Source organism: Medicago sativa, chromosome 3 (assembly GCF_051527215.1).
Source record: "Medicago sativa cultivar Bolivia chromosome 3, Bolivia_mono, whole genome shotgun sequence".
Lineage (NCBI taxonomy): Eukaryota > Viridiplantae > Streptophyta > Magnoliopsida > Fabales > Fabaceae > Medicago > Medicago sativa.
Window position 1 is genome coordinate 69,114,384 of NC_140751.1, and position 72,089 is coordinate 69,186,472.

General features: G+C 35.3%; 4 protein-coding genes, 1 long non-coding RNA gene and 1 pseudogene across 7 annotated transcripts; 1 reads left to right on the forward strand and 5 right to left on the reverse strand.

Moving 5' to 3' along the window:
- Positions 1 to 8,474: 8,474 nt before the first annotated feature.
- LOC146939588 (histone H4) lies at positions 8,475 to 9,006 on the reverse strand. Its single transcript, XM_085753196.1, has one exon. It carries the CDS (start codon positions 8,923 to 8,925, stop codon positions 8,614 to 8,616), a length of 312 nt encoding a protein of 103 aa, XP_085609322.1. The 5' UTR covers positions 8,926 to 9,006; the 3' UTR covers positions 8,475 to 8,613.
- A 2,513-nt stretch (positions 9,007 to 11,519) lies between these two features.
- LOC146939589 (uncharacterized) lies at positions 11,520 to 13,976 on the reverse strand. The gene is made up of 4 exons (XM_085749785.1): positions 13,016 to 13,976; positions 12,582 to 12,922; positions 11,943 to 12,319; positions 11,520 to 11,880 (listed from the first exon to the last, which is right to left on the reverse strand). Exons 1-4 carry the CDS (start codon positions 13,974 to 13,976, stop codon positions 11,520 to 11,522), a joined length of 2,040 nt encoding a protein of 679 aa, XP_085605911.1.
- Positions 13,977 to 16,194: 2,218 nt separating this feature from the next.
- Positions 16,195 to 16,947, reverse strand: LOC146939590 (uncharacterized protein At4g02000-like). The gene has a single exon (XM_085749787.1). It carries the CDS (start codon positions 16,945 to 16,947, stop codon positions 16,195 to 16,197), a length of 753 nt encoding a protein of 250 aa, XP_085605913.1.
- A 5,501-nt stretch (positions 16,948 to 22,448) lies between these two features.
- LOC146939591 (THO complex subunit 3-like) lies at positions 22,449 to 29,427 on the reverse strand (annotated as a pseudogene). Its single transcript, XR_015031700.1, has 11 exons — positions 29,304 to 29,427; positions 29,054 to 29,149; positions 27,946 to 28,075; positions 27,675 to 27,766; positions 27,378 to 27,449; positions 24,118 to 24,172; positions 23,907 to 24,006; positions 23,669 to 23,755; positions 23,481 to 23,559; positions 22,853 to 22,985; positions 22,449 to 22,765 (listed from the first exon to the last, which is right to left on the reverse strand). The product of XR_015031700.1 is annotated as a THO complex subunit 3-like (transcript).
- Positions 29,428 to 36,478: 7,051 nt separating this feature from the next.
- LOC146939592 (F-box protein At4g22280-like) lies at positions 36,479 to 39,196 on the reverse strand. 2 transcript variants are annotated; one of them, XM_085753198.1, is made up of 4 exons: positions 39,057 to 39,196; positions 37,861 to 38,847; positions 37,583 to 37,749; positions 36,479 to 36,715 (listed from the first exon to the last, which is right to left on the reverse strand). In XM_085753198.1, the coding sequence occupies exons 2-4, from the start codon at positions 38,839 to 38,841 to the stop codon at positions 36,691 to 36,693; spliced, it is 1,173 nt and encodes a 390-aa protein (XP_085609324.1). In that variant the 5' UTR covers positions 38,842 to 38,847; positions 39,057 to 39,196; the 3' UTR covers positions 36,479 to 36,690. The 2 variants fall into 2 exon arrangements, with proteins under 2 accessions (XP_085609324.1, XP_085609325.1); XM_085753199.1 differs by having other exon boundaries at positions 36,479 to 36,795.
- Positions 39,197 to 41,084: 1,888 nt separating this feature from the next.
- On the forward strand, positions 41,085 to 41,338 carry LOC146939593 (uncharacterized). The gene is made up of 2 exons (XR_015031701.1): positions 41,085 to 41,192; positions 41,283 to 41,338. It is a non-coding gene; the product is annotated as an uncharacterized LOC146939593 (long non-coding RNA).
- The last annotated feature ends 30,751 nt before the right edge of the window (positions 41,339 to 72,089 follow it).

The following is a 72,089-nucleotide window of genomic DNA, read 5'->3' on the forward strand; positions in this document are numbered from 1 at the left end:
GAAAGATCACAGGCTGAACTTGATTGCCTGACAAGTTACAGCCAGGCACTGAATTTGTTAAACAGTTTTTGGCAAGACAAAAACAAGCAAGCTAGATTCCTTGAGGGGGATAGGAACACTGCTTTTTTTCATAGGTTTACAAAAATCAGAGATGCCCAAAGTTACATTAGCCTATTGAAAAATGGGGATGAAGTTCTCATCAGTAAAGAGGATATTGAAGCTCATGTGCTTCAGTACTTTACAGACATTTTCTCTGCTCCTTCTGTCCATATAGAAAATGAGTTACCAGACAAGTACATTCCCAATATTGTTACTACTGAAGACAATGCTATACTAACTGCCATACCTACAATTGAGGAGGTCAAACATGTTGTTTTTGACTTAAATGGAGATGCTGCACCTGGACCTGATGGGTGCTCTGGCCACTTTTACCAACACTTCTGGCATATTATTGGTATTGATGTTGTTAATTCTACACAACACTTCTTCCTTCACAACTACATTATGCCTAATTTGAATTCCAACTTGCTGATTCTCATCCCTAAAGTACCTAGTGCTGACAAATTGGATAATTTTAGGCCAATTGCACTGGCCAACTTCCAATTTAAACTCATTACCAAGATATTAGCTGATAGGCTGGGGATAATAGCTTCCAGAATCATTTCCATACATCAAAGGGGTTTTATACCTGGGAGACACATTCATGATTGTATTATGACTGCTTCAGAAGTTGTTAACTTGCTGCACAAGAAATCCTATGGGGGAAATTTAGCTCTGAAAATTGATGTCAGGAAAGCATTTGACACAGTTAATTGGAAGTTTTTGGTACATGTTCTTCATTGTTTTGGCTTTAATCAAGTTTTTTGTGACTGGATTATTACTATACTTCATTCAGCCAAAATTTCAATCAACATAAATGGTAAAGCTGTTGGTTTCTTAAATTGTACTAGAGGGTGACCCCCTCTCACCCCTTCTCTTCTGTATTGCTGAAGAAGTCCTTAGTAGAGGTCTTGATTCCATGGTTCAGGAAGGAAGATTAACATAGATGAATGCTACTAGAAATCTGTTCATACCTAGTCACTGTCTCTATGCAGATGACATACTTATATTTTGCAAAGGTACTTTGGCCAATGTCCAAAATATTATGCATCTCTTTGAGCTCTATGGTCAGTATTCAGGGCAACTGGTGAATGCTCACAAAAGCAAGTTCTACTCTGGGAACCTATCTTTATCCAGAATTCATACTATAGCAGGAATCACAGGTTTCAGTCATGGGTCCCTTCCCTTCTTTTATTTAGGTATTCCCCTTTTTAAAGGGAAACCTAAGGCTCTCCATTTGAGGCCCATTGTTGCTAGAATTCAACTGAAATTGAGTGCTTGGAAGGGCAGCCTCTTGACAATTATGGGGAGAGTTCAACTTATAAATGTTGTGATTGGTAGCATGCTCACTTATTCATTTCACATATACAAATGGCCAGCAAGTTTGCTTCATGAAGTAGCTAAAAGTATGAGAAACTTCTTATGGAGTGGAAATATTGATGATAGGAAGGTATGCACTGTTTCTTGGTCTAATGTTTGCAAACCCAAAGATGAGGGTGGTTTATCTGTTAAGGACCCCTGTCAAAGTTAATCAGTCATCTTTGTTACTTTTAACTTGGAAATTGATGAATTCTGATGAGCAATGGGCCCAAATTGGAAGAAAGAGGTATATCAGAAATGGCCAACCTAAAAATCACTATCTGACTTCTTCAGTCTGGCCTGGCATGAAACAACAGATACAAATGGTTTTAAACCACTCTACTTGGTCAGTGGGAAATGGAAAGAACATCCATTTCTGGACTGATAAATGGCTTGCTAACTCCATTGCAGATCTCTGGAATATTCCTTCAGCTATCACATCCTCCCTTTCTATGAAAGTTGCAGACTGTATAGTTGAGGGTACTTGGTGTATTCCTGCTTATGTAATGCAGAAAGACCCTGCTCTAGCCTCTCAGATACACAAGATAACTGTAACGCCCGTCTTAATTATTTAATTAATTCAATGAAGTTTAGAATATATTTATATATATTTATATGATTTATGATTTAAGTGTATTACATGATTGATATGTGTGTTTTTATGATTCATGAAGTTGAGTGGTTTATATGATTTATAAATAAATTATGTGGGATATATGATTTTGTGAAGTTGTTATGTTGGTGTGACTTATTTTATTATTGAATAAAATAAGATATGAGAAATAAAATAAAAATATTAAGAAGTGGGGCAGTGTTGTGAGATGAGTAAGTTAGTGGTGAGGAGAGTAATACAAGTGTTATAAATAGAGGGTTAGGTAGAGAGAATAAGTTTTAGAACGTACGTGAAACGCTTTTGGAGAAAAAAGGTAGAAAAGTCAAAACAAGAGGAGAACAAGGGGAGGGCTGCGATTCTGCAATTACCAGGTAAGGGTGAGACTAACTTTCAATATTATTAAGGGTATAATTCTGTAGAATGAATTTAGCATGATTAGGTTGAGTTTTGGTGAGAATTGGGAATTAGGTTTAAGACCGATTTTGATGATTGAACCATGAAAAGATGTTAGATTGATGCAAAATTAGTGTACAGACCTTAGATAATACCTAGGGTGATAATTAGATGCTATTTGGATGAAATAATCATGAAGATAGGTGAAAAGTTGTGATTTTTAGGTTTCTGGCCATACTGACATTCATCGCTCGCAACTGCGAGCAAGAACACTCGCAATTGCGAGCTAGGAACCATCGCTCGCCACTGCGAGCAACACAACTCGCAACTGCGAGTAACCTGTAAGCTCGCCATTGCGAGCAAAGTAGCTCGCCATTGCGAGCAAGGACTTTAGGAATCCCAGAATGCACGCTTTGCTCGCCGTTGCGAGCAAAGTTACTCGCCACTGCGAGTTAGGCTGTTAGTTGCCCAAAATTGCCCGATGCGATCCTTTCGCACGTGTAGTCATGAGTTGATCTTAGAAGTGAGAAAGAGGGTTGATTAGGATACTTTCAGAAGTTCCAGAAGACTGTTTAGGTGACTGAGATTAGTAGTGATGATGTATAAGTATTATTTATGATGCTTTATGATGATAAGTTGATATCATTCATTCTCTTTAATGTTGATATGTTATTTAAACATTGTTATATGCTGTAAATATTGTTGGTTGCTGCTGTTGATTGTTAATGTCTTGAAGTTGCATGAGTCGGTCTAAGTTGCAAGAATTTAAGAAGTTGTCCATGATTATGGAGTTGTATAAGATGTTCACGTTGTTGTCTAAGTTGTAGGAAGATTGAGTCCATTGCATACTCATTAAAGTTGGGGGCTTTAGGTCCCGCAGCCTTGTGCTCATTAAAGTTGGGGGTTTTAGGCCCGGCAGCCTTGTGCTCAAACTACGTTGGGGGCTTAAAGCCCAGCAGCTTTATGCTCACATGTTGAAGAGCCGAATTACGCTCATTTATGATGTTGAATGGTACCACATGCATTTGCATATCAAGAAGTTTCACGATGGTTTAAAGTTGTTAAGTTGATAAGAGTTGCATTATCAAGTTGAGTCGTGTTGTCGAGTCAAGTGTTTGGTTGATTATGATTTAATGATGATATTTAGTGATGATATTTGATGATGGTATTTGATTATGAAATGAAAATATTCTAAGTGATAAATGTTTGATATGTTAATAATGTTTTATGTTGTTAAATGCATTTGATGAATTATATGCTTAATTTTATTGACTGTGAAATCTCACCCCTTCTGTTGTAATGTTGCCCTTACGTTGGTAACGCGCAGGTGATAAAGACTAGCAGTTGTTCGTGAGTAGACTCCTCACATTGTGTCTAGGTGCTCTGATACGTAACGGGATGAAGATTGCTTTTACTTCTATTTCTTACGTGTGATTTTATGAACTTTTTATGAATAAGTATTGAACCAAACTTATGAGATTTTGATGAGGCCTGCGTGCCAAGACTTTTAGTATGTTGAACTATTTTCCGCTGCATGATTTTAGATTTTGATGTTGAATTTTGAGAGATAATTCTTATTATCCATTTTATGATTTTCAAGAAGTATGTGACATTCCGTTATGATTTAAAATACTCTGATTTTATGATGAAATTTTTATGTTGGGAAAAACGGGGTGTTACAATAACCATTCCTGTGGATGATATACCTGACAGGCTGTGTTGATCATCTGCCTATGATGGGGAACTGACTAACAAGATTGCTTATAGAGATATAAATGGTACTGGCCAAAGAGTGCTTTGGGCTAAACTCCTCTGGAATCCTTACATCCCTCCCTTAAGATCTTTTATCACTTGGAGGCTTATTCATAATAAACTTCCAACTGACGACAACCTTAGAAAAAGGGGTTGCTGCATTGTCTCAGTCTGTTGTTTTTGTCTGCAAAGTGCTGAATCATCTCATCACATCTTCTTTGCCTGTCCTGTTACACACATTCTTTGGGAATGGTTGAGTAAAGGTACAGACATCACTCTATTTGTCAAGCTGCCTGCACTTGATTCTGGGTATTGTGGTCACTGGAGGCAAAATGGTGCAACAATTACTAAACTCTGCTATCATCCATACAATTTGGACCATATGGATAGAAAGGAAGCAGAGATATTTTCATGACAGAAACCAGGCTATGTCCACTCTGTTCAATTCTATCCTTGTGGAAGTCAAACTCAGTCACAATCTAAATTTAGTGAAGGGAAATTATACAATGACAGATTATAAAGTGGCTAGGCTGTTTCACATCCCCTTCAAAATCAAAAGTGTCATTCCTACACAACCTATTTCCTGGAAGCCTCCTATCAATGGAGTTTTTAAAATCAATTGTGATGGCTCCTCAATAGGTTCTCAGCCCTGTGGTTCCATTGGAGTGGTATTTAGAGACTCTAATGCTATCTTCCTTGGAGCTTTATCCAGTAACATTGGTTATGCTACTCCGTTAGAAGCTGAGTTCTCTGCTAGCATGTTGGCTCTGGAAAAAGCTCAAACCATGCATCTGATGAATGTATGCCTGGAAACTGAGTCCATAAGGGTGGTTAATGCTTTTAAAAATGATGTTGGGGTTCCTTGGCAAATGAGAGCCAGATGGCACAATTGTATGAGGTTTTGTAGAAGCATTGCTTGCTCTTTTATTCACACTCTTAGAGAAGGAAATATGGTTGCAGATGCGCTGGCTAAACATGGACAGGGTCTATCTTTATATTCTACTCAATGGTGGCCTTCACCTCCTTCCTTTCTGGCTCCTTTGCTCATAAGGGATCAGCATGGTTTACCCTATTATAGATTAGACATGAATTAATGGCCTCCCCCCCCCCCCCCCCCCCCCCCCCCCCCCCCCCTCTCTGTTGGTCATGGGAGGGTTTTAGTTTGTTTAGCTGTTTGTTTTTGTATTTTGTTTTCTGGATTCTCTTGTATGTGGTTCAGGCAGCACCTGGCTATTATATGAATTTTTAGCTTTATCAAAAAAAAAAAAAATTTAGCAAGGATTGTAATGAAGTATAAGTTATACATGACAAAATCAACATGGTTCCAAGTTGCAACTCAAGGTTTTTCTTGACGATTGTGTCACTGTGACTACTAACTAGATATACTGCAAGAGCATAATACGTTGCAGTGCTAGATATTCTGTCATTGTCTCATTGAAGCAGCCCCTCTTCTGTGCTCTCGGTATCTACTCAATCTTGGGAGCACTGACTAATGTAATTTCAATCTTCAATCTTGATCCACTGGGATATCTTATGAAATAAATGCTTTCATTCATTTACGGAACTCAATTCGTAGTCTGTTAATGATTAAGTACTAAAATAACATGAAACTTGGCCATAGTTTTGTATTGAATTTTTTTACATTTTATCACAAGGCTGAGAATCTTGCTTCAAATGATAATCACACTGTTGGTAAAGGCCACAAGTAGTTCAAACTCACTTTCAAATCGATTTGCTTTGTTATGGTTCTCTTGTTTTCTCAGCCAGGGAATGAAGCATAGCTGGTCTGAGCTTTCGATTTAATGAAATCATGATACGAGTCATTTGATCTCTATTGTAGATTCGCTAGCTGGAATTGTTGATTTTGGTGAAACACGGAGAAGTATTATAACATTATGGGAATGAAGCATTATGACGCAGGAAAAGCTATGTGGTGCAGACATTGACGAAGAAAATCCTTCTTTAATATACACATATAATAAAGTAGTGCCTACAAGTTCTAAGACAACTTACTAATAAAGTAGTGCCTACAAGTTATAAGACAACTTACTTTAGATACGACGATTTTAGTTTTTTCTTATCTACTGCATATCATATCTTATTCTGCAACCATCTGCATAATCTAATATAGAGAGATAATAGAAAGAAGTGATCCACTTTCTCCAAAAAAACCCATAACATGAGCAAGATGGTCCAAAATCACTACATTTTGTACAATAATTAAGGATAGATATATACGGAACAGTTGACATCATGAATGCATTCATATTCCCTGACTAGTATCAAAAGTTTTTCAATTAACAAAACATTACAAGTGAGATGAATTCAGAAGCTGGAACTCAGTTTCTGTTTGGAACTCAATTTATGTGAAAACTATGTAACTTTACCATCAAAGTTACAAAGAGCTTGTCACCCACTCCATCGACAAACTGATAGTATGTATGCCCCATTTCCTAATAAGAAACAAAGGACCACAAATCAACCAGAAAACCTACTCCAAATCCAACTCCCGTGCCTAGGTGCAATGACTCTCTTACAGAGTCATCATCATTTCATCCAGATGGTGTTGCACTTTTAAAATGCTTTAGTATACATGGTACCCTACAGTAGTGTGAATAGTACTTCTTTGCATTATTGCTGAAATATTTGAAACTACATCTCAATGAACTCTATCAAATGCAGAGCAACCTAACAGAAAATTCATATAATATCAACTACTATCTACATAACCGAAAAAATCATTAGCTTTCTTCACAAAAGTAAAAAGAAACTATAAACAAGCTGAAAAATTTCCAGAACTCATTCAAGACGGAAACATAATAGACCAACATTAATCTCAATTGTGCACATGTAAATTTCTAATATCATCTATACCAGCCACTGTGCTAAACCTACAAACACGGCGACAATAAGATACGTAATAAGCAGACACGTAACCAGCTGCAACTTTCTCATTAACTTATGAACCACATATGACACAAAAAAAAAAAAAAAATATTATATTTAAAAGGATACTGTCATACGATTAAAACACGTAAAAGAAACAAAAAGGAATAGCATAAACTAGATTCATAGTTGACCAGAAAATATTACTTCATTCAATTGCAATCTTGTTAAAACTTACAAAGGATCAGAACCAAGTGAAAACCAAAGTAAGAATTATAAGGAACAATCGCATGCTCCAACTAAACAGTTAAAACATAACACACAAAAGAGTGCTTCTTCTTCAATCTTCAAATCCATAAAGGATTCTTCCCTGTCTCTTGAGAGCATAAACAACATCAGATGCAATTCTCATAAGATGTATGCAGACAACATATTTTAATGGTGTGCAGAACTTCAGTGTGTTTTATCTGCTGTCAAATGTAACCTCTTTTTAGCTATATATCTCCAAAAAGGCTACATGAAAATAATTAGAATGGACCCTCAATTAGAACTATTACCCTTTAAATCTTACTTAATTGTACACAACAATTTTGAATTTTGAATTTTTGATATGTTTGTTATCAATGCTGTGAAGAAGCTACATCAAGAACAAGTCAAACTGTTGGCCCTTTAATACATACTCCATTCTACGAAGATTCTGCAATTCAACAAATGCACCAGGGCAAATGACAGCACCCAGACTACTCAGAATGTTCATCGGCCCTCATGCCTACCTCATGCCGCGTTATCAATTACCAATCTCTAATCTCATCCTACGGCTAATAAGAACATGTTAATCAGTCTTTCTTTACCACTGTATGGTACACATTTCATTGTTTGCGTTGCGTTGAGTTAAGAGATAAGAATCATGAATGGTTTAAAGATTGAAGCAGAGTGCACGTTGGAATAGCTAGTAGTATTGGCAAAACCAATAAATTTGATGAATTGAACTTATGAAGCATCGAAAACAAACAATTTCTCAAAATCTAGTTTCTCATAGTTGTGTAACAGAATCCTAAAATTGCTTTAGTTCTCTTTACAAAATTGAAACTAATTTCAATAGTTATCAAATGCAGATCAACATAACAAAAAATTCATATAATATCAGGTACAATTTCTCTTTACAAAAATTACCATAATTCATTGCAAGGCAGAAACATAATGAATGAAATTAATTTCATATGTCGCAATTTACAGATGTAAATCCATTATGCACAAAACTTGAATCTCTAAAAAGAACATGAGGTCAAGTTTCTATAACCATCTATACTAAACAATAAGATGATGAAATTAAATCATGGGGCAACAATCAGAAATTTAATCAGTGAGCAAATTTAATTCAACAGAAAAGATTACTTCATTAGATTCAAATCTTGTTGAAACTTACAAAGGAACAATCTAAATAAGTATCTTAAAGAACAATTACACAGGTAAAGCATAATAGAACAAAGAGTACTTCTACTTCTTCATCTTCAACCTCCAAATCCATAGAGGGTTCTTCCTTGTCTCTTCAAAGCATAGACCACATCCATGGCTGTCACCGTCTTCCTCCTAGCATGCTCAGTGTATGTAACTGCATCACGAATGACGTTTTCCAAGAAGATCTTCAAGACACCTCTGGTTTCTTCATAGATCAATCCACTGATTCTCTTAACACCGCCTCTTCTCGCCAATCGACGAATTGCAGGCTTGGTGATACCCTGGATGTTATCGCGGAGAACTTTCCTATGCCTCTTTGCACCTCCCTTTCCAAGTCCCTTACCTCCCTTTCCACGACCTGACATTTTCAACAGAAAATTTGGGGATCTAGGGTTTTGAAATTGTAATTTGAATTTCAAGTGTGAAAAATGAGGAATGAGATTGGAGTATATATATATCGTATCACAGATTCAGAGCGGGAACCATAAGAGGCAAATGAGTTTTTCAACTTTTAGTTTGCGTCGTTGGATTTGTAGTAGTTATCGACGGTTTAAACACTCGATCCGTGCGTATTGCGCAAATGAATAATAGTGAACGTCGATAAGCAATATTTTGACGGTCCGATTTTGTTTTATTCACTTGTGCGGATAAGCGCTTCTGTTGTGCTACTTTTTGTGTTTTTAGTGGATTCTTTGGTCAAACGATATCCCTTTATTTGTTTACTGTTTTCTAAATCAACCAAGGAAAGTAGGTACCATTAATTAAAGAAAATTGTTGTTGACACATTTTGTTAGGCTGAGAAACACTAGTAAAAGACGAAAATGCCTCCTTAGTATTTAACTGTCAAATTATGAAGCCGGCTGCAGTTAACTACCAAGGAAAACTTCCTCAGACCCCTTTTTTTTACAAAAAAACATTAATTCTTTTTATTCTTTAAACTTAAATTTTCCTTAATTAAATTTAATTCTTTAATCCTTTTAAGGAATTAAACATAATTCTTTTTATGATTACATTCATGTGATTTTGTTGCCATAAATGAAGAAATATGAGAGATGAATAATATCTGCAATCGGTAGTTAATGGACCTAAAATGATAATTCAATAAAAAAATGCAACAACATAAAACGTTACAAATGATAGAATAATTATATTTGTAATTATTAGTAATTAATTATAATATTTAAGATATTTTTTTGTTGTTCACAAATTATAATATTTCAGATATTATTCATCTCTCATTCAAATAATTATATTTGTAATTATTCTATCAATAATACCTTTTTTTTGTACAAATAAAACCACTTTTCTATTCTTCAAAAAAAACATTTTTTTAATTAATAAACGTGATTGAATACGTAGTAATTCTAGGATCTCATATTTTTTTATTTATGGCAACAAAATCATATGAATGAAATCAACAACTTTATAAAAAGAAACGTGTATTTAATGGCAACAAAATTCACATTTCTTCATTTATGACAACAAAATCACATGAATGAAATCATAAAAAGAATTATGTTTAATTCCTTTAAAGGATTAAAGAACTAAATTTAATTAAGGAAAATTTAAGTTTAAAGAATAAAAGAAATTAATGGTTTTTGTAAAAATAAAAAAAAAAAAGTGGGTTTGAGGATTCCTCGGCAGTTAACTGCCGAAGTTTTCAATTTTCCTCGGTAGTTAACTGCCGAAGTTTTCCTCGGTAATTAACTGCAGACGGTTTCATAATTCGTCAGTTAACTACCGAGGGGGAATTTTCGTCTTTTACTAGTGTTTCTCAGCCTAACAAGATGTGTCAAGAGCAATTTTCTTAATTCAACAATATGAAGAATGAAAATTGTTCTTTGGACATATCTTTAATATTAAAAAAATAAAATATAATGATAGTGTTATTGATATATAGATGATATGAGTGTTTCATTTCAAAAATTTGTGTGTTATGTTAGGTTTGAGGGATTGAGTGAGTGTACATGTATACACCCAAAAATGAGTTTCTCCATTATAATTGCTCTTAGGATTGCACATAATTGAAAATATTTTCATCGACGGTTACAATATGTTTGTTGTTGAACGGGGGTTACAAATCGTTTTTAGGAATGGAAGTTACAAATTGTTCTTAGGATTGGGAGTTAAGATGCAATAGCAGAAAGAAATGCAGTATCAAAAATCAAAATGCAAAAATTATTATGATCAACTATTTGGACAATTGGTGATATGTTTTGGAGTCCTCCTGTAAAATTATTATGATCCAACTTGAAATTTTGACAATTTAACATAAGGTGTGATATGTCTCTGGTCAATGAATTGTTTGATAAGTTTAGATGAATGTGTGATGTTGGGTTGAATGGATGGAATACTTATCAAATCAAAACCATTCTTGCACAAGTCATAATAACCAAGAAACGCAAGTTCTAGGATAGAAAAGTTGATCTCATCTTTTCAAATATTGATCACTAAGATCAATTTCTAAAACTTTGTCGGTAATGTTCTCGCATTTGACTCCTTTCCTTGCAGAACAAGCTTTTTCGGTTGATCAGGTTGAAATCAGACCAAAACTATCATTGATGCTCTGCCGATAGTGTTTTAAACTTGGTCTCAAATTATTTGAACCTTATTATGATCTATAAATATTTGAGAGCATGTTTGGCCCTCCTTATTTTCTACTTATTTTTTACTTCTAAGGAGAAGTAGGGTCAAACACAATTTTAAAAAAGCTCTTATTAAAAGAAGTCTCTTAATTGTTGTAGAAGTGACTTTTCAAATAAGTTGTAGAAATGAACTTTACAACAACTTACACGGAGGTTAGGCAAGAGTGGTTCACCCATCGATTCCCACAGGGGACACTTTTTCTTTTATTTTATTATTTCTTGTGTAAATCACCCACACCAGATTCCTTTTATTTATTTTATTTTGTTTAAGTTTTCTTTTTTTTTGTTTCCATTTTTTTTTGAGGGAAACATGCTTATAGGATTTCATTAATAATAAGCGTTTCAATACAATTGGGTATGTCATAATAAGTGACGGGACTAGCGAGTAGCGTGGCTTCTCTTGCAAGAGAATGAGCAACACCGTTAGCTTGTCGCCTAACAAACTCCACCCTAGAGTTGGAAAAGAAAGAACTACATAAGGAACGACAAGAAGAGATAATAACACCAAATTCAGACAGGTCGTTCCTAGTAGCCAGAAAGGCATCAACTGTCAATTTAGAATCCAATTCGAAATCAACATTATCAAACTGCATATCCCCTAACCATTGTATTGCCGAATACAAACCCAGAGCTTCACCGACATCAACTGAAACTGCACAAGGGTAACTAACGGTCCTGGCTAGCACAAAAATACCATCAGAATCTCGAATGCAGATACCAATACCTATGCAATTTACTTGCGAAGAGAAAGCGGCGTCAATGTTGCACTTAAACCTTCCCGGTATAGGGGCTGCCACGTGATGATTGGGTGCTGATGCGAAGAAGAGGCTGGCATCTGCTGAAGAGCTGGCGAGACCAGAGTAAAAGGGGAGTTAGCTAACTGCCAATCAACAACCATTTTCTGCGCAGGCTCGACAACTGCGGCACTAGATTCGACTACGTCATCCCAGACTCGAAGGTTGCGATGCTTCCAAATGCTCCATAGCACTGATGCAAGATGCTGAGTAAGCTCACCGGATAAACTTTCTAGCAACGAGAAAATAGCATCCATGGTTGAGGTAGTAGTGGATAGCGCATGCTGAATAGAACTCCATAGGCCAGTCCGATTCCAAACCTGAACAGAAAGTGGACAATCAAAAAATACATGGGTAAAGTCCTCATGATTAGAATCACAACTAGCACAATTTGCCGGACAATTAACTCCTTTGTCAAGAAATCGTACACGAGTCGGCAAACACCCTCGACAACATATGCCAGATTAAATTTTTCACTTTCGGCGGCACCTTCAAATTCCATATTCCCGACCAATAACCCGGTCGCCAAAGATACGAAGAGTCCACTAACTCAGTAACACATAATCTGTAAGCACTACGTACCGAGTATCTACCATGCCTTTCTGCTTTCCAAACTATCGTATCCTTCTCCACTTGAGGAATAAGAGGCGTGTGAAGAATTTTATCTGCAATATCCGTGCTAAAAACTTGTCGTACAACCTGTGCATTCCAGCTTTTGTCATACAAATTCATCAAATTATTAATAGTAAAATTGTGAACAAAATGCGCTCCTTGTATATCACTAGGTATGCATTCCCCGTTCACAAGCCAAGGTTCATTTAGAATAGGAATAGATGCACCTGACCCTATGCTCCATTGGACACCACCACGAACAACAAACCTGGCCCGCATAATGCTACGCCAAACATAACTGGGGTTGTGACCTATCGAAGCCGTGAGGTAAGAGCCCGAAGGGAAGTAGCGTGCTTTGAAAATACGTGTAACAAGAGAACTCGGTTATGTTATAAATTTCCAACCTTGTTTACCCAACATAGCTAAATTAAAAGCAGAAAGATCCTTAAAGCCCATACCTCCATGTTTCTTTGGTGCGGAGAGTTTCTCCCAATTCATCCAGTGAATGCCTCTTTGTGACGTTCGTTCGTGACCCCACCAAAAGGAATTCAACATCTTCTCAATCGAATCGACTAGAGTACTAGGCAAATGAAAAATACTCATGACATAGGTCGGAATGGATTGCAAAACAGATTTGATCATAACTTCACGCCCTGCTTTAGATAGACACTTACCACTCCATGAATTAATTTTATGCCAGACGCGATCTTTAATATAAGCAAAGGTGGCATTTCGATCTCTGCCAATCATGGAAGGTAGACCTAAATATTTACCTGTGCCTAATACAACCTGAACACCAAGAATATTAGTAATAGCATGCTTGAGAGGATCCGGAACATTACGACTACAATAAATCTCGGATTTAGGCAAACTGATAGCCTGACCAGACGCTGTTTCATAGAGAGAAAGTATGTTCTTCAAGACATTAACTTCACCTATATCAGCTTTGAAAAACAGAAAACAAACGTCAGCAAATAAAAGATGAGAAACCGGTGGCGCCCTGCGACAAATTTTTGTACCCGTGAGAGTTCCATGTGTCTCAGCGTCTCTGATTAGCGAAGATAAACCTTCAGCACAAATAATAAACAAGTACGGGGAGAGGGGATCCCCTTGTCGAAGTCTGCGGCCTGGAATTATGGGACCAACCTGTTCACCATTAACAAGCACAGAGTAGTCAACGGACTCAACACACATACTCATCCAGTGAATCCACCGACTATGAAAACCCATTTTATCCAATACAGCACGCATATAATCCCAATCCATACGGTCATAAGCTTTACTAATGTCAAGTTTCAAAGCAACATACCTGTCCTCACCGCGAGTCTTGGTTTTCATAAAGTGTAATACCTCAATTGCGACCATAGCGTTATCCAAGATGGATCGACCCGGAACAAAAGCAGATTGATTATCAGATATACAATGGGGCAAGACATCCTTCAACCTGTTGGCTAGTACTTTGGATATAATTTTGTACAACACGTTACATAAAGCAATGGGACGTCAATCTTTCATACTAACCTGCGAAGAACCTTTTGGAATAAGAGCAATATTGGTAATATTCAAATCAGGTGGGAACTGACCCGTATCTAACCATGCACAACATTCTCTGTAAATATCATCACTACATAAATGCCTGAAATGTTGGTAGAAGCCCGGACTGTACCCATCAGGACCTGAACATTTATCCGGTTGCATTGCAAATAAAGCTATACGAAATTCATCCTTAGTAAAGGGAGCCGTAAGTTTGTCATTATTAAGGTCAGAAATGGTTGTGTTAATCACATTAATAACAGGAGAAAAATCACCCCTCTGCTTTTGAAAAATATTCACAAAATAATTTCTCGCTACATCACGAAGGCCTTGCTCATTGGTAACTTTATTCCCTAATTCATCATCAAGAGAAAGAATGTGATTTACCTTTTTACGAGCCGTAGCCGAAGCATGAAAAAAATTTGTGTTTCGATCCCCATCCTTGTACCAATGTGTCTTCGCACGTTGCCGCCAATAAGCATCATCCTGACATAATAAGCGTTGCATCCTCTTCCGTAACTCAAACATACGAGCCTGATCCTCCCCGGAAGACCCCAACCGTGTATTATGTAGTTGTCTGCGACAATCTTCAATATCAATTTTAAGTTGGTGACAATGAGTTTTGCGCCAAACAGACATGTCTTCAACACATGTCGACAGCTTCGGAACAAGAGTATGCGAAGAGTGCTCCTGCCAAGAGTTAGTAACAAGATCCTTAAAACCCGGTTCTAAATGCCACGCATTTTCGTATCGAAAATTACGCTTATGATGCTGAACCCGAGGTGAAGGAATGCATTTTAATAATATAGGATATTGATCAGAAGCAGGTGCGACAAGTGTTTCAAGAGTAGCATTCGGAAACAAATTAAACCACAAATTGTTAGCAAGAGCGCGGTCTAACCTTTCCTCCACCGCACGCGACGTACCAAGACTCTTAAACCAGGTGAAAGGATACCCTTCAACTGGAACATCCGTTAATCCTGAATCAATAACCGCTTGACGAAAGCCATTGATGAGCCACGGTGGTCTAGGGTTGCGCCCCCTCTTCTCACTAGCATCAAGAATATCGTTGAAGTCACCAAAGATGCACCAAGGACCTGCAAATTAATTAGATAACTGACGGAGAAAGTTCCAAGCGGCATTTCTACGACCACCGTTAGGATAGCCATAATAGCCAGTCATTCTCCAAGTACCATGAACAGAATCCACAATTTCCATAGTGATATGATTATTAGAAAAATCAATAAGCTGACAGTTTAGAGAATTGCGCCAAAATAAAGCTAGACCCCCGCCTCTACCGGTGCGGTCTATTGGAAGACAAGAATCGTAACTAAGCAAAAAACGAAGTTCTTCAATTTTATTTCGGTGAGCTAGAGTCTCACTTAAGAAAAGAAGATCCAGATTGAAGTGCCGGACTAGGTACTTAAGGTCGGGAATTGTACTCGGGCTACCTACACCCCGACAATTCCACGCTACTAAACTCATTTTCCTTGGCAGGCCTGATCATTAGGACCCGCCATTACATTTGATTCATCATACATATGATTGGAAAATACATTAATTTCAGAATCCCCCCAGCACTAACATCAGATCCTATTACATCATTTCCCATAACCCCATCAGCAGCAAAGGAAGAAATTCCATTCTGAAGGGCAAGCACACACTTTCTCTTCTTCAACTCCGAACCAGCATCATCATTAAATCCATTCCCATCACTTGGAGAGAAAGAGGCACCAGCAGCAGTGAACGGAACAGCAGGCAGTCCAAGCACCATGGAGCGGCCCTGCATCAGATTAGAGGTCGAGGCACCTGAAGATGGGGATGGCAAAAGCTGAAATTGAGAACCTGAACCTGTCATACTTTTTTTAGTTTGTACTGCAGTCTGAGCAGCGAGGACATCCTGTTTAATATCAAGAATAGCATTATCAACAGCCAGCATACGATCATTAAAATTGTGTAAATTCCCTGCAGGAACAGCAGCAGTGTTACGGCCAGCAGAGGTTCCTGGTTGGAACAAATTTGGACTCGGCATAGCATCAGGTATAGGATCCTACAACCACTTGTTATTGGCAGCCGACCCTATGCGTGTAGAAACAGGTTTAAGGTCAGGGCCCCAGTTGCGCACACCATCATCAGAGTCCAGTTCGAACAGCTCCGGACACACCTTGTCCGAATGACCGAGAATGCCACACCTGTAACAAAAAACACCAAGCTTCTCATATTTAAACAAAACAGGAACGTAAGAACCATTGTTAGCACGGACTTTCCACTCCTTTTTCAGTGGTACAGTAACATCAATCCTCACTTTGAGTCGCATAAAGGAACTGTGAATGGTATTACGGCTATCATATGTGTGTAAAGCACCAAGGAAACTGCCAATTCCTTGACCAACCTTTGGTTGAATGAATCCAAAGGGCAAACCGTGGACCTGCACCCAAATGTCCAGGTGATTCAATGGAACAGTGGTCGAGACAACACCAGGAGCAATACGTTCCATAACTATATGAAAGTTGTCATATAGCCATGGACCCTCGTCCAACACACGAGCAACATCAAGTTTGTGGTGAAACTGGAACAGAAATCGATCTGCATCAGATTTGATGATTGTCACACGCTTGCCTGGTTTCCATGCTCGGGACATGCGTTCACTGAAGTAAGCGGCTTTGATTTCTCGATCGGCCAAAACACGACCGATCAAGCAGTGTTCAAGGATGGGAGAGGACTCAATGTCGGCAGCTAGGTTAAGGGTCAAACCCTCATCAGCCAGGGTAAGACCATCAATGTTAAGGTTCGTGGGATCCATGGAAACAGGTGGGAGAAGGCTTGAAAGACACAAGAGACAGGCAAAGATGAAAATAGCAAGGCAGGAAAGCAAAACGTAGCAAGACTAGGGTTAGGGTTTTGAGCGATGAAGGCATTCTAGCCATGAGGGGTCGTATAAATAGGAACGGGAGGAAACATCTAGATCATGGATCAGATGAACACGCAACTTCTCACTAGGAAGATCTGGCCCAGATGCGGCGGCAGCCCAAGAAGAGGGTGGTGCAGCTGAAACCCTAAGCTCTAGAAACCCTAGAAGACATAAATTTCTCAACTATCTTCGTATTGTGATCCCTTATTGGAATTTCAACAATCTTTATATTTAGCACCCATTTTCTACCAAGAGTGTATTTGTAGCATCACTTTAGAGCAAGCACTAATAATAAACTCATTTGGAATTAATCCCTTAATGGTGTGTACTCATTTGATCGTCCACCTTATTTAGAAGAGTGTTTTCGTAGAGAATTAGAAGAAAACACTTGTGAATGTGATTTTTTTTTTATTTTTTTTATTTTTTTTGTTTACATATTTACAATATTATTTTTTTACGTTCTTTTTTTTTTTAACATTTTGGTTACGTTCTTTTATTTTTTGTTTACTTACATATTTACAATATTTTTTTTATGTAAATATATAGAGATAAAATATCAATGATAGGTAGTTTGACCGTATATTTTTATGATAAATATAATATATAGAATAAATATAATATGATAAATAATATTTTTATAAAAATAAAAAAGTCCTAAGAGTAGAAAAACAAATGACTCAGTATTGATCAAATGAATTGGTTAAAATACTTTTTTTTAACAAATGGTTAAAATACTTTTAAGATTATAATTTTGTGTATTTAGATTTATTTATGAATGTTGTTCTTATTTAGTATTAATTTAATGGCTTAAATATGATTTTTGTACTTGTAATATAAGCGCGTTTTGATTTTCGTCCCTGTAAAAAAAAAGTTTGAATTACGTCCCTGTAAAAAATTTTTTTGTTTGAAAATGGTCCCTGGGCCCACTGTTCAGCTGAGTTGGCAAGGGTTTGGCCACGTGGCAGTTGCTGACTGTGCAACTTTTGCCACGTGGCGTGCCACATAATTAAAAAATAAAAATAAAATTCTGAAAATAATTTATCTAAATTTAAAAAAATCTGAAAATAAATTTAAAAATCATAAAAAATCTAAAAATAATAAAAAAAAATTCTGAAAAATCCCAAAATAAATTTAAAAATCATAAAAAATTTTGAAAAAAATCTGAAAATTATAAAAAATTTCCGAAAAATCTGAAAAAAAATTTAAAAATAAAATAAAATTCAAAAAATAGATTTTTTAATTTGAAAATTATATATTAAATTTTTTTCGAAAAACATAATTTCAGAAAAATATAATATATATTCTGAAATTAATATATTATATTCAGTTTTTTTGAAAAATTTCAGAATATATATATTAATTACAGAAAAAAATCAGAAAATATATTTCATAATTTCAGAAAAAATTTATTTTAATATTTCAGAAAATAAAAATTTATGAAATAATTTATTTTAATATTTTAGAAAAAAAATTTATTTTGATATTTCGTAAAAAAAATTATAAATTTCGAAAATTTATAATTTATTTTTTTCGGAATTTTTAATTTTTAAAAATTTTTAAAATTTTTTCGGAAAAAAATTAATTCTTAGCTACAACATTCTTTGAAAATTTTCACATTTTTTAAAATTTTTCGGAATTTTTTTTTCACATTCTTCGAAAATTAATTTTCGAAATTTTCAAAAATTTAAAAATCTGAAAAATCCCGAAAATTTTCAATTTTTTTTCAAAAATTATAAATTTTTGAAATTTTTTAGTTTTCGAAATTATAAATTTTAAAATTTTTGAAATCTTTTTATGATTTTTAAATTTATTTTCAGATTTTTCGGAAATTTTTTATGATTTTTAAATTTATTTTCAGATTTTTTGGAAAATTTTTATAATTTTCAGATTTTTTCGGAAATTTTTTATGATTTTTAAATTTATTTTCGGATTTTTCGGTAATTTTTTATGACTTTTAAAATTATTTTCATATTTTTTAATTTTAAAAACAATTTTCAGAATTTTTAAAATATTTTTTAAAATTTAATATTATGTGGCACGTCAGTGCCACGTGGCAAAAGTTGCACAGTCAGCAACTGCCACGTGGCGAATGCCATGCCACATCAGCGCTACAGTGGGCCCAGGGACCATTTTCAAACAAATTTTTTTTTACAGGGACGTAATTCTAACTTTTTTTTTTACAGGGACGAAAATCAAAACACGCCTATATTACAGGGACGAAATTCATATTTAAGCCTAATTTAATTATATGTACTCAATTAAAACATTAGTTTGATCTTAAGAAAGTAGATTTTATTTTATTTATGATAATTTATAGTAAAATCTCAGCTCTTTTAGAAATATTTACGAAACAGTTTTTAACTTAAAAGTATTAATAAAATTGAAAAAAACAATAAATAGCAATCAACTTTAACTTTCACTTTTAAGTTCTAATTTTTAACTTTATTCTTAAAGTAACTTTTAGACCTCGAAAAAGTAGGGCCAAACGCACCCATGATTGGTCTGTCTTCTACTTTTAAGGAGAAGAAAAGTAAAATTAAAGCAATGAAGACTTAGATTTATAAAATTTCTTTGAATCTCATGTTATAAAATTTTGTCTTGAAGTGGTCATAATTGATTGATTCAAGTGGGAGAGTGATTGCTTAATGAGTTCTCTTGCGCAAATTTCACGTATGAAAGAAGCAAGAAAAATATGAGAAATACCCCAACAAGAAGTGTTGGAAAAGTAAGGAAGACTTGGAAGATTTAAATTTTTTCTTTTGATATATTTAGATGATTAAAGAGTTGTCCAAATAAAATTATTAAAAAAATTCTTCCTCTATTTAAAGTCCATTTATTGGCAAAGATAAGATACATGAAAGGATATACGTAGCATTGTCAAATAAGCCGCAAATCTCAAAGCATCCATTTAGAGCACTCGCATCCATCTCACTTGTATTAATGGTATAAATAAGACACCATTTTTAATATATTATTATTTTACACTTTTCAATAAAGTAAACCACTCAACTACGTTTTAAAAAAAGTGAATAGGTCCATACCACCCAATCCAAAATTCTAAAATGGATGACACAATATACATCACAATTATATTTTACATTAATATATAGCACTCTTTGAGATCATAATTTAATTTTATATGCACAAAAACACAGTTGCTTTGCAGGGGAACAATTGTCATACCAAAATGTCAAATATCCTTGTTACGTTGACAAAATGGCTTTGGGTTAAGTGAAAACACTCTAATTGTCAACTGATATTGGTGCTCTTATGCGGTTCATCTAAAGGTGAAAAATTGTACTAGTATTATTATTACGGGAATTAGTCACTTTAGTCCCTGAATAGAAAATGAGTAGTCACTTTAGTCCCTGAATGCAGAGAAATTGCAAAATAATCCCTGAATGTAGACTCTGTTGGTCAATTTCAGGGACTAAAATGACTAACGGAGTCTACATTCAAGGACTAAATTGACTAACGGAATCTGCATTCAGGGACTAAATTGACTAAGAGAGTCTACATTCAGGGACTATTTTGCAATTTATCTGCATTTAGGGACTAAAGTGACTACTCCTTTCCTATTCAGGGACTAAAGTGATTAATTCCCCATTATTATTATTATTAGAGGGTGACATTGTTTAAGAAATACGCAACAAAAATTTTGTTTTGAAAATGCTAGTCAAAGACTTACCAAACTCATAATTACACTATTTTTTTATGCAAGTTATTTCTTTGGCTTAATTACACTTTTGGCCCCCTAAGTATCCAAAAGTTGTGATTTTGGCCCCCTAAAAAAAAAATCTCTTTTTTGGCCCCTTAAGTTCACTTTTGGTTGCAATTTTGGCAACCCAAGCCAATTTTGACCCAGTCACCAGACACGTGGGCGCCACGTGTGTAATTTATTTTATTTTATTTTATTTTTATTTTTTTAATTTATAAAAAATAAAAAAAAAATATTTTTGTAATTAAAAAAATGTTTTTTCATTTACAAAAAAATTGTAAAAAAAATCTGAAAATTAATAAAAAAATTGAAAAAAAATATTATAAAGTTCTGGAAAATTGAAAAATTAATAAAAAATGATTAAAAAAACAAAATAATCTAAAAAATTCTGAAAAAATAAAATTTCGAAATTTTCTGAAAAAAATTAAAATTCTGGAAAAATGAAATTTTCGAAATTTTAATGAAAAATTTTAATTAAAATTCTGGAAAAATTGTAATTAAAATTTTAATGAAAAATAAAAATTCTGGAAAATATTTTAAAAAAATTCGAAATTTTCAAAAAAATTAAAAAGATTAATCATTTTTAAAAAAATGAAATTTTTGAAATTTTCATTAGTATTTCTCGAAATTTCGAAATTTTCATTAGTATATATGTCGAGCTTAGGTTTTTTCAGTGTATTTTTCGAAACTTCTAAATTTTCATTAGTATTTTTTCCGGGAAAATTTTCATTAGTATTTTTTCCGGGAAATTTTCATTATGTGTATTCCGGTTTATAAATACACAAAAATTCCCGAAAAAAATACTAATGAAAATTTCGAAAATTTTTAAATATTTTCTGTATTTTCCAGAATTTTCAATTTTTTCAATTTTCCAGAATTCCGTTTTTTTAAGAATTCCGTTTTCAAATTTTCCAGATATTTTCGAAATTTTTAAATTTTTTTAATTTTTTTCAATTTTTAATTAGAATTTTTCATACCTCTTCGGTGAAACATTAGTAGTTACTTGTAATACATTAGTATTATCAGATTTTTCCCTAATTAGAATGTTTCACCGAAATTTTCAATTTTTTTAATACTAATGAATTTTCAATTTTTCAATTTTTTTAATCATTTTTTATTTTTATTAATTTTTCCTGAATTTTTAAATTTTTTCCGTATTTTTTCAATTATTTTTCATTTTTATTGATTTTTCAATTTTCCATAATTTTTTAATATTTTTTTTCAAATTTTTTTATTAATTTTTCAATTTTCCAGAATTTTTTATTAATTTTTCAATTTTTCAGAATTTTTTGATATTTTTTTTCAATTTTTTATTAATTTTTCAATTTTCCAAAATTTTTAAAAAAAAGATTCAATTTTTTTATTAATTTTTCATTTTTCCCGAATTTTTATTTATTTTTTAATTACAAAATAAAAAAATATTAAAAAATACAAAAATGCGTCCACGTCAGCGTTGACTGGGTCAAAATTGGCTTGGGGGGCCAAAAGTGAACTTAAGGGGCCAAAAAAGAGATATTTTTTTAGGGGGCTAAAATCGCAACTTTTGGATACTTAGGGGGCCAAAAGTGTAATTAAGCCTATTTCTTTTGCATTGTTAAACAATTTCTCTTAAACATAATCTAACTTCATTTTTCTGAATTCCTAAATAAGGTATTAAAAATTAACTACCTGACACTGAAAGTAAGAAATCTTTTCTTGATCTATGTCACCACCGATGCTAAAATAGACTGAAGTGTAATTTATCCAAAATCTAAAAACAAAACAAATATGCCATTACATCCATCCAATTTCATATTTTCTGTGAACATCCTTCTTAGCACATAGGTTGATACAATGATGTATTAAATAAATCTCCTTGCAACTAGCAATATTCAGACATCTCATTTGTTTTCTTCAAGTTCTTTTGTCCTTCGTTCGCATTCTTAACTACCAAGGCAAATGATTTGTGTGCCAAATACTAAGCATTTTCAAAACCAAAAATTCGAAAAACACCTGCAACAAAATGCACACAAATTAATTACAGCGTCAAATGATTCTTGTGTTTCCAATAACACTTTGCATGTGTCCAAAAGATCATACCTTCGTCAGCCTGATACTTGTTTTTGTCATCTCCGGCATATGCAAGTACATTGTATTTAGGATTCCACTCAACACTATTGATGGCAGCCCTACAAGGAATATGATGTACTGTTTTTCAGGTATGAACATTGGACTGTCACAAAGAAGCAAATTTTGTTTATGCAATGTATATTTGAAAGATGAATAACTAACAAAATATGTTTTTGTTTGGAAAATGTTTTAAATGTTTTTGGTCATCCCTGTAATTTTTTTTCTTCATTTTTGTCCTCATTATTTTCTTTTTTAGTCTTGTAATAATACTTATTTTTCGATTTAGTTTCCATAATATTTTTTTTTTTGAGGGAAGTTTCCATAATATTTTGTTTAAGCTCAATTCATACAAGGACTAAATCGAAAAAAGTAGACTCGAACAAAAAATTATTTTGCAGAGACTAAAACAAAAGAAAAAGTATATTGCATAAACCAAACCAAAACAAAACAAGAGGACTAAAACAAAAATATATATACTACAGGGACCACTTATAAACTAGATGGACTAAAACAAAACAAAAAAAAATAAATATTTTACAAGGGCCAAAAACATATTTAAGTAAAAAAGAGTTGTTGAAGATGATATGTACAAACTTACAATATCAATGAACAAGTCTTCACTTGCTGAAGCAATCAAGTCCCCAGTATGATTGAAACTAATTGTCCGGACAGGCCATCTGAGAAACATAACATTCCGAATTAGTCACAAGAAGCTAAACACTAATTATACCTCGAAAAACAAAAGCTGAATACTAGAAACATACATGGAAGCTAGGGAAAACTTACTCGAGCTTTGTAAAGGTCCGCACACAAAGCATCTCCGAAATAACCCACAAGCTGACAAGGGAATCAGCACTTCCAACAGCAAAATGTCTGTCTCAATATAATGAGGATACATATTGTTATGTTCATAATACTTTCTTAGAAAAATGAAGACAGAAACAACAATACGCAATTAAACAGCCTTGCTTGCTAATTCAAGTGCAATTTGCAAGACCAGGAATAACAAACACAAGAAGCATACCTTCCTGTTGGGTCAATTGCAATGCAATAACAACCCGCTGTATGAGCCATGAGAGTATCAAGAGGTCGAAGAGATGGATAAGATAATACTTATACAGTGCCTGAGCAGGTAACAGATTGTAAGATAATATTATACACCATACAAAAAAAAAAAAAAAACAGTTGAGGTTCATATTTTAAAAAGTAGCAAGGAAAACAATGACCTTACTTACCATTTCCTGTTGTTAGAAAGAACATCTCGCCAGTCATGTTCCAAGCAATCTCATTTATTGAGCAAATTGGAAATAATTCTTCACAGAAGAGTTAAACAAATGTTTGCCACAGTAAGAAATGTGTGCTGGGAGGACAAGACAAGTCACTTAAATAGTTAAATTCATTGCTGCTCACAACTCTCAATCAACCATACCACTAAACTGCAAGGCTGTACACTACGAAATATTAAAATTATGTAATCATAGATGGACGTTTCTGAACTCCAAAAAGATCTGGCATTAGTGGTGGTGTGCAAAACAATGAGCACCTGAAGTGCATCATACTGAGTGATGTTGAAGGAGTTGGAACTGACCCAGTAGAGGGAGACATGTTGGTGGGTCTCAATAAGGAGAGGCCAACAGTGTGGAGGGGGTACACTAGAAAAGGAAGAAAGAGATGGTGAGGAAGGTGTGAAGGGTGAGCTGGCATGTTTGTTAGAATCTTCCCTAATAAGAGGGTGTGTGAGGGGAATAGAAGTTTCAGGGAATCATTTTGTTAGAACCTTACGGTTAGGCATTGAGAGAAAACACTTTCTCTTTACTAAGGAGCTGTAGCCCTGGAATTGTATTCAGTGTTACTCAATTTCCATCATAATCAATAGCATTCCTCCATTAACTCCATTAACTATGGATTGGAAGGCTATGTTTATGAAGTTTGTTCATGAGGGCAAACCGGTCCAGCTCTAAGCCCACCATCAATTGACTATTCCAGCCATATTACACAGCACTGTTACTGATGAAAGACATCTCACTGGTTTTTTTTTGTCTGTCAAGATGGAAGTAAAAGACACCAAGTTGCCTTGTTCTCAGAGGGCTGAATTGCAGCAGGTATTGGGTAAATTTGGTGCTGTTTTAGCAGTTGTCAAGGGCCTTCCTCCTCTGAGGACCATTTCTCATGCTATTGAATTACAATACGGGGCTGGTCCGGAGTGTGCTCCCTTATTGGTACCCCCACTACCAGAAAGACGAAATTGAGAAGCAAATCAAGGATTTGCTGCAGCAGGGCGTGATACGCAATAGTACTGGTGCTTTCTCTAGTCTGGTGATCCTAGTAAGGACAGTTCGTGGTGCATGTGTGTAGACTTAAGAGCACTTAACAAAGTCACAGTGTGCGAGTTTTGCAGCAACATCAATCAGCGGTGAACCAAAAGAAATGTGATTTTGGCCAACAGCAAGTGGAATATATCTCGGGCAAGTCATCTATCATCACGGATTTGCAGTGGATCCTAACAAGGCGAGGAGTGTTCTTAATTGGCCGGTTCCGAAGAATGTTAAAGGAGTGCATAATTTTTTAGGACTGACTGGATATTATTGACAATTAATCGGCAATTATGGTAAGATTGCCAAATCCCTAACATAGTTAACAAAAAAAGGAGGGATTTTGTTGGAATGATGCAGCTGCTATGGCTTTTGAACAGCTCAAAGTGGCTGTTAACGTCTGCCCCGGTATTAGCATTACCAAATTTTGATCTTCCCTTTGAGATTAAGTGTGACACGTCTGGTAAGGGCGTGGGGTGGGGGCTGTGCTTAAGCAGCTGAAACACCCTATAGCTTTCTTTAGCAAAGCTTTTTCTGGTTCTAAACTATCTAAATCAACCTATGATAAGGAGTTGATGGATTTGGTGTTGTTAGCCATCCAACATTGACGGCATTATCTATTGGGCAGGAAGTTTGTAATATTTTTGGATAAAAAATGTTTGAGGCCTTTGAGTCAACAGCGGATCACCACCTCTAATCAACAAGAATGGATGGCTAAACTATTGGGGTATGATTTTGAAGTTGTTATAAGGTTGGGGCTGAGAATAAAGTGGCAGATGCTTTGTCTCGCCAACATGAAGACGCGGAAGTTAGTGCCTTAATTTCTTATCCCATTTGGCGATAAGGTAAGGAGTAACAAATGGATGATAGCAAGGACCCAAGCCTAGCCTCACAGCCATCATTGACGCCATTCAGGAGAATCCGGCTTCAAGGCCAAGTTTTGAGCTGAAAGGAATTCTTTACTAAAAGGGCAGACTGGTTATACCGGTTCATTCCCCTCTCATTGATGTCTTGAAGGATTTTCATTCAACTCCTAATAAGAGGGTGTGACTGTGAGAGTAGGTGAGCTTGCATATTTGTTAGAATCTTCTCCTAATAAGAGGGTGTGAGTGGGGAATAGGAGTTTCGGGGAATCATTTTGTTAGAACCTTATGATTAGCCAGTGAGAAAAAACACTTTCTCTTTACTGAGGAGCTGTAGCTCTGGAATTGTAGTCAGTTTTATTCAGTTTCATTAATTCCATTTCTCTTGTCTCTGCTCTATCAAGCCGAAGGTGGGAGTGAGAGTTGTGAAGCAGGAACAAGACTATTTATTATGGCGACAATGCCAAAGAACATATACAGTCAAATGTGACTGTATACTTAAATCTCTGGTAAGCAACATATAATAGGTAATTCGTACTCGTCTCTTTCTAGGGAGAATCCTTATAACTTGCACTGACGTGACTGTGAGTAAACACGATGTTCTTTGACTTCTTTCTATCTTTAACAAATGATCAAAGTTTCAGGCCTTGAGAATTGTAATTCAAACAAAACAAACAAGCAAACTCATGGTTAATTCTAATGGTTTGAAACCAGGGCACTTAATTATACCAGTTGACAGGCAAATTTCTATCAATTAAAAGGGAAATAAGTAATTCACATTTCACAATCCAACAATAAGCCCTTCCTCAAACTGTAAAATTTCAACAAAGATAGCTGGATATTCACGAGTTGTTTTATCAATTAAACTGAAAAGGAAAGCACATTCATATTTTCTGTAAAATAATGAGGATGCGGTAAAAAGACTAGTTGCTCATAATTTTCAAGGTTTGGTGTCTGCAACGACAGAAGAGAATGGGAAATTAGATTAGGGGTAACCAGAGCAGTTAGCTAGTAAGTTAGGGGGAATTTGTTAGCCGTGTTGGCATTTAGTAGACAGAGGGCATGATTCTCATAACTCAGAATTGTTAGTATTAAGTAAACAAAGCAGTGGCTCAGTTGTAAGGGGAATAAGCCTTAAGGGAAAATTCTTTCTCCTATTTTCAATATTTCATTAAAATTATTTATTTCTTATGGTTGTCTATACCAATTTCACATTTCTCTTCTATAGGTTTTAAACAATTTCATTTTGTAACCTCCAAGTACGTCTTAAAAAACAGTCAGAAATAGACAGACTGCAACGATGAAGCATAAGCTAGGCAATACCTCATAGTTGAACTTACGCCTATGCATTGGTTTGAATTTCCGAACATCAAGTATTGTTAACTCATCATCCTATAAAAAACAAAGAAAATGTAAGACTTCACATAATGAAAAACAGCAAGATAATAATAGGCATAGGCATAGACATAGTCTATTTAGTAGCTACAATAGAAAGCTCAATGATTCCAGAAAGAGAATCGACTCAAAAAATATGCTATATATAGTTGATATTAACATATCCGGTCACAACATCTTCACTTCAGAGCTTTAAGGATATGAAGGGATTGTGTAACACACCCTATTACCTACAGCTGCATGAGTACCATCAGGTTTGTAGGTGATGTTGATATTCTCCCCACTAAGTTCTGCCTGTTGTGAGCATTTTCCACCTGCAGAAATCAAATACGAGGAGCATCTCAATATTCATTGATATTTATTCGGCACAGGATTGGGTGAAAATAACACTAGATTATATTAAACGTCTCCCAAAATATAAAAGCTCATAATAATTCTCCTCCCTTTTGTATGATTAATTATAAATGAATTGTATAGCTAAATGATCACTTACTACGAGCATCCCATAGACGAACAGTCTTGTCACCCGAAGCAGTTGCAATAAGATCGGGATGTTTGGGGTCCCAACATAGCTGATCCACACTATCGGTGTGACCCTTCAATTCAATATCTTTGACCTTACCCTATAGTAACCTCCACACGCACACCCAAAATGGAGCAATCAAATTTGTATCCAGAAAATAACGAGAAGGATAAAATAATTTACAGTGACATAAAAGTAGCAGCCAAAACTGAAAGAGAATCTCATTGCAAAATGCTTCATATCTATAAAGATGTTCACGAAAAAGTTAACAGCTAGCCTTAGTTTACTCTATAGCTTCAAATTTCAACAACAATATTTTCTATCCTATCATACATGATTCGCCATGTATTTCTTGATTTAATGCAACAAGTTTCAATCTTAATAGAAAAATACTCTTACATTACTGTCAGTTTAGATCATGAAGAGCAACAACAGCATATGTTAAAAAGACGTATTTTCTCAAAGCCAAATCCTTTAATGGTCATGCAATCTCATTCATCAAAAGTGAAAATGGGACTTAAACTATATATCAACACTTACGGAAAACTTGAATAGTTGAATTTTTTTTACATACAGCAAAACTACCGCATTACTTTGTCACAACATTACTGTGTAGCTTTTGTCTGGAATGACAAATACTAATACGTCGGTATATGTTCGTGTTATGTTGAGGGTGGGGATAGAACCCTCAACCTCCTAACTTCACTCCTTAACTCTCCCACTCTAACCACCAACCCAACGTTATATACCCAAACATCACTATCTAGCTGAGATGTATATTTAGAGTGTGTTAAGGTAAGTAAATTTATTGAGCGTTTATTCGGTATACTACTCTAGGAATCAGATTGAAATAAACTAAAAACAAGTTATATACATATAATTATTAACCATTTCCTTCCACATGTGTATCCAAAGTTCAAACACTAAAATAAGTATTTGTGCCATAAGATAAATCCAATTAATTAGACTATCATAAGTCTAAGGCTAATAGAAATTAAACAGTGACTAATATTGTGATTTATGAGAAAGTACATTAATTAATAGAAAATTAAAGCGCAATCAGGAGTAAGGTTACTACATGGGCATGTGGGTCAATATGCCAAATTCGAGCAGTTTGATCAACAGAACCAGAAGCAAGCTTTGTGCCAATGCAATTCCAAGCCACTGAATGCACCTTTTGAAACACAAACAAAGACCCATTTCAGAATTGAAACATAAACATTGAAAAGAGGGTTTTTTTTCCAACATAAACCTAGATATTAAACCTTAACAAGTAGTTCAAAAATCAGAACTTTGAAGGTGTTTGGAATGAGAGAGGAAAACGGTACCTTCTTTTTGTGACCAGAATACTCTCTGCTGTGAAGATTCTTAAACGAGAATTGTTCCTCCATGGCTTTGGAAGCACTTTCTTGAGACAAAACTGTGATTGTGGTAATGACTTGGTGGTGGAATGAAGCTACGAATTTTGGGAAACACTTTTATTCCAGCTACGACACTGTATAATTGTTTTTTCGTTTCATATCCAAAAAATGTAAAAATTTGTAAGGAAATTAAAGGCCAAATATATCTTAGGTTATACAAGATCGATCCTTTAGTTTTTTATAGTTTTAAAGTGAACAACTTAGTCCATAATCTGTAACAAATTGATCCCTAACTTTGTTAAAAAGTGATTATATGGTGCATCGTGGTTAACAAATTGATCCCTAACTTTTAAGACCGGCCGACTACGACCCCGTTGCCTTTTGGAAGAGCATAACCGGTTCAAACCAATACTATTTCCGCTCCAATAAGGTTAGTAACATTCACAACCCTGTGCTTAGGTACCTTCAAAGGGTTATGGCTTGTACCATCTGGGGTAGGAAAGAAGGAGGAATGATGAGGACTGATGAACTGTTTATGTTATGGGCTATGCTTTATAACCACCATGTTAACATTTGTTATTATTTGCTTGATTATCTTGTTTCAATTGTTAGAAAGAAACCGGATGATAAAGGTGATCTTGTTTCAATCGTTAGAAAGAAACCGGATGATAAAGGTGATATAGTAGTAGGTGAAATCATCACCTTCATTATTAGGAATTTTGGGGTAAGCTTGAGTAAAGGAATCAATAGGATTGAGGGAAACTATTATCTAGACTTAGAAACCCTCACCACTATGTCTTTTCTTAGAATCCATGGCCCTTCTCACAACTACCAATATGTGTGGAAGGTCAATTGGGCTAATTGTTTGATTATTCTACCTAATCCGAACATTACTAATCCGGAGGTGGTGGAAAACTTGCTTTATGTTAGCACTAACCACAGGTACGCGATGATGGTGATGATGGTGGTGATGAAGAGGAGGTAGATGCAAACTTGCATCATGAACAAGAAGCGGGTGGAAGCTATAATGATGAACGGTGGGCATGGATGCAAACCGAAGTTTAAAGAATAAGCACCGAGCAACAAAGACAAGGTGTTGAAATGGCTGGGCTAAGGAACGATGTCCAAAGGGGCAATCAAATAAATGAAGAAAATAATCAAATGCTCTGGAACGTGATGCAACACCTTCACCTCCAAGGTCCACCTTATGGACCTTAATAAAATTGTGAGCTTTTAGCTCAATTGGTAGTGGGACATTGAAGTAGTACTTAACCCCAGGTACTAGGTTCGATTCCCACAGGAGGCAAAAACACTACTAGAGAGGGGGGTAGTGATTAAGCTTGTGAGTAACAGTGACGGGGTAGTGGGACGGCCCCGCTGAGGTGTGGGACCCACCTGGGCTGTTACATTAATCGATGGATCGAAAGATGAAGTTTATTAGTTGTTATTGATTCATCACAAATATTAAGCGATCGATCGAAAGATGAAGTTTTAATATTGGAACAAGTGAATATAGACAAGGATTGCGAAACATGAAAATAGTATAGCAAACCTTGAGACAATAAAGTTTTGAGCTTCAAGGATTTCAATAGCAATCAACCATGAAAATAGGCGTGGTTGCTAGAGAAACACACTCACTAAGACCGAAAGGAGATGTGATAGGCTAAAGACTAAAGAGAAACATGTCTTTAGAAAGAAGGTCTAACATAAAGTTCTAGGTTTAAGGTTTGATTTGAGAAGGGTTTGTCACCATGACGGACCAATAATCCCAAGGTTATTTTATTTTTATTATTTTCTTTTAATTAAAAATCCAAACTTTATAACTCAAAACTCTTTTCTAATCATTGTTGAAAGTTAATTGAATTCATAACTCCCTGTCGGAACGATACTCTTTATTACTACTTCGGTAAACCGTGCACTTGCGGATTTACTCATCAATGAGATGGTTCTGTACAATATCACATCCTATTGTGAACCCCTCTTGTCCCTCCCTACGAGGAGGTTCTTGTTGAGCAGCACTAGGACATGTGTTTGGTAATCCTGAGCGGAGCATGCTGCTCCGCGGAGGAGAAGGAGTCCACGGGATTGAGCATTATAACTTTTGTAGTTTTTTTATGACATTTTGTTGAATTTGGTTGTAATCCTATTAAATTTGCGCTTTTTGGCGTTTTTATGACATTTTTCGTTATTTTATTCCGGTTTTTTTTGTAATTTAATTATGAGTGAATGCTTGTAATTTTGTTCAAAGCGCATAACTTTAGGTATGGAAATGAGTAAAGCCACTTGAACCACGTAACTCAAAAGTCAAATAATTTAAATTTTTGACACATAAATATATTGGAATATATACCATGAAATTCTGGCTGGCTAGCAACGAAATGTTCTATGAGATGTTCCAACACTCGGCACAGATTACAGATGTTGAATGAGATGTTTAGGACATCGTGCTAGCAGTGGACATAAATAAAACAACAAAATAAAAGACAAGAAAGTAAAAGGCACATTGAGTTTGTTAACCCAGTTCGGTGCAACGTCACCTACTCTGGGGGCTACCAAGCCAGGAGGAAATCCACTAGTGTAGTCCTTATTCTCTAGCTCTAACCAAACTCCTCGTTTACACTAAAGACCTAGGACCTACCCGTCTTGACTTCAACCTAGGAACTCCTAAATCTGAGATCCCATCTCACTCCTTACAACCAATCACAGCCCCTGTGATTATCAGGTTACAAACACAAACAAATCATATGAAGTTAACTTCAAACAAAACAACTACGACCTTGCTTAAAAGCTTTGGTGTAGCACAACGAGTTTACAACTCAATAAACAGTCCTTAGCATGTATCAAGATGATACAAGAAATGCTCACAATAAAACAGTACTAAACTTGCATCAACATGATACAAGAGACACACAAAAGACTTAAAACCCTAAAAATGATCTAATCTTGAAATGACGGCTCGAATACTGAATTAGGTCTTGTAAGTCTTGTATAAATACTGAAGTTGTAACGGCCGTTTCGATTATTTAATTATTTTAAATGAGTTTTAGAATATATTTATATGATTAGTGTGATTTATAAGATTTATGTGATTTATATGGTTTAAGAGAAATTTATGAGACATTGTGACTTATTTTATTGTTTAATAAAATAAGATTCGAAAATAAAATAAATATTAAGTTGTGGGGTTATTTTGTGTAGAAATATATTTGTTATTTGATGTAGAGATATATTGTTATTTTGTGTAGAAATATATTTGTTATTTGATGTAGAGATATATTTGTTATTTTGTGTGGAAATATATATGTTATCTGGTGTAGAAATATATTTGTTATTCAGTGAAGAGGTATATTTGTTATTTGGTGTATTAATATTATTAAGTGGGAGAGATATATATTTAATTTAGAAATAAATAAGATTATGAGGAAAAGAGTAATTTTGAGGTGTAAGAGAAACTAGATGAGGGGTTATAAATAAGAGAAGTTAGGTTTAGAAAGACATAGAACGTACGATCAGTTTTTGGAGAAAACAAGGTTTAGAGAGAAGAGAAGATAAGAGAAGAGAATAGAAGAGAAGAGAAGAGAAGAGAAGACAAAGAGAAGAGAGAAGGGCTGCCAATCGATAATTCTAAGGTAAGGGTGAGACTAACTTTCAGTAATATTAAGTCTGTAATTCTGATAATTAGATTTAACATGTTGTAGGTTGAGTTTATGAGAATTTGAGAATTAGGGTTTTGAGAGAGATTTGATGATTAGATGATGAAAACTTGTTGAATTGATGTAGAAATTGTGTACAGATCTTAGATAATCCATATGATGATTATTGGAAGTAGTTTTGAGGTTAGAACCATGAGATTAGGTGAAACTTGGAGAAAATCTGCATTCTGCCCGAATTTTGATATTAAAACTGGTATTGATTGGTGCGGAATTGGTCTTAGGTGTAAACACGAAAGTTGTAGGTATGGATGTTAGCTTTCTAATGTCGTTGATCTCACGTCAAAACAATTTATAGAACTTGAGTTATGGTCAAATTACTGCACGTAGGTCACAGTGAATTTTTATGGACTTTCAGCACAACTTTTCCGAATTTAAAATGAAAACTGGTATTGATCGGTATAGAATTGGTCTTAGGAGTAAACATGAAAGTTTTAGATAATTTTGTTAGCATTCTAGTGGCTTTGGTTTAACATGAAAATGATGTTTGGTCTTTGAGTTATGATGAAAATACTACAGGGAGGTCTCAGCGAAATTGCACAGTGACAACATTCTCTGTTTCATGTTTTTGCGTTTTGTTCATATGTTTCTGTTTTGAATTGATCTTTGTTGTAAACATGAAAGTTGTTGATATTTGTAATATCTTTCCAGTAGCTTTGGTTTGACATGAAAATATGTTGTGGATAATTTATTATGTTTTTACAAATATACATAGTGAATTATTGTTGATGTTTAAATACGATGTTATAAGATGTTGTTTATGATTGATGAATATGATGTTTTAAGATGTTGTTTATTATCATTTGATATTGTTATATTATGATATGACATGAATTATTTATGTGATCCATATGTTGTCAAGATGCTAAGATGTTAAGACGTTAAGATGATAAGAGTTGTTAAGTCGTCGAGTCGTTATGAAGTCATCAAGTTGTTAAGATGTTATGTTGTCAAGATGTTAAGATGTCATAGATGTTCATGAAGTTTCTAAGACGTCAGATGTTGAGTCCATTTCTCTCTTTACTTAAACCGTTGCAATTAGACTCTGAACATTGCATCAAAACCTGAACTCTATTTTCTCATAGGTTTTCACGTACTAACTTCTCTGTCTTTCTATTTTTCTTTTCATACTAAGAAATTACTAAGAAAATAGGGTTATGTTTTATTATTACTATTTTCCTCCCCTTACTTATCACAATTCACTCCTTACCCCACCAAATATTTTATTACCTTGTTTTTCATCTCCCGCCCTTAATATCTTTTTATTTTACTCACCTTATTATTATTTAATCAAATAAAATTCTAAAAATTTCACTAAAACTCTACAATTTCTCAACAGTGGCCTATTACTTTAAGTAAGGCACCCCATCACCATAATAAATATTAGAAAGCGTGATTAATTTTATTAAATAAAACAAATGATAGGGTTAATAGGTCTTTACCCCTCTGCAATATATGTCACTTTTGGTTTTCCCCTTGTAATATTTTTGTCAGATTCCGTCCTTGCAATTTTTTTTTGTTTTGGAATACCCCCTAGGCCAGTTGACTGTGCATTTTCGTTGATGTGGCACGCTGAGTCACCGTTTTCTGATGACGTGGCGCGCTGACTGTATAATTTTTATTATATTTTATTTTTTTATTGTGTACATGTGGCAAAAATAAAAAAATCTGGAAAAATAAAAAAAAATCAGGTAAAATGAAAAATAATGAAAAAATTCTAGAAAAATTAATGAAAAAAATCTGTAAAAATTTAAAAAAAATATGGAAAAGATTAATATATATCAAAATTGTCGAAAAAAATTATAAAAAAAAAATCTGAATTAAGTACCTGAAATATTTTAAATTCCTGAATTTTTCCTTTTTTTATAAAAATTCTAATAAAAAATAACACTTCTTATAAAAATTTCAGGAACTTAAACTATTTCGAATTTTTTTAAAGTAATAAGAAAATATATTTCGAAATTTTTTAAAAAAAGTTCAAATTTTTTTAGGAACTTAATTAAGATTTTTTTTTTATAATTTTTTCGAAAATTTCGATACAAATTAATTTTTCCAGATTTTTTTATTTTTTCATTTTAAGATTTTTGTTCGTTTTTTATTTTTAAAAAAATCACAAATGCCACGTGCACAATAAAAAAAATACAAATAATTATAAAGTTCCTTCAAAAAAATAGACAGTAAGCGCGCCACGTGATCAGAAAAAGGTGACTCAGACTGCAACATCAGCGAAAATACACAGTCAGCTGGCTTAGGGGGGTATTCCAAAACAAAAAAAAAATTTACAAGGACGAAATCCGACAAAAAATATTTACAGGGGGAAAATCAAAAGTGACCTATATTGCAAGGGGGTAAGGGCCTATTAACTCTAAATGATAAATCAGAGGTGATACAGTTGGCATCGAAGTGTATTATACTTAGTGTAAGGGTTTGCAAGTCTCTTTGAAAACTCAAGAATGGATAGAACACATGTTGTGTTCTACCGAATCAACTATATATGTTCTCACACCAGGGAATGCATTTCTAAGATGTTGTTTTGAGTTTGATCATGCTCATTGCATTTCTAAGATGTTGTTTTGAGTTTGATCATGCTCATCTGTCAATTGAAACTTGTCGGTTGGCATGGCAGTAGGATTAAGTTCAAAAGATATGTACTCATTTATGTTCCTACTCATCTTATATGAAGGAATTAGATGTAAGAACGTAGATTTTGTCCCAATTTAAACTGAAATGGAATAAAACTAAATACATTTGTCGCATTCTATTATTTTGGAATTGATTTTGCATACTTCTATAATTTTTAGTGAAGATTTATTTTGGAAATAAATGAATTTGATATTTCTAAGACATGTTCATCAACGAGCAAATGAATGTTTTTAAAAAATATAGTGAATGATTGGGAATTAAAAAAATGAAGATGTTATATGAATGAATGTGGTAAATGAATGTCATGATAGCCAAGGATGGATATTGTAAAAAATGCGGCTTAAAAAAACATCTCTCAAGAATTGTGGTTTAGCTTACCTAAAACCAACCCAAGTCAAGTCATGCTAACTCCATTAGATATCTGCGTGAGTTAACTCAAGTTAGAGTTATTTTAAAAAGTTTGAAGTTAGAGTTATTTTAAAAAGTTTGAAGTGAGAATGAGCAAATTGGTTTCAGAGAAGAGCAATTTTCAAAAAAATCTAGTGAAGAACTTCGGTTGAGAACATACAGATCCATCCTACATTGATGTTTATTTACCACATTTTTTTAGAAGATTCTGAAATGAACTTCATGATATTTTGTCATTAAGATATATGAGACCTTCTAATCCACCTGACCCACATGACACTATAGTCATACTCCAATTTAAAGAGAGAAAAATCATACACATGAACCATTCATAAATAATATATATATATATGAATCCCCTGAAAGTTAAAATACATGAAATTAAACAAAATAATAGGAAGCAAGAAAATAATAAGTCTAGCAAGTACAACAACAGCCAAACCATATCCCTCTAAGTGGGTTCGGTTAAATGGATCAAATGACACCTTAAATAAGTCTAGCAAGTATAAAATAAGCAAAACTGTTCTTGAATATTCTTTGAAAAACTTGTATCCTTCACCATGTTTTTCTGCAACCCAACAGCCTGTGTTCACCTATGCAGTAGGTCTTCGAATAGAACTGGTTACAATTGAAAACACACACTGTTAAGTTAATCAAGTCCAGGAACTTGTATGGGCCTTGCATGAACTCAATTCTATCTATCAAAATAGTAAGGGGAGCTGAATAAGAAAGAGGCACAAAGTATAAAACAAAAAAAGTCAATGAAGATCTATGAACAAGCAGAGCTGGAATCCAAGGAAAAAACAAAAATCAGAATATAAGTCGTCATTTTCCGGCCCAAGAGACCTTCCAACACAAGTCAAAATGAACCAAATATATTCATGAGAGCAATTATTCATTAAAAGGCATCGGTTATATTACATACATATTGAGAAAATTTAAGCACATATGATTTATTTTGTGCACAAGTCTAATGATTTGAGAGTCAAGACACACAAACACGAGTTAGGAGTAAGGAGCAAGAGTATGTCTCAAAGTTGTGGAGCATCTAGGAGGTCTAAGTTAATTCAATCAAGCTACTCTTTCATACTACGCTTTTCTAGACAAATCTTATTATATCCTATATCCTATGAAGCCAAATTCAATTTACACAAACAAACATGAAAAGTTGGTTTTAATTACACAAGAACTAAAGTAATATGATGAAATAAAGTGATTTATAACATGATGTGTTTACTTTACCTCTCTATATTGTGGAATGGTAAGAATAAATGATTAGAATTGTATAAGCTTTTTGATTCTGTGCGCATAGAAGTTAATTATCAAACTTAGAGTTGGTGTGATTCAAAAGATGCGCACATCAACATGCATACAACTGTGCACACACACACAAGTTTGTTTCTCTGAATAAGGGTTTTGCACTGAAAGCATGAAACCAAAAGAATCTATATCTAACATTAAAAAGTAGTTGGATGCATCTTTTACCTCTTGATGAAGCCAACCTTTGCCGAGGGTGAGTTTTGAAGCAAAAAGTCCACCTCATCGGTAGGTACCGCAAAACGGTTGTACACCACTAATTTCAACAACTTCAAGTTATGCAAGTAAGGGAACTTATCCTTAAATGAATTATAATGAATGCGGTGGACAAGAACCTAAGCAATCAGGAAGTATTAGGATCAGTTGCAAGACATACATATTCTTGGTAAAATTTTAAAATTACAACATAAAAAGCAGCATTGATGTTATGAATATAAAGTACGTACACTAAGAGCAGCTAAAGTGAGGGTGAATGATTCGATATTAGAGAGCCAAGCCAGCCAGTTGAATAGAGTTGATTGGTTCTCCACCAAAATCATAGAAGCTGCAATATGAATATTTAGATGTTTGATAGAAGAGAGAAGAGTCTTGCTTCCAAAATGTTTTGGAATATAATCACGACCAGTCAAAACAAGGGAATGAAGTGTTGGAGCATTTAACTCGATTCCAAAAAAGATTTGGAAATCGGTTTTGGTGGTAAGAGCATCTGTACGACGCATGGAATAATACATATGAATAGTTAACCTGACAAGATTGGTACATGAAATGCGAAGTTTTTTTGCATTATCACCCATGAGTACACATTGGTCGATGATCAAAGTATTCAACTTGTTAAATGCGGAAAAGGGGTCGACACAACCATCATCATTACAACAAAAGGCAAGGTGCTTCAGAGACAGGGTGGTTAATGCTGGGAAATTGAAAGAACGAGAATCTGTAAATATTTGTTGCCAGCAAGGAAAAATCATAAAATTGACACCAGCAAGACTGAGAGAAGTCAAAGTGTGAGATGAGAAGAAGCATGATGGAAAGTGTTGAATAGTAGCGTAATTGATTCGAAAGTGTTGGACATTGTGTGAAAAGGCGTATTCTATAATCTTTACATATAGGTCATGACTGACAAAATGACTTCTGTGCAAAGAGAGAGTGTGGATATCAGTTGAGTGATCGCGGAGAGACAAAAACGTAGACATGAATTGTTGGAAACTTTCGAGGGTACTAAATTGCATAGTACTTAATGTAAGAGTGGAAAGAGTCTTCCAGAGATTGATCCATCTTTTGGATAAAATGCAAGTTTGAACAGCCTCTTTGGCGTTCAAAAAGGAGAGTATGTGAATGAGAAGACAGTCGGCCAATTCACTGAGCCTGTCTTGAATTTGTCTGTCGTCCTTACGTTGCCTCTTACGTTGGCTTCGTGTCTCCACCATTGTTGTCTGACAAAGATGAATTGTACAAGAAAATGAATGAAATTAAAGAGAAGAAATTGAAATGAAATTCATTGATTAGAGGCAAAAGAAAAAAAAATCCAGATAACAAATAAATAAATATTTTTCTGTTTTTAAGAATCCAGAAATGTATCCTAGTTAAAAAAAAAATGATACAGAAAGAAAGAAGATGATGGGAGGCCAAGTTGGATGGATACCTTGCACGCTGTAAGCCTAGCGGGTAGCGGATGGATCGGAACGAACCGTCTCAATTGACTTCACGGAAAGAAATTCGCGGCCGCCGGATGGAGAGAGAGGGAGGGAGGATAAACAATGCGTTTGCAATGCCATTTTGATTTTAGGGTTATCTATAATCTATACCTATAAATAAAGGGAAAACTTTGTTTTGGTGTAGCCTATTTTCTTTCCCATTTTACCCTTCTTTTAAATTGAAATTTTCATTTTACCCCTTCAAAACTGAACATCAGTTACAGAAACTTCTCTTTATTTTATTTGGTAACTATGGTTTTTTTGTGTGTGTTAGAAGGAGCGGTGTTGAAATAAAACAAAATCACTTCTAGAAAAGGGAAGGATGACGTGAAAAGAGAGGGAGAGATATGAAAGGCATTTTAGATCTTCACGTTTTCAATACAAAATTCTTCTTTTGTTATATGTTTCCACTTTTTTGGTATACTCCCTTTTGTCAATCTTCATCTATTTTCTAAATTGTATGTTGTTTTGCATCCACTTCTTATAATTTGTTTACTGTAGATGTTGCCTCACTACAATTGCTATTAAAAATTGGAGTTGAGCGATTTACCTTTCTTCTCAATATTGTTGTCGGTTTAATAGTTTTCTATGGATTGGCATATTCTTCTCATAATCCGAGCGCTAACAGCCAATGCCAACAACATCTGTCGTGGTAATTAATTTGGCTTGATTTTAAATTAAGTATCATTATGTTATTTTTTTTGTTGAAAGATACGTATCAATATGTTTTTTCTTTCATCCTCTCAAAACAAAAGTTGTTTCTTTCATTTATTTAATTTATTATGTTATTATTGTTTGGCACGTTAATTGATGGGGAATTATGCTATGTTTGTTGAGGAATTTTCCAGGAATATGTATATTTAGAGTTTTTTTGCACTTTTTTATTTATAAATTCTTCTAAACGAGTATGCATATGGTTGTTTACTCCTTAATAAACAGGTGGAAGTGAAGTTGGTTATCATATGTCAAAAATCAACATGTAACTTCTCTTTGAATTAAAATACCCGTTAAGATTAGGAGATGAGGAGATTAACATGTCATATTAACATGAAATTGCCACCGGAAAATGTGGTTGTCATGCGGTAGTGGTAATGTTGCAGAAGCAATTTGATTGTTGGAATATCCATCTTTCACCTAGGAGACGGTGGTTAGTCGAGCGTTGTATCATTTTAGCGGCAATGAATATTTATCTTCTCTCTTGATTTCTCTTTATATCTTCTTTGTGACTGATTTTGTTTTGTTTTTTTTTTTTTACATTTTTAATTTGCTTTTATGTGTTTTCAACAATTTCATGGTAATCTTTTCCAAACAACAATTTCATGGTAATGGATAAATCTTTCTTTCTTTTAAGGTTGAACAAAAGGACATTGACAAGCTTATCATTAAATGTAGAATTATATACATGTCGTTATTACTAAAAAAATATATATATACTTGATGTTGTTTGTTTATTTATTTATTTTTTCTCTAATAATTTGATCATTTCCAATTTGATAGAGAGAGGTGAACATTCTTCCTCTTTTATTTTGTCTTTCATTTTCTTCAACAACATATGAGACAAAGAGGGGGAAGACGGTTAATTACCATTAAAAAAAATGGGATACCCACTTCAATGTTCATTGAGATTTTTCAAAAAAATAAATACATGAATGTGAAAAAAATATATCTTATACCAGAAATTGCTGAAAGAAAATCAAGAAAATTGGTGACAAATTGCTTAAATTAAAAGAGCAAATTAGCAAGTAGTTATCTAAGTATTTCTCACAAACTGAAACATGTGATGCCGGTACTTAGAAAACATTTTAGTCCAATGAGATAGACGTTCTTGACGGGGGGTTATTGAGTCCTAAAGTGTATTGGTGGAAGTAATTCTTTTCTTACCTTTTTTTCTTGAATCAATTTTTTTTTCTTTCCATTTTGTTTAGATGGTATTATGTTTGTTGCATCTAGCATTCTTTTAATTATTTTGTTCACAACTTTTAATTTGTAGACATCGATAAAAAAGATGAAGATCATAAAGACTATATGTGTTAATTTTTTGTCCTCTTATGTTATTAATCAACATGATGAAAGATTCTTCTACGGTAAGTTTTGCATCTCTATTTTTTAATGATGCTTATTATACGTGTTATAGTCTCATTTATTTTCTATTATGATTTGTTCAATGTGAAAAGGAAAAAAAAGTTTCATCGACACCAAAAGAGTGATAGAGAAGAACAAGAGAGAAAAATGGAGTAATGAAAAAGAGAATGAAAAGAGTGAGCCATGGAGGCCACACTTTGACTACGACCTAATTGCAGACCCTCACGGATGTTGCACAAAATGATGAGGGAATAGGGGGGAGGATCCGTCATCGGGGAGAGAGAGAGAGAGAGAGAGAGAGATTTGAAAATTGTATTTAGACTCCATTCTTATTATGTTTTTACAGTTAATTTTATTCTCCTCTTTCTTTTGTAGACTCATAATTGACGCTCTCCATTCTTATGTTAAGTATATCTAATATTTTGATTTCAAAGAATGTGATGTGAAAAGTAAAAATCTCACAATGGCAATGAGCTAATGCATAAATTATTACATTTTTAACTAATGAAGTGCATATTATCAAAACAAAAAACAAATGAAGTGAATCAATTATGTAACTTTTAACTAATTAAGGGCATCGATTATTTGAGTTACAAGATTATCATAACCTTCTTTTTTAATTGTCTTGCTTGGATAAATTAACCAATTTTGATTTATGTATTGAGGAATTGTAGGTTTTTTGAGTCAAAGAGGAAAGTGTATAATCAAGCTTTATAAAGGAGGCACATTATATTTGAAATTATTAAGAGAATGTACAAAGAACATGAATACGAAGCGCATGGTGGTATGAAAATGCCAAGTTGTGATGGGATGATTACATGTAATTTCAAGCTATATGAGTTATGACACACAATAAGGAATAATTTCAAAGTATAATTAACCTTTTTTGACACTCAATATATTTTCATTTGTGTAGCTACTACATATTTTAAGGTGTATATTTGTCTATATATCACTTTATAGCTATTTTTATTTCTATAATTTGTGTAATATCTAAATCGTTAATAAACTTTAATCAAACTATACAAAAGAAAATTAGCCAAATATGTAGTTAAATTAGCACAACAACAAAACAAAAAAGAGCGGATAGTCAAATAAGTTATACTTGCGTATGACGTAATATGTATTAATTTATACGTTAGCGCAGTAGAAAAAGCGGACAACGTTAGCGCAGTAGAAAAAGCGGACAGACGGGCACGGGAGTGCCTGTCTGGACGCTAGTGTAATGTAACTAGAACTTTTGGTGGGCTTGGGCCTTGTTCAACTTTGGTTGGTTGGAATGATTTTCGAGAAATGAAATCGCTCTACATGCCCCTCGTTTATTATTATTACTAGTAAAAACACGAACACATGTGTATGTTTTGATTTTGATTAAAATTATAAGTAATTTGTGACTTTTAAATTGTAACAAACCCAAAAAAACCATGTTTATCATATTTAGTCACTTTGTATACTGTCACATGTGTAAAATTTAACATAAAAGACCAAATATGCAGATGGAATTTTTTAGGGTGACTTTAAATAAAAATAATATATTTATACGAATTATAAAACTCATTTAACACTACCTTAAATGATCTACCTGTTATGATTTGTTCTTATCCCCCCTGCCCAACACACACACACACACACACACACACACACACACACACACACACACATGTTGGAACAGAAGTGGTTTGTATAATTCCTCTAAGATTTTGATGATAACAAAGTATTGAAGAAAATTTGGATACTAATATTTGTTCAAGTGTGCAAGATCATATAATATATCCATCAAGAATTGAACATGTATTAAAGTATCATAAGCACAAGAGAAGCTTAAAAGACTATGGTAGAAGATCTGAAGAAAGGTCAACCAAAAGTCAACATTTACAATGATTTCTGGTGAACAACCGCTGGTTAACAAAAATTAACTTGCGAGATCAACCAGGAATCTCATGACATATGTGTAACAACCAGTTTTTAGCTATAACTATTTTAATTATTTATTATATGTGTTTATGTATGATTAATTGTCTTTGTGTGTATTTCATTTGGGATTAGTGGATTTTTTTTGCATATAAGGGTATTTTAGTCATTTTTGGTCATTTGGCGATTAAGGGTAACTTAGTAATTTTACTAAGAATGTTATTTTTGGTGTTGTAGTGAGAATAATTATTTTTACTAAGTTACTAGTGAGTTGATGTGATTATTTCGGTATGGTATTTATTTGGTGTATATCCATCAAGTGTGCAAGATCATACAATATATCCATCAAGAATTGAACATGTATTTAGTTATCGTAAGAATAAGAGAAACTTAAAGGACTATGGTAGAAGATCTGAAGAAAAATTTGGGCCCTATCAACAATACCTAGATATAAAATTATTTTATGGCGCATTATTAATAATTCTCTTCCAGTTAGAATGGAGCTTAACAAAAGGGATGTGAATTGCCTTGTCCCAATACTCGCAAAATTTGGTTTGGATCTCTTCTTTCTATCAGAATTCCTAAGTCCTCTGAAAGACCCTTTGAGGATTGGTTATACGAAATGATAACTAAAAAAGATACTCGGATTATTTCACACATTGCTACGTTTGCCTACAGTATCTGGCACGCGCAAAATCAAGTTGTCTTTGAAGATGTTACGATTCCAGAAGAAGATATCATCCAAAGAGTGCAATCCAGCTTGCAAGCCTATCATCAAGCAAATTCGCTTCAGCCAAAGCACTCTACACCGATTACTCACAGTACTGGGCAACATCAAACTCATAACCGAAACAACAACTGTCAAGCAACAAACTGGAAAAGGCCAGGTGAAAATCAATTCAAGTAACAGGTCGTTGGGGTCTGGGAAGTATAATCAGGAATTCAAAAGGTTTAGCGGTAGCTTCAGCTTCGTGGGGAAGAAATGGCTTCGACAGTGCGGTTACAGCTGAAGCCTATGCTATTTACGCTGGCATGCAACTTGCTTTGGAGTGTGGACTTCAAAATCTGATCTTCGGAAGCGATTGTGAAAGTGTTATTAACAAGTTGAAGCAGAGAAATGATGTGGATAGATCTTATCTAAGCTCAATTTTACAAGAAATTTGAAGGACCAGTAATTACTTCACCAGTTATACTTATCTTTTTACTCCTAGATTAGGCAACCATGTGGCCCACTGTATGGCCCAAATTGCTCATGTTGAGTCCAATAATGTTTGGGAGGATATTGTACCCCCCCAAGCATACTCTGTGTATTTCTTTGATCTTACTCATTAATATGATTTAGTATTTGATTAAAAAAATGATAAATTACGTTAATGATACGAGCATATCAAGAATCTTGATATTACTTCTTCGATAAATCATCAAGCATGAATAAATAACAGTTTTCTCAAAACATCGCAGTGGAATAAAAACATCATCACACTAACATTTAGTAAAACATCTTTAAGTAGCCATGTCATAAAATCATACTACATCACCAAATTAACATCTTAACTCAACAACTTAGTGTTAGCCTGTAAATTTCACAGGCTCATTTAATATGGTTGACGTTTGCTTGACCTTTAACTTTGCAAGAATCGAAGTGCTTTTCATATACAAATGGAAAAAGCTTTGACAAAGCATCAAGCCTAAGGCGCACAATTGGAATTTCGACAAAGTAAAGCTGAAAGAGCAGTTTCATGTCGAAGACAAGCAAAAGGGCGGGAAGCACGATTTCAAGTAAAATTTAACATAAAAGACCAAATATGCAGATGGAATTTTTTAGAGTGACTTTAAATAAAAAAAATATATTTATACTAATTAAAAAACTCATTTAACACTACCTTAAATGATCTACCAGTTATGATTTGTTCTTATCCCCCCCGCCCAACACACGCACACACACATGTTGGAACAGAAGTGGTTTGTATAATTCCTCTAAGATTTTGATGATAACAAAGTATTGAAGAAAATTTGGATACTAATATTTGTTCAAGTGTGCAAGATCATACAATATATCCATCAAGAATTGAACATGTATTAAAGTATCATAAGCACAAGAGAAGCTTAAAAGACTATGGTAGAAGATCTGAAGAAAGGTCAACCAAAAGTCAACATTTACAGTGATTTCTAGTGAACAACCGCTGGTTAACAAAAATTAACTTGCGAGATCAACCAGGAATCTCATGACATATGTGTAACAGCCCATTTTTAGCTATAATTATTTTAATTATTTATTATATGTGTTTATGTATGATTAATTGTCTTTGTGTGGATTTCATTTGGGATTAGTGGATTTTGTTGGAACAAAATGTGTTTAACAATAAACCTTAAAGAGTTTTGATGATAACAAGGTATTAAAAATTGTAAATTGGATTAGCTAATATTTGTTCAAGTGTACAGGACCATAATTATAAAGTTACATCATCATTGGTTCTGAATGAGCAAATAAAGAGCTATGGAAACAACAAAAATTTGAAGCTTGGACGCTCCTGAAGGCAACTTGCTCCTGAAGAAAAAGCGCTCCTGAAGTCAAGCTGCTCCTGAAGAATAGTGCTCCTGAAGACAAGAGGTCCAGAAGTCACATCATCAGAAGCTGCATCATCAGAAGCTGCAGAAGTCATCTCATCAGAAGCTGCATCATCAGAAGCTGCATCATCAGAAGCTGCCTCATCAGAAGCCATTTCACCAGAAGCTGAATATCAACTGGATTTGCAAAGAATCAAGAATTGAAGAATCATCAATGCAAAAGCTGTCTATTGGATTCGAAAACACAAACAAAGGATTAGTGGAGCTTGCAACGGTCATTTCAAAGGTGTTTGAAGGTGTGTGTTTGCAATTTGGACGAAAGCGTTGACATTGTACTTTGTACGAATTGTACAACCACGTTCTCCACTACTCTGTTTTGTGTCTGCACTTCAAGACAAGAAAACAGCTCCAGAATACGGTCTCGCCTGCATAGATGTTCCTTTGGATAAGGAATGGATTTCAAATTTGTTCTTCATAGGACAACAACCAAATCAGGCAAAGGATCATTGGTGAAAGATCAAGCTTCAACAACGACTCTTTGGTGTGCTGGCAATTTCACAACGTCTCTTTCACACCTCTATATAAAGGAGTGAAGACCTAGAGAATTGGTAATGCAAGAACGCTGAACGAAAGACTCACAAGATTTTCACAAGTACCAAACCTCTGCTGAAATTGTTCTGCATTCACTTAGAATTTCTGTGTCTCAAAGTCATATCTTAGAAATTCTTAAGTCCATTGAGTCTGTATCTGATTTGTATTGTGAGCACCTCTGATTGTATATCAAGTGTTCAACCTTAAACAATTTTCTGTGTAATTTTGTTTAGTTAGGAAGTCTCTTGCAGTTGTGCTTGAGCAGGAAGTCTCTTGATTGTGTTCTTGAGCAAAGGAAGTCTCTTGCTTGTGTGCTTGAGCATTGGAAGTCTCTTGCTTGTGTGCTTGAGCATTTGTAATCAGATATTACTCATAGTGAAATCTCCTTGGAAGTGCAAGGGGGACTGGACTACTTCCGGATTGTGGAAGGAACCAGTATAATTGCTTTGTGTCGTTCTTCTTCTCTATCTCTGTTTTATTCCGCTGCATTTAGATTCTGATCATCACTTCAGAAGCTGTCTCACTTAGCTTCTGATCAGTGTATTCAGTTATTTAGAGAAACGAAGAATTTTTAAAAACACAATTCAACCCCCCTTCTTGTGTTTTTCTCACCTTCAATTGGTATCTAGAGCCTTGGTCTGTTGTGTATCACTTAACCGTGCAACAGTCAAAGATCTGAGAAAAACATGACTACTCCTCCTCCTGATGGTGATACTAGCTATAAAAATGTCTCACATGATTATAGTGATAGTAAGAAAACCAGTGTTGGAAAAGTTCCAAAGTTCAATGGAGATGCTGAAGAGTTCTCTTGGTGGAAGACCAATTTTTACAGTTACATCATGAGCCTAGATGAAGAATTGTGGGATATTCTGGAAGACGGCGTTGGTGGTTTAGTCCTTGATGAAGAAGGAGCTGCTGTGGATAGAAAGAAACATACTCCAGAACTGAGGAAACTTTACAAGAAGCATCATATTATCAGAGGAGCTCTTGTCACTGCCATACCCAAAGCAGAATACATGAAGATGAGTGACAAATCCACTGCTAAAGCTATGTTTGCTTCTCTCTGTTCAAATTATGAAGGGAGCAAGAAGGTCAAAGAAGCAAAGGCTCTCCTGCTTGTACATCAGTATGAGTTATTCAAAATGAAGGATGATGAAACTATTGAGGAGATGTACTCAAGGTTTCAAACCTTAGTTTCTGGTCTACAGATTCTAAAGAAGAGCTATGTTGCTTCTGATCATGTAAGCAAGATACTCAGAAGCTTACCCGCCAGATGGAGACCAAAAGTGACTGCCATTGAGGAAGCTAAAGATTTAAACACTTTAAGTGTCGAAGATCTTGTTAGTTCTCTCAAAGTTCATGAGTTAAGTCTTAATGAACATGAGTATACTAAGAAGAGTAAATCAATAGCTCTTCCATCCAAAGGCAAGTCATCAAAAGCTCTCAAAGTGGTTGAATCTGAAGAGGAAGAACAGTCAAGTTCAGACTCTGAACCAGATGCCGCTGAAATGGCCATGCTCTCAAACAGACTTCAATATCTGGCCAAGAAGAATAGAAAGTTTCTCTCCAGAAGGGGTAACTCCAGAAGCTCAAGGAAAGAAGATCAGAAGGGATGCTTCAACTGTAAGAAGCCAGGTCACTTCATTGCTGAATGCCCTGATCTTCAAAGAGAAAAGTCAAAGGACAAGTCAAAGAGGTCTACCTTCAAACCAAGCAAACTCAAGAAGCAGATTAAGCAGAGTTTAATGGCAACCTGGGATGATTTGGGTAGTGAATCTGGATCTGATAAAGAGGAAGCTGATGAAGATGCAAAGGTAGCTGTTGGGTTGGTAGCAACAGCAACTTCAGAAGCTGGATCAGATTCAGACTCAGAAGATGAAAATGAGGTATATTCCAAAATTCCCAGAGATGAACTTGTTGAGTCACTTAAAGAACTTCTTACACATTTTGAAGTAAGAACCAATGAGTTGAAGGATTTAAAAGAAAAATATGCTGATTTGGTACAACAGCAAAAATCAACTCTATTGGATCTGAAAGCTTCTGAACAGGGACTTAGGGGCTTTGACTTCATGTGTAAAACATATGAAGACCAGCTCAGGTTCTTATGTCAGAAGCTACAAGAAAAGTGTAATGAAAAACCTTTAAGTAATCATGAAATTGCTCTTGAAGACTTCATTATATCTGGCATTGACAGAAGCAGAGTGGCTTCTATGATTTATAGCATTTACAAGAACAATGGCAGAGGAATTGGCTTTCCAGAAGTGAAACTGGAGAAAACCAATCTAAAGTCTTGTTGTGAATGCATCAAGGAAGGTCTGAAAACATTCTTTGTACCAGAAGGGGCTGAGTTGGAAACTGTTGTTCAATCAGAACCTGAAGCTTCTAGTTCTAAGGCTAAGATTACTTCAAAGCCAAAGAACTCTAAGTCAAAGGCTATGATCAAATCTGATTCCAAAACTTCAAAGGTTAGGATCCTGAAAAGATCAGAACCTATTCCTCAGAGTCTGGTGAAACCAAAATCTGGGGTTCTGAAGTCTAAGTTTCAGAAGAAGACAGTTACTGCTTCTGAAGTACCAAAACCTAAGGTGATGGCTAATCAGAAGCAACCCAACTCACAGCACAAGGTACAAGAAGTGAAGAGTAAAGCCTTAAGTACTAACCTTCCAGGACCCATAGAACAATGGGTACCTAAATCTAAAAATGTCAATAATGCAGGTATGTCTAAGAGCAGTGCCAAAGCAAAGATCATGGTACCTAGACAGCGGTTGCTCAAGACACATGACAGGAGACAAGTCCATGTTCCTCAGCCTAACAATGAAAGAGGGAGGAAATGTGAAATTTGGAGGCAACCAGTCAGGCAGGATCATAGGTACAGGAACTATTGGTAATTCCTCTACCTCAATTAATAATGTATGGTTGGTAGATGGTCTTGAACATAACCTTTTGAGCATAAGTCAATTTTGTGATAATGGTTATGATGTGCTTTTTGAAAAACCCAACTGTACAGTAATCAACAAGAAAGACAAATCCATTGTGTTCAAGGGAAAGAGAGTTGACAATGTCTATAAAATCAATTTTTCTGAACTGGCTGATCAGAAGGTGATCTGCCTACTATCAGTGAATGATAAGAAATGGATGTGGCACAGAAGGTTGGGACATGCTAACTGGAGGTTAATCTCTAAGCTTAGTAAGTTACAACTTGTGAAAGGGCTACCAGACATTGACTATCATTCAGATGCACTTTGTGGTGCATGTCAGAGAGGGAAAATTGTGAAATCATCTTTTAAAACCAAAGACATTGTCTCAACCTCAAGACCTTTAGAATTACTCCATATTGATTTATTTGGACCAGTGAGTACTGCATCCTTATATGGAAGTAGATATGGATTAGTCATTGTTGATGATTACAGCAGATGGACTTGGGTGAAATTCATAAAGAGTAAAGATGTTGCGTGTGATGTATTCAGTAGCTTCTGCACTCAAATTCAATCTGAAAAAGAATCAAAAATTTTGAAAGTCAGAAGTGATCATGGTGGAGAATTTGAAAATGAGCCATTTGAAGCTTTTTGTGAAAAACATGGAATTTTCCATGAATTCTCTTCTCCTAGAACACCACAACAAAATGGAGTTGTAGAGAGAAAGAATAGAACTTTACAAGAAATGGCCAGAACCATGATTCATGAAAACAATTTACCAAAACATTTTTGGGCAGAAGCAGTGAATACAGCATGCTATGTTCAAAACAGGATCTATATTAGACCTATTTTGGAGAAAACAGCATATGAACTCTTTAAAGGAAGAAAACCCAGTATCTCTTACTTTCATCAATTTGGATGTACTTGTTACATTCTGAACAACAAGCTCTACCTAAAGAAATTTGATGCCAAGGCCCAAAGAGGAATCTTTTTAGGTTACTCTGAAAGGTCAAAGGCATACAGAGTGTATAATTCAGAAACACTCTGTGTTGAAGAATCTATGCACGTTAAATTTGATGACAAGGAGCTTGAAGATAAAACTTCAAAGCAGGGTGAAAGTTTTGCAGAGATACAGGTTCCTGAAGCTACTCCAGAACCTGATCAGATAGCTGAGTCTGAAGATAGTCCAGAAGCTGAACCCACATCAGAAGCGCAAGATGAAACTGCTTCTGATGAAGCACAAGATGGCTCACATCAAGAAGATCCTCCCAGAAACACATTCAAACACAAGTCTTCACATCCTGAGGAGCTAATCATTGGAAACAAAGATAGTCCAAGAAGAACAAGATCACATTTCAGACAAGAAGAGTCAATGATTGGACTAATCTCAATGATTGAACCTACAACAGTTGATGAAGCACTTTCAGATGATGGATGGATCCTAGCTATGCAAGAAGAGTTGAATCAATTTCAAAGAAATGATGTGTGGGATCTGGTACCCAAACCTCAGCACAAGAACATTATTGGAACAAAATGGGTATTCAGAAACAAGCTGAATGAGCAAGGTGAAGTAACAAGAAACAAAGCCAGACTTGTTGCACAAGGGTATAGTCAACAAGAAGGCATTGATTACACTGAAACGTTTGCTCCAGTTGCAAGATTGGAAGCAATCAGGTTACTTCTTTCCTATGCAGTTAATCATGGCATAATATTATATCAGATGGATGTCAAGAGTGCATTTCTCAATGGTGTCATAGAAGAAGAAGTGTATGTTAAGCAACCTCCTGGATTTGAGGATATTAAATATCCTGACCATGTTTTTAAACTGAAGAAATCACTATATGGCTTGAAACAAGCTCCCAGAGCTTGGTATGATAGACTAAGTAATTTCTTAATCAAAAATGATTTTAAGAGAGGACAGGTTGACACTACACTCTTCAGAAGGACCCTTGGGAAAGATATTCTTGTTGTGCAAATATATGTTGATGATATAATATTTGGTTCTACTAATGCATTTCTTTGCAAGGAATTTTCTGAGTTAATGCAGGATGAATTTGAAATGAGCATGATGGGAGAGCTGAAGTTCTTCCTTGGCATTCAAATCAATCAATGCAAAGATGGAGTCTATGTTCATCAATCAAAGTACACAAAGGAGCTTCTGAAGAAGTTCAAACTTGAAGATTGTAAAGTGATGAACACTCCAATGCATCCTACGTGCAACCTGAGCAAAGAAGATGAAGGAGCTAAAGTAGATCAGAAGCTGTATAGAGGTATGATTGGTTCTTTGTTATACCTCACTGCATCTAGGCCAGATATTTTATTCAGTGTATGCTTGTGTGCAAGATTCCAATCAGATCCTAGAGAATCTCATATGACTGCTGTCAAGAGAATCTTCAGGTATTTGAAGGGAACAACTAATCTTGGACTCCTTTATAGGAAATCCTTAGATTATAAGCTAATTGGATTCTGTGATGCTGATTATGCTGGTGATAGGATTGAAAGAAAATCAACCAGTGGCAATTGTCAATTTCTGGGTGATAATCTTATATCCTGGGCTAGCAAAAGACAAACAACTATTGCTATGTCTACAGCAGAAGCAGAATACATTTCAGCTGCAAGTTGTTGTACACAACTACTTTGGATGAAACATCAGTTGGAAGATTATCAGATAACTGCTAACAGTATTCCCATTTATTGTGATAATACTGCTGCTATTTGTTTGTCTAAAAATCCAATTTTGCATTCAAGAGCTAAGCACATTGAAATCAAACACCATTTTATCAGAGATTATGTTCAAAAAGGAATTTTAGATATACAATTCATTGATACTGAAAATCAATGGGCTGATATATTTACTAAGCCTTTAACTGTTGAAAGATTTGATTTTATAAAGAAAAATTTGAACATGCACTTCGTGTCTGATTAAATGTTTGCTTGCTCCTGAATAGGATTTTAGGTTCTGAAGTTAGTTCAGAAGCAGTAGTCCATCAGAAGCTCTTTATTGAGGTTCTGAGGAAAACTCGCTTCTGATGATGACATCAGCATCTGAAGTCCAGAAGCTGGATTTGTTGCTTCTGAATAGTTGAATAAGTGGAAACGTTGGGAGTTACTTGTTAAAGTAACTTCTGGCCCACTAACTTGGTAGTTACTCTGTGAACTTCTTACGTGGCCTGTATGTGTTGGTGTATAACTAAAAGGGCAATGATGATTTAAAAGCTTTGAAAGTACTTTTCACGCGCCCCCAATTTTGTCATTAATGTTATGTTTGTTTGTCTCTTTTGAATTGCAATCGTTTTACTTTTAACACTTTGTCAATTCACACACTACTCACTCACAACAAACACATTTGCTCTCAAACCGTTTGCGAAGTAAGCGCATTCTCTCAACCTTAGAACCCTAAAAATCTTCATCTTCTTCAAATCTTCGTCAATCATCAAATGGCATCATCAAGCTCAAAAGTTTCAGAATCTACTTCAAACAAGCAAAGCGTATCAGAATCTGGGTCCTTCTACAAAGAAAAGACTATGGATATTCCATGGGAATCCTTGATAGTCCAAATAGAGTCACCAGTGGATTTTACTTCACTCAAGAAGTACGAAGTAAACATGGAAGGTTTAATAGAAACACAGGAGCTGTCTGAGTATTTCAGAATGCTAAATGGGCCAACATATGTGAATTTGGTCAAGGACTTTTGGTTAAAAGCTGAAGTGTACAATGAAAAGCCTGCAAAAGTTGTAAGCAAACAAGCTGGGTCAAAGAAAGGGAAAATGGTCATGGATATGAATCCTACATCATTTGACAGCTTAGAAATAAGGTCTGAAGTGATGGGCATTCCTATAACCATCACTGAGGAAGTTATAGCTAAAGCTTGTAGAAGGCATGCAGAGGGAAGATTCCAAGAAATAGTCAGGAAGGAAGATGTCCTGCTACAAGGTTACTACAACACTCTTTTGGGTGGGAAGAAGGATGCAAAGCCTTCTGAAATGGAGATTCACAACAGGATGTTGGTGAAGTTCAGTAATGATTGCTTCTTTCAAAGAGCAGGAGGATCTGACCAACCCAACAATCAACAGAAGCTAGCAATTTACTTCATGGCTATTTTGGAAAAGATAAACTTCCCAAGATATGTAATGGATCATCTCTGCTGGGCCATAAACGAAAGCATTACAAGAGAAAGAAAACAAGTACCCTATGGAAGATTGCTGTCTGAAATCTTTCATCAAGGAAGGGTGCTGGAGTTCTTAAAAAGGACAAGGAGTGCTTCTGATAAATGTTTCAAAGTCTCTACTGCTGAAAGGACTATCAGTAGCAGGAGCTTACACTCTATGAAGTTCTTCAAAGAAGCTCCTAAAGATGAGAAATGGTTGGAGTTGACCACAGAAGAATCTGAGATTATCAGAGACTTTCCTTCCATAGTTAAGGAAAGTAATCCTGAACACTTAGCTAGATTAGTAGCTGAGTACGTCTTGGAGGAAGATGCGAGGTCTCAGGAGGCAGCTGCTCTTGCTAAAGGAAAAGGCAAGAAGGCCAAAGCAGTTGCTGTGTCAGAAGCTGCTGTTTCTGATGCACCTAAAGGGAAAAGGGCCAGAACTAGTTCTGAATCTGATGCTGCTCCTACTAAAGGAAAGAAGGCCAGAACTAGTACTGAGTCAGAAGCTGCTATTGCTAAAGCTGCTAAGTCTGAAGCTAAACCTGTTTCTATCAAGGATAAAGGAAAGATGCAGAAGATTGGTGCTGCTTCTATTCCTCAGAAGAGAAGAAAAGGTAAGGCAGACTTGGTAATCACTCAAGAGCAGCTGGAGGAAGCTCTTGAAGAAATGGAAAAAGAAGAGGCTGATCCCAAGATGAAGAAGAAGAAGGCTCCCCTTCAACTTGTGAGTCCTATGGTTGAGATGACTCCAATAAGGAAAAGGATGGCAGATGAACGTGCTTCTGAACTTATTGCAGACAAAAAGGATCTAAAAGCACAATACACTCATCAAAGAGATGAAAAGCTCAAGGCCTTGGGATTGGAAGATTGTGATAGGTTCTACAAAGATAAATTGGCTGAAGTAAGAGCCATTGCTGGTAAGCCCACTGAAGACAATGAGGAAGACGATATGATGCTCATGTTTGAAAATGCTCCAGAAGAGGGAACTTCAGAAGTAGTTCCTCAAGCTGCTGATCCACAAGAGATCACTTCTGAAGCTGGCCCTGCAGATCAGGTAATTCAGATTCCAGTCACCTCTATCCCCATTTCACCTTCTTCAACATCTGTACCTGAACCAATGGAAGACACTTCTGTCTTAGACAATCTTGCTCTCCATTACTCAGGTGAGTTACCCATAGACAAATCCACCTCAGAAAAAGCCTCTGAAGCAACTCCAGAAGCAGCTGCTTCTGAAAACGTTGTTTCAGAAAACCCCCATCAACAAACACCTGAACCACAAAAACCCACAACACCCCCACAATCACCAACAGCTACCATTGACCCCCAACTCAACACTCAAACATCAACTTCACCACAACAACCACCATCTGAAACTGAATTTCAACCTTTACCTGAACACTCTCCTGAACCAACTCCCATGGATGTTGACATCTCTCTAGTCAATGTTCAAGCCTCAACCTCCACCACACACATTGATTCTGACCAGCCCTCATCTTCTAACACACAAACACACCTTACCATTCCAGTTCCTAACCCTATTCAAGACTTAGAAATCAGTGATTCTGATCTTGAAATCCTTGAACATCCACCCACAAACATCCTGGAATCTGGATATATCAATTCTGAGCTTCTAACAATCCTTAGTCAATTGCTTAATCTTGTGGATCAACGAAGGACAATTGATCTCACAAGTGCATATGAAGACTCCTGGGCATCACTTCAGAACCGGGCAACTGAGCTAATTGAAAGCTTAAGGGCTAAGTGCATCAGAAGCAAGGAAGCTTCTGTCAGGAAGTTAATGGAGCATCTGAATCAGAGTCTCAGAGTAAGAAGTTCTACACTGCTCCTGGCAAACCAGCCTTTCTTCTTAGAAACGGATTACTTGACCAGAGAAGCAAGGTTGTGTAAGCTTCTGAAGAAACAGATGGCACAGCAGCAGCAAGAAGCTAAGGAAAGGGAACAGGCTCTTCTCCAGAGGCAACAACAGCTTGAAGAACTGTTGCAGAAGAAGATTGAAGAAATGGAGGAGATGAAGAAACAACATCAAACCAACACTTAGTTGCACACCCTTGTGTTTTTCTTTTTGTTTGTTGTTTGTTTTGAATTCCTAGTCCTTGCTTCTGAAACCATTCTGTTTTAATTCTCTTTGCTTCTGAATGCTTACTGATTCTGACTGTTTAGCTGCTTCTGACAATTGAATATACATGATTTTTGCTCTGATTTATTTAGTTCATTGCTTAGTATACTCTCTCACGTTTGAGTTTTTTTTTTTTCTCATATCTTTTTGTCTTTTGTGCTTAGATTTATTTTAATTTTTTTTGATAATGACAAAAGGGGGAGTATATGTGACAAGTATTTAAAGGCTCTGAGCCCCATTAATGGCATTTGAAATTTTTGAAAAACTTCTATCTTTTTACCTTATTGGTATAAGCTATGAATGAACGAAGGAGTATCAAAATTCAAGTAAAGTTAATTGAACCATTCTTCTTATCTATAAGTAAAATCTTTCAATGATTCAATTTTGCTTTTAAGCTCTGATAATAATTATTGCGCAAAATGAATTTAATTAACCTGGATAGAACTTAGGGGGAGCTTACAAACCTCACCTTAAAGACTATCAGACTCAGGGGGAGTTTGAGCTTACAAACCTCAGATTCTGAGCTTACAAACCTCAGAACCCCAAAGTCAACTTGTTAATTAGATTAACAACAATTGATCAATTTTAAATACTTTTGTTTGTCATCATCAAAAAGGGGGAGATTGTTGGAACAAAATGTGTTTAACAATAAACCTTAAAGAGTTTTGATGATAACAAGGTATTAAAAATTGTAAATTGGATTAGCTAATATTTGTTCAAGTGTACAGGACCATAATTATAAAGTTACATCATCATTGGTTCTGAATGAGCAAATAAAGAGCTATGGAAACAACAAAAATTTGAAGCTTGGACGCTCCTGAAGGCAACTTGCTCCTGAAGAAAAAGCGCTCCTGAAGTCAAGCTGCTCCTGAAGAATAGTGCTCCTGAAGACAAGAGGTCCAGAAGTCACATCATCAGAAGCTGCATCATCAGAAGCTGCAGAAGTCATCTCATCAGAAGCTGCATCATCAGAAGCTGCATCATCAGAAGCTGCCTCATCAGAAGCCATTTCACCAGAAGCTGAATATCAACTGGATTTGCAAAGAATCAAGAATTGAAGAATCATCAATGCAAAAGCTGTCTATTGGATTCGAAAACACAAACAAAGGATTAGTGAAGCTTGCAACGGTCATTTCAAAGGTGTTTGAAGGTGTGTGTTTGCAATTTGGACGAAAGCGTTGACATTGTACTTTGTACGAATTGTACAACCACGTTCTCCACTACTCTGTTTTGTGTCTGCACTTCAAGACAAGAAAACAGCTCCAGAATACGGTCTCGCCTGCATAGATGTTCCTTTGGATAAGGAATGGATTTCAAATTTGTTCTTCATAGGACAACAACCAAATCAGGCAAAGGATCATTGGTGAAAGATCAAGCTTCAACAACGACTCTTTGGTGTGCTGGCAATTTCACAACGTCTCTTTCACACCTCTATATAAAGGAGTGAAGACCTAGAGAATTGGTAATGCAAGAACGCTGAACGAAAGACTCACAAGATTTTCACAAGTACCAAACCTCTGCTGAAATTGTTCTGCATTCACTTAGAATTTCTGTGTCTCAAAGTCATATCTTAGAAATTCTTAAGTCCATTGAGTCTGTATCTGATTTGTATTGTGAGCACCTCTGATTGTATATCAAGTGTTCAACCTTAAACAATTTTCTGTGTAATTTTGTTTAGTTAGGAAGTCTCTTGCAGTTGTGCTTGAGCAGGAAGTCTCTTGATTGTGTTCTTGAGCAAAGGAAGTCTCTTGCTTGTGTGCTTGAGCATTGGAAGTCTCTTGCTTGTGTGCTTGAGCATTTGTAATCAGATATTACTCATAGTGAAATCTCCTTGGAAGTGCAAGGGGGACTGGACTACTTCCGGATTGTGGAAGGAACCAGTATAATTGCTTTGTGTCGTTCTTCTTCTCTATCTCTGTTTTATTCCGCTGCATTTAGATTCTGATCATCACTTCAGAAGCTGTCTCACTTAGCTTCTGATCAGTGTATTCAGTTATTTAGAGAAACGAAGAATTTTTAAAAACACAATTCAACCCCCCTTCTTGTGTTTTTCTCACCTTCAGATTTTTTTTACATATTAGGGTATTTTAGTCATTTTTAAACTTATGTGGTATTTTGGTCATTTGGCGAGTAAGGGTAACTTAGTAATTTTACTAAGAATGTTATTTTTGGTGTTGTAGTGAGAATAATTATTTTTACTAAGTTACTAGTGAGTTGATGCTAATCTTCAAGTAACAGGTAGTTGGGGTCTGGGAAGTATAATCATGAATTCTTAAGGTTTAGTGGTAGCCTCAGCTTCGTGGGGAAGAAATGGCTTCGACAGTGCAGTTACAGCTGAAGCCTATGTTATTTCCGCTGGTATGCAACTTGCTTTGGAGTGTGGACTTCAAAATCTGATCTTCGAAAGCGATTGTGAAAGTGTTATTAACAAGTTGAAGCAGAGAAATGATGTGGATAGATCTTATCTAGGCTCAATTTTACAGGAAATTTGAAGGACCAGTAATTACTTCACCAGTTATACTTATCTTTTCACTCCTAGATTAGGCAACCAAGTGGCCCACTGTATGGCCGAAATAGATCATGTTGAGTCCAATAATGTTTGGAAGGATATTGTACCCCCCCCCCCCCCCCCCAAAGCATACTCTGTGTATTTCTTTGATCTTACTCATTGTTATATCTTGGTTTTCGGGTGTCAAACATTGATTAAGTTTGAACCTTTTTAACCTTTGATATCTCATTTTTTCTTGGGAAGGGAAAAATAAGAAAAACCCTTGAGAATCGAGGTTCGGGAGTTGTTTTCGTTATGGGAAGGTGTTAGGCACCCATAACGACTATAGTATCCTATAGTATCCACATAACCGTCTTTACTTGAAATCGTACAAAAAACCTAGATTATACATACTAAGTCTTTGGCAAAATTTAAAGTGCTAGAAATAAAAGCTAAGAATATAAGATGGAGGATGAGATGCTTATGGATGAATGAAACATGATGAAATTGTTAGTAGCATAAGGTGTAATATGGTAAAGATAAAGCAAGTAGAAACAATGTGACCAAAGGTAGAAAATATTATCACAAAAACACATCATAACAAGGGTAAAATGTATCTAAAATTTCATCACACAAGAGCAAGGTCAACACTTGGCTCCTAATCCTCATATTTCAATAAATTTTCAAAGGATTCATTTCAGTTTTATCAATGAGGAATAGAGGAAAGTATCAATCCATACAATCATGAATGCATTTTGACCTATCTTACATTCATTTCTCACAAAAACAAGTATTAACATGACTTGTAAAACAAGTAACTCACAATAACACATTCACAAGTAGTAAAAACACATCAAAATAGAGATAAACTCATCACAAATTCACATATCACAAATCACAAACATATATCAAGGATTGGAATCAAAATTATGCACATTTTCACAAGCTTTTTAACATAAAATTCAAGAATTAAAACAAGAAAATGTGTCAATATTTTTTATAAAGTTTTTCAGTGCAAAATCAACACAAGAACATCACAAAAATATCAAGAAGTCTCTATAAATTTTTAGAGAATTTCCTAAAAACATTTTAGGCATGGCAGGGGTGTAGAAAGCAAGAAACATGGTGCAACCAGCAAGAAAATAGAGGAAAGAACGAAATCCAGTAAAGAAATAAGCCCAGGCCCAAAATCTAACGGATCCGGATCACAGGAAGTTACAGGAGCCGTAGGATTGATCCAGATGGATCAAACCTGGATCCAACGGCCAGGACACAAGGGGAATGGACCGGTGCTAGACCGGTCCGGTTTAACTGCCTATAAATGCCTAGGAGGACCGGTTCAAATCATTTCCTCCCTTCGTTTCTCTCTCTAAGGTTCTATCTCTCACTCTAGCTCTCCTCTTCCCACCGGTTTCTGGAAGAAACTGGCCAGAGAAGATGAAGATCGGCCGGAATCTTCATGATTCCGCCGAAATCTTCATCAGATCCAGATTCCGGCGAGGTTGAAACTTTCACCGATTTAAACGAAACAAACCCTAATCTATTATATTTTTCCTCCTAAACACAAATCCAAAGCCAGAAATCACATGCAAGCACTGAAACGTTGTAGATCGGGGAAAAACTTTAAGGTTTTCAAACTCTTTTTTAGATCTTAAAACTTTTCAAAAGAAACTTTCTTAAAGTTCACCGATCTACATCGTTTCGTTGATTAGACACACTCACGCGCCTTCGTTGATGTTTTGAAAGAAAAGAAGAGAAGGTTTGTGATGTTACCTGTCTTAATCGGAGATTCGAACAGAGATTTCACTACAGAACTTCGTAACTGCTTCTGATTCTTCTGGTGTTTGATTTGTTGTCTCTGGAAACCGAAAATAGATCGGTGAGCTTCTTCTTCTTCTCCGGTTCAAGCCTAGCTTCGATCCCTCTTCTTCTCACCTCAAAATCTCTCTCTGTGATCGTTCAGATTTGCTGCTTTTACGGCGAATTTGGACTTGAATTGTAGAGAAAGTGATTCGATGATGACGATTCAAGCTCGAATCTCTGAGAATCACAATGAATTCGTTGAATTGATGACGAATTCGATCTTCTGGAATTCTAGGGTTTGATAATGTTCTTTGTGTTCTTGGAATTTTTGTGGTTGATTCTGTTTTCTGGAGAGAGAATTGGAATTGGTGTTTGCGTGAGTTGGCATTCAATGATTGGAATTGCACTGTTGTAGCTATTTATAAGCTGCCATGTGTACCACTGGACCAATAGGAACTTGACACCTGTGCTTGGACCTGTAACTAACTCGGCCTTGCTGAGTTTGGGACTTAAGGACCCTTTTGCAATTTTTGGAATTTGAAGGACCATTCTGCAATATTGAAACTAAAGGACTGGACTGCAAAATGAGCTAAAGGACTGAAATGCAATTTACAGAAATTGAAGGACTAAAAGAAAAATAACACAAAGGACTGAAATGAATATAAAAGAAAATAGGGACTAATATGCAAATAATAATAAAAATTTGGTAAAAAATGTAAATTGGAAATAACGTAAAGTGAAACCAATAAAAAACACAAAAAGGACTAAAATGAACCAACTACACAAATGAGGTACTTCAAAGTAACCTCTCTCTGTCAAAATTTTGTGTGAAATGACCAAAATGCCCCTAGGGACTAAACTGACTCAAATGCAATTTTTGAAATGGATTTTAACATGGAATTGAGGCAAGAGTTTATACAAACTAAATGAAAAGACTCAGAGACAATTTTCAAAGATTAAAAGAAATTTTAACACAGGAAATGACTAAAATGCCCCTAGGGGCTAAACTGACTCAAAATGACTCAAATGTAATTTTTGAAATGGATTTTAACATGGAATTGAAACAGGGACTTATACAAACCAATTGAAAAGACTCAGGGACAAATTTCAGGAGAAAATGAGTTTGAATGCAGGAAATGACTAAAATGCCCTTTCCCCTGATTTTTGCAAATAAACTTGAAATAATGTGCAGAGAAATTTGCAATTGATCAGAGACAAATTCAAATGACTTGGAATGCAAGAAAAACCTTTTGGATGGCTTGAAATGCAAGAAAACATGGACAGAGTCATAATTGAAAATGTTTTTAAACATAGACAGTAGAAATATGCAGATAAAGCAGAGTAAAATATTAGTGTAAAACATTAGCAAATTGGCAATCCTTTAAAGGTCTAAGATCATATCAGAGATGAAAACATTTTGAGCACGTATTTTTAGGTCCAAAATTAGGGTATGACACTCATTAATTTGATTTAGTATTTGATTAAAAAACGATAAATTACGTTAATGATACTAGCATATCAAGAATCTAGATATTACTTCTTCGATAAATCACCAAGCATGAATAAATAACAGTTTTCTCAAAACATCGCAGTGGAATAAAAACATCATCACACTAACATTTAGTAAAACATCTCTAAGTAGCCATGTCATAAAATCATACTACATCACCAAATTAACATCTCAACTCAACAAATGAGTGTTAGCCTGTAAATTTCACATGCTCATTCAATATGGTTGACGTTTGCTTGACCTTTAACTTTTCAAGAATCGAAGAGCTTTTCGTATACAAATGGAAAAAGCTTCGACAAAGCATCAAGCCTAAGGCGCATAATTGGAATTTTGACAAAGTAAAGCTGAAAGAGCAGTTTCACGTCGAAGACAAGCAAAAGGGCGGGAAGCACGATTTCAAGTAAAATTTAACATAAAAGACCAAATATGCAGATGAAATTTTCTAGAGTGACTTTAAATAAAAAATAATATATTTATACGAGTTAAAAAACTCATTTAACACTACCTTAAATGATCTACCAGTTATGATTTGTTCTTATCCCCCGCCCAACACACACACACACACACATGTTGGAACAGAAGTGGTTTGTATAATTCCTCTAAGATTTTGATGATAACAAAGTATTGAAGAAAATTTGGATACTAATATTTGTTCAAGTGTGCAAGATCATACAATATATCCATCAAGAATTGAACATGTATTTAAGTATTATAAGCACAAGAGAAGCTTAAAAGACTATGGTAGAAGATCTGAAGAAAGGTCAACCAAAAGTCAACATTTACAGTGATTTCTAGTGAACAATCGTTGGTTAACAAAAATTAACTTGCGACATCAACCAGGAATCTCATGACATATAGGTAACAACCCGTTTTTAGGTATAATTATTTTAATTATTTATTATATGTGTTTATGTATGATTAATTGTCTTTGTGTGTATTTCATTTGGGATTAGTGGATTTTTTTTGCATATAAGGGTATTTTAGTCATTTTTAAACTTATGTGGTATTTTGGTCATTTGGTGAGTAAGGGTAATTTAGTAATTTTACTAATAATGTTATTTTTGGTGTTGTAGTGAGAATAATTATTTTTACTAAGTTACTAGTGAGTTGATGTGATTATTTCGGTATGGTAATTATTCGGTGTATATCCATCAAGTGTGCAAGATCATACAATATATCCATCAAGAATTGAACATGTATTTAAGTATCGTAAGAACAAGAGAAACTTAAAGGACTATGGTAGAAAGATCATTTGGGATTAATTATTATTATTATTATTATTATTATTATTATTATTATTATTATTATTATTATTATTATTATTCTTATTTTCTTTCAAACGACAAGAATTTCTATCACTATTTCGTAACAAGGTCCTAACACTTAGTAAGAACGTATGGGGAAAAATCCCTTACCTTGGGGTAATCTTACCAACGACATTCGCCATTGTTTGGGGCACAATGACATCAGTGCTTGAGTTCGTCATAGTTGTTGGAGCTCTTGTATCTATAGAGGCACCAATTTGTTGCAACATAAATGAATCTGCCCCAAAATACTTTCATTATTTTAATATTCCCAGTAATAATACATTATATGTACATAAATAACTATTGTAAAAGAAGTGCATAATACAAAGATAAATAACTATTAAAATATCAGTGAAATACAACAAATTTTTTTTTTGAATCGGCAAATATTATTAAATGTCATCCCCGCAAGACAAAAGGTATAGACGAAACAAGATACAAATGGTGCCGCATATAGACGGTACAAATGGTGAAATACAACAATATTAATTTTAGTTTTTTTTAAAACTTATAGATTTAAGGAGATATCTTTCAAAAAATAATTAAGGAGATAATCTATATGATATTAAATTTCAATCCAACGTCAAATTTTGTAATGAGTGTAGCTTATACATAAATATTAGAGTGGTATAATCTGATCTCTTTGTATTTTCAATAGAAATGATAACTTTGGTTAGAAATCGGTGTATATGCAAAGGAACCTTTCTAAGAAAAATGCTCAAAAACAATATGTAAATCATCGATCGAAAGCAAAATAAATTGTCAAATAAGAATTAAATAATTTGGTTGAGAATGACTCAAACCCAACACATCTATCAACCTAGTATTGAAATCTAGAGACATTTTTATGAAAGAAAACATGTATGGATATGTGTGACATTTTTTTAGTGTCGTGTTTTACCAGAATTTGAATTTGGATTTTGATCATTGTGAAAGAAGGAATCGTCATGCTCCATGCTTGATCCAACAATAGATACTCATCCAAATCCAACAATGGAATTTATAGTAGGTGAAAAAGTTTGAATATTTTTTTAGAGTTTTTTTTGAAAGGAATAATTTTTTTTTTTAGAGTTTATTGCGGTCAATTGCGGAGACTAATATTTATTAGTATATTTTTTAATAGAAATTAATATAATATTAATTATACAACATTTTAACTTTTTATATTTTTTGTCAAAAAAAAAAACTTTAGAACGAAATATTTATTTATCACGGGTCAAAAAATACGAATGTATTCGGAAACAAATAAAAAACACGTCATAGAAATAAAAAAAATTTGACCACATAATTTTTTTTTTATTATATATATATATATATATATATATATATATATATATATAATTTGAACTTTCCACTTTATAGAAAATAAAATGATATGCATAGTTCACAATTTGGTTAGGAAGTAAGTAAAGTTAAATAAAATTTTATTCTAGTAAAGAATCAAAATTAGATTCTACTAAAAATTTCAACCTTAATTAAAATACATTAACCAATTTCATCCAATTGCCTAATTATATTATGTCTAAAGATATTTTAGTTAATTTTATGTAAATATAAAATTAAGAAGGCTCGTAATTAGCATCCAAGAAGAAAGGCAGTGGTCATATTCGCCATTGTGTCCGTAATTTGAAACGTATTGCAAGATTGTCGGCAAGTGATAGAAAAGAGGTTCTTCGTGCTTTACGGAAGTCTCATATGCAACATTTAAAGTATGCTAAGGCATCTAAGAAGTTGGTACATGGGAAAGAAGGTTCTTCACAAAGTGGTTCACAATCGTCAGTTAATAATGATTGGACGAATTGGCTTGTCCTTCATGGTAGTGACAAGACTGTGAAAGATGATGTTAGGGGGATTGGAAAGTTGGTGGGCTTGAATTTTAAAGGTGATAAAAATAATAAGTTTGATGTGTTGTAAGGGTCGAGAAGAAAAAATTCAGAGGGGGGTGGGAAAGAGAGGTAGGCCGCGAGGCTGGTGTGAGGTGGGGTGGGGGGTTGTGGTGGAGGTGTGTTGTGGTTGTCATGAAGATCATTTCTTTGAATGTACGGGGTTTAGGAGGGTTTGAAAAAAGAAGGGAGGTGAGTCTTTTGGTGGGGGAGAAAAAGCCGTTCATTGTTTGTATTCAGGAAACAAAGTTGTCGGTAGTCGATGGAAGGGTGTGCAAGTCTTTATGGAGTGACCCAAATGTTGATTTCTCTTTTTTACCGTCGTCAGGTGCTTCGGGTGGTCTGGTTACTCTTTGACACCGTTCAGAGGTTGAGGTATGGGCATCATCGAAGTTGGAGCATGTGTTAGGGATTGAGGGTCGTTTTGTAAAGTCTGGTGAAAAGTTCACTGTTTTTAATGTTTATGCTCCTTGTGACAATATTAGTCAGCAGACTCTTTGGCAAAATCTTTGTGTGAATGATGGCTTTATCAGACGGTAATGTTTGTGTATGCGGGGACTTTAATGCGGTTAGAAATTTGAAGGAACGTAAAAGTGTGGGAGCCACCAGTCTTCATGTTGGGAGTGCTTATTTTAATAAGTTTATTGCAGATCATGTTTTAGTAGATTTACCTCTCCGGGGCCATAACTTCACTTGGTATCGGGGAGATGGAAAGTCTATGAGTCGTATCGATCGCTTCCTTTTATCGGAAAGATGGTGTTTGACATGGCCAAATTGTTTTCATTTGGCTTCATCACGGGGGATATCTGATCATTGTACCATTCACTTATGTATTGATGAGGAGAATTGGGGGCCTCGTCCGGTTCGTATGTTAAAATGTTGGGAGAACTTTGCAGGGTACAATGATTTTGTTCGTGAGAAGTGGAGTAGTTATCATCTGGTTGGATGGGGAGGTTACGTGTTGGAAGAAAAATTTAAGTTTATTAAATTAGCTTTAAAAGATTGGCATCTTCATCATTCAAAAAATTTACCAAATAGGATCTCGACTTTGAAAGATCGTATTTCTTCTATTGAGCTAAAAAGTGAGACAGCGGCTTTGTTGGAGGAAGAGATTGAGGAGCTTCATGGCCATTCTGAGGAGTTGTTTTCATTATCCCGGATAAATTCTAGTATTTGTTGGCAACAATCTCAGATGCAATGGTTATGTGAAGGGGATGCGAATACAAATTTCTTTCACAGTATCATGTCTAGTAGGAAACAAAGGAATGTTATTCAGTTCATTATGGTGGATGGCGCCCTTGTGGAGGGGGTTGAGAATGTTCGATCAGCAGTGTTCTCTTATTTTTCTACTCATTTCCAATCTTGCTGCGTCAACAGACCGGGTATGGATGGTCTCAATTTTCAGTCGTTAACTTGTCGCTAAGGGGCTGGTTTGGTGAAACCTTTTTCGTTGGAAGAAGTGAAGGAGGCCGTTTGGGATTGTGATAGTTACAAAAGTCCGGGACCTGATGGTATTTCTTTTGGTTTCATCAAGTTTTTTTGGGATTTGTTGAAGGATGATGTTATGCGTTTTTTGGTGGAGTTTCATAGGAACGGAAAATTGACCAAAGGAATAAATAGCACTTTCATAGCTTTTATTCCTAAGGTGGATAACCCGAAGCGTTTGAATGACTTTCGTCCTATTTCTTTGGTGAGTAGCATGTATAAAATTCTAGCAAAGGTTCTTGCGAACAGGCTTCAGATGGTGATTGGTTCGGTAATTTCTGACTCTTAGTCGGCTTTTATTAAAGGTCGACAAATCCTTGATGGTATTTTGGTGGCTAATGAGGTGGTTGATGAAGCTAGAAAACATAAGAAAGAATTGCTTTTGTTCAAGGTTGATTTTGAAAAGGTGTATGATTCAATTGATTGGAATTATATGGGATTTCCGACTCTCTGGCGTAAATGGATTCATGAGTGCATCGGAACGGCATCAACTTCTATTTTGGTAAATGGGTCTCCAACAGATGAGTTCTCTTTGGGAAGGGGGTTGAGGCAGGGCGACCCATTGTCTCCTTTTTTATTTCTCCTGGAAGCAGAAGGGTTTAATGTTTTAATGACCTCTTTGTCTCGAAACAACTTATTTATTGGCTATAAGGTGGGGCGAATTGATCTGGTAGAGGTTACTCATCTTCAGTTTGCAGACGATACGTTAATATTGGGGGAAAAATCTTGGGCAAATATTCGAGCTATGCGAGCGGTGCTCCTTCTTTTTCAAGATTTTTCTGGCCTAAAGGTAAATTTTTCGAAGAGTTTACTAGTGGGGTTAAATGTCTCTGAATCTTGGTTAGTAGAAGCAGCCATGTTGTTGAATTGTAAGGTTGGTGCTATTCCGTTTATGTATCTTGGGTTGCCTATTGGCGGAAATGCTCTTCGGTTGGCTTTTTGGGAGCCTCTTTTGAATCGTATAACTGCTAGACTGTCAGGGTGGAGTTCGAATTTCTTGTCCTTCGGTGGTCTCTGGTTTTGTTGAAGTCTGCCTGTCATCGTTGCCTGTTTATGCGCTTTCCTTTTTCAAGGCTCCATCAGGTATCGTTTCCTCTATCGAATCTATTTTTAATAAAAAAAATTTGGGGGGGGGGGGAGTGTAGACCACAGGAAAATTTCTTGGATCGATTGGCAATCTATTTGTTGTAGTCAGGAGGTTGGAGGGTTGGGGGTTAGGAGAATTAAAGATTTTAATAAGGCTCTTTTAGGGAAGTGGTGCTGGAGGGTGTTAGTGGAGAGAGATAGTTTATGGTTTAGGGTGTTGTCGTCTAGATATAGTGTGGAGGGAGGTCAGTTGTTCGCAAGGGGTCGCGAGGCTTCCTGCTGGTGGAAGGACATATCCACGTTGAGGGCGGAGGAGTGGTTCGTTGGGAATGTCTCTCACACAGTCGATCGGATAACTTAATCGACCGTGTCCAGCCTGATTAAGTATCCGAAAGCATTAAGTTCTTGATTAAAAGTAATTATCAAAGGTTTACAAACTTGTCAAGAGTGATATAACTTAAGATAGATTGTTATTATAGTTCTAGATTCAAGAGTTTGTGTCCAAATCTTCTTGAATCTCTTTGAAAGCATTAAACACAATAATAACAACAATATTGAATCATTAAGCTAGAACCTTATACATTAAAAGATCAAAAGATTACATAATAGCTTGTTTGTTGCCTCAATACTACAAAGTAGATGATAGCTACACATAGACATGTATACTATGCAAGGAATGAAGGAAAGATGAAGATTCCATGCCAAGATCCTTGATGTCTCAATGAATCTAGGGTTGAATCTACTCCTAAACAACTTGCTTTGTGTTTCTCTCTTGAAATAGCTCTAACCTCTCTCTTGAATGTATGAAAAATATCTAATAAAATAGTGAATAGTGCTAGAGAGAGGGAAAAGTTATATTTAAATGGGCTGAAAACGTGACAACTCGCGTGAGCGAGCTATATCTCGCGTAAGCGAGTATCATAAAAATCTAGCTCTGACCATTGAAGTCTTGCCACGTAGCCCTCAGACCTGATGAAATTGCATCTCGCGTAAGCGACTTGGGAGCGAGCCAGAAACGAGTTCTTGAAGATGATCCCTGGAGAAATCTCGCGTGAGCGAGTTTCCGCTCGCGTAAGCGAGATTGCTTAAATCTTAAACCGCCTTGAATCATGCTTGAGCGACTTGGAAGCGAGATAAAAGCGAGATGTTTCAAAAGTTTCTGGAAGAATCTCGCGTAAGCGAGTTTTGCTTGGTTCACACACTTGAGTTTTGGTCCTTGCTTGTCATTTCCTGCATAAATTGGGTAGGATCAGGCATGTAAAGCATAAATGGTATAATGACAACAATTGATTGCTTTTCCGTAGATAACTTGCATAACAAGTCACTAAAAATGCCTCTTTTAACACATGAAATATATTACTTTTAAGCACTTATCAAACTCTCCCCAACTTAGCTTTTTGTTTGTCCTCAAACAAAAGAATCAAAAGGAAACTAACAAGGCTTTGGACAAGCATTCTAGCACAGTACCAAACAATTCAAAACATTAAAAATTTTCAAGTGGTGATTCAAATGTGAATGTGCGGCAAGTATGAAGTTCTCCATTATTCTAAACACAACTATGAATGTGAAACCAGTTCTAAACACAAAATATACATCATAAACTTCAAAACATAAACATAACTAACTATGAACCACACCTAACACACTTCTTTAAAAGTAAATGAAATACTATGATAACAATAAGCGAGGGTAATGAACACACATCCAACAATCATGCTAACATCCTGATTAAGTTAGGTGTCCATCCAAATATCATCTCAAAAAGCATAAAAGCATGGATCAAAAGGTCTTTCAAGGGTTATAATTTGGCCGGGCTGCAAAAGAAATGTCATATGTGGGGCAATTGATCAGAAAGCCTATCAAAGAGGAACATTCCTTGTATTAACAATTCAAATCAAAACCTTCCCTACCAATCATTACAAACTCTTGGTGATTAACAATCTAACCAATAACCTTGACAACTTATTCTATTTTTGATTTTTCTTTCTTTTTCTTCTTTTTCTTTTCTTTTCTTTTTCAAATGTACAACTTTTTCATTTCTACAATGTTGTCAGGCTATTTTATCAATTTCACCAGATACTTGACATACAATGCCTCCTTATTCTCCCCAACTTGAATACAACAAAACTCTTAATTGAATGTTCCCCTATCCTAAGGCAAGGGACAAAGTACAATAAGGTTAAGGGTTCAACAAAGTAAAAATATCAAAGTCCTATTAGAGTCAAGCATGAACTGGATTTTTGAAAAATTTCAGGCAAATTCAATGAGCATTGTGCTTATGAATATTGACAGTTCATGTTTGAGGACTTGATTCATTTGGCTCAGATTGGGGTATCAGATACTCGCTCTTCTCACAGGTAGGCTTTATGTGGTCAATTAGGTTACTCTCAATTCAAAAAGTGCCTTGATCCTTTCCATGCTTTCAAACAATTCAAAATAATTATCAGATTTAACATAACTAAAACAAGTCAGACGGTGATTATCAGTCTCCAGCATATATATACAACAGATTGAAGCTACCTCACATTTATGTTAAGTACTAAGTGGTTCAAAATTATTTATGTTTATGAAAAGAATTAAATGAGATACATTTTGTGTAAAGTACAAGTTTCAAATTCATAGTAAGACCTAGAACAACAGGAAACCAATACCTTGGCTTTGCTCTTTCTCACAATTCATATCATTATCACACACCTGCTTTTGCTCAATAATTGGCTCCTTGGAGCACTTTAAACTTTGATGTTCATGAGCAATTTTTCTTTTGACGAAACACAAGCAAGATTAAACAAAAATTTTCATCCAAAACAATAAGTTAAAAACCAAATAACAAGCTAAGCTATTTAACCCAAAATGAAATTAAAATTAAACCAAAATGTTGAACACCCAAAACCGTGCTCAAAAAGTATAAGTTCAAAAGCGATAAATTGTTCCAACATGAAAATAAAAACATAAACTAAAGAGTCAAAGCAGAAGTCAAAGCAAACTAAGCATCACTAAACAATCAAGAAATACTGTCAATGTGCTGCATCGTCATCCATATCATCCTGAGATAGATGGACACTGGCTGTCCTGTCTGCATCATCATCGACACCATGAACACTAGCAGTCCCATGAACACTAGCAGTCCTCACCGCATCACCACCAATATGAACACTGGCTGTCCTAGTAAGGTCATCAGCTGCTCCACCGAATGCTGCACCACTGCCCCCTCCTGGGTAGATTGGCCTGTCCCCAGGCCACATGCAAGAATCATAGTACTGTGCAGGAGTGAACATAAAACACTGAGGATCCATGTAAGCATCGTAAAGATGCGAGTAGATCCCCTGGTTGCTGCGGAAGACAGCAGCCATCTGGCTCATCATATGCATATCTCTCTGCTTCTGTGCTTGAGCTAACTGAAAGGTTTGCTGCTGCTGTGCCTGAGCTCTCTCAACTGCTCGCTGCTCATACTGAGCCATATATGCCTGAAAAGAAGAAAAATCAAAAGTGCCAGGCTGCTGAGGTGGTGGCATAGTCTGGTGAGGATCATCATGCTCAGGAAAGTCCCCAGGTGGGGGTACATCCTCAGGTGGGGGTGCTTGAGAAGAGGAAGCGGCACCCTTAGATAGTGCTCTGGAAATGTAACTCCGAATGTACTTGTCATCAATAGGAGAGACAAGCTCTTCAGAAAACTCAGGAATTTGCACCTGATGATGCTTAAGCAGCCCCATTATGAACCCTGGAAAGCATAGTCGAGTTTCAGCTCCTGCTGTCCCACCTAGAGCTATATTCTTAAGCTCTCTAGAAATGATACTCGCCACGTCCACCGGTCTTCCTTTACAAATGTGATAAATGACAGGAGTTACAACCTTAGTAGCAGTGGTGACATGACTCTTCGGCCACACATTATGAACCAAAAACTTGAAGATGATTCCGGCCTTTGGCTTCATGTCAGTGAAGCCAGCTAAATTTGGGTTACCAGTTTTGGATGGCCGATACCTCCTCCCGGGTAAAAGGATCTCTCTCTGAATTTTCTCATGGTCCCATCTCCCATTTTTCTGCCTATCTCCATAAGGACAAAGGGTTTCTTCATCTAGGTCCTCAGGGTCAGGTAAAGTGAAAGGGTTGCCTAGGTATTCATTAATTGCATCCCTATCGAAGCGGATGGTCGTTCCTCTCACCATGGTGGTGTAAGAAAATGCAGTTTGCATTTCCTTAGCATTGCAATCTGGTAAGGCATTAGCATAAAACTCACACAAGAGGTCCATGTTGATTTTTGGGTATGGGTTAAGGAGTTTCTCCCACTTTCGCTCAGTGAAAACAGCTGCAATGTCCGCATACTCTCCCTCGGGGTTAATCCGGAAAATTTTATCATGCCAAGTTTTCTCTTTTTTCAGTTCGAGAAACCTGGCATAGGTTTTGTTTGAGGTGTAAATGGTACGGTCCGGGTTTCTGGGTAAGGGTGCTGGACGGTTTACAACACCGAATGAGGAAGCAGTGGTTTTTCGTTTCTTGGTTGGTTGATTTTTAGGTGCCATCTGCAAAACAACCAGCAAAACCATATACAGTATAGAACAATGATTAGCACAAGTATGGAATCAACTGGGTTAATGCAGAAAAACTTTCAAAACAGAGGTACAGAACAATCTCGCTTGTACCTCGCTTACGCGAGTTGCAAGCGAGATTTTTCCAGAATTTCATATGAAGATTCGCTTGCGCGAGATTTTTGCTCAAGAACCTCGCTTGCGTGAGATTTGTCTGTACCTGCGAAAGTTGACCCATTTCCAGCATAACACAACCAAAACCAAAATAATTTCAACAGAATTCAACCTCAATCCTCTTCTAACCAAACCAATTCATGAAAAGGAGCCAAAATCAAGACTTGTGTTCACATTCAATCAAAACCCTTATTTTTCAAAGATTTCAAAATGGGTTAAAATATACAAAATTGAATGTTGAAAGAAATCAGTAATGATTTTGATTCATTTGCATTGTTGTGAACCTAAGGAAACAGTCTCTAAACACACCAAAGTCACTAACCCTAAGCCTAGCCAATCCTACACATGTTCAAGAACATGAAATTTTT

Excerpts from the sequence above, each read along its gene's own strand:
- LOC146939590 (XM_085749787.1), bottom strand. The coding sequence starts at position 16,947 with ATGGATCCCACGAACCTTAACATTGATGGTCTTACCCTGGCTGATGAG.
- LOC146939588 (XM_085753196.1), bottom strand. The coding sequence starts at position 8,925 with ATGTCAGGTCGTGGAAAGGGAGGTAAGGGACTTGGAAAGGGAGGTGCA.
- LOC146939589 (XM_085749785.1), bottom strand. The coding sequence starts at position 13,976 with ATGGTCGCAATTGAGGTATTACACTTTATGAAAACCAAGACTCGCGGT. Across the intron at positions 12,923-13,015 it reads AGCTATGTTGGGTAAACAAG|GTCACAACCCCAGTTATGTT; the intron begins GTTGGAAATTTA and ends CGGCTTCGATAG. Across the intron at positions 12,320-12,581 it reads AAAGGCATGGTAGATACTCG|GTTTGGAATCGGACTGGCCT; the intron begins GTACGTAGTGCT and ends CTTTCTGTTCAG.
- LOC146939592 (XM_085753198.1), bottom strand. The coding sequence starts at position 38,841 with ATGGTGGAGACACGAAGCCAACGTAAGAGGCAACGTAAGGACGACAGA. Across the intron at positions 37,750-37,860 it reads TCACTTTAGCTGCTCTTAGT|GTTCTTGTCCACCGCATTCA; the intron begins GTACGTACTTTA and ends CTGATTGCTTAG. Across the intron at positions 36,716-37,582 it reads AAGGTTGGCTTCATCAAGAG|TTCTATTCGAAGACCTACTG; the intron begins GTAAAAGATGCA and ends AATTGTAACCAG.